Source organism: Pseudorasbora parva, chromosome 4 (assembly GCF_024679245.1).
Source record: "Pseudorasbora parva isolate DD20220531a chromosome 4, ASM2467924v1, whole genome shotgun sequence".
In the NCBI taxonomy this organism is placed as follows: Eukaryota; Metazoa; Chordata; class Actinopteri; order Cypriniformes; family Gobionidae; genus Pseudorasbora; species Pseudorasbora parva.
Window position 1 is genome coordinate 14549523 of NC_090175.1, and position 61640 is coordinate 14611162.

Consider the following 61640-nt stretch of genomic DNA (forward strand, 5'->3'; position numbering starts at 1 on the left):
AAAAAATTAGCATATTTCATCCGACCAATAAAAGAAAAGTGTTTTTAATACAAAAATAGTTAACCTTCAAATAATTATGTTCAGTTATCCACTCAACTTGTTCGGGAGTCCTTTTGCAGAAATGACTGCTTCAATGCGGCGTGGCATGGAGGCGATCAGCCTGTGGCACTGCTGAGGTGTTATGGAGGCCCAGGATGCTTCGATAGCGGCCTTAAGCTCATCCAGAGTGTTGGGTCTTGCGTCTCTCAACTTCCTCTTCACAATATCCCACAGATTCTCTATGGGTTTCAGGTCAGGAGAGTTGGCAGGCCAATTGAGCACAGTAATACCATGGTCAGTAAACCATTTACCAGTGGTTTTGGCACTGTGAGCAGGTACCAGGTCGTGCTGAAAAACCAAATCTTCATCTCCATAAAGCTTTTCAGCAGATGGAAGCATGAAGTGCTCCAAAATCTCCTGATAGCTAGCTGCATTGACCCTGCCCTTGATAAAACACAGTGGACCAACACCAGCAGCTGACATGGCACCCCAGACCATCACTGACTGTGGGTACTTGACACTGGACTTCAGGCATTTTGGCATTTCCTTCTCCCCAGTCTTCCTCCAGACTCTGGCACCTTGATTTCTGAATGACATGCAAAAAAAGTACTTTGGACCACTTACCAACAGTCCAGTGCTGCTTCTCTGTAGCCCAAAGTGGCTTGACCCTGGGAATGCGGCACCTGTAGCCCATTTCCTGCACACGCCTGTGCACGGTGGCTCTGGATGTTTCTACTCCAGACTCAGTCCACTGCTTCCGCAGGTCCCCCAAGGTCTGGAATCGGTCCTTCTCCACAATCTTCCTCAGGGTCCGGTCACCTCTTCTCGTTGTGCAGCATTTTTTGCCACACTTTTTCTTCCCACAGACTTCCCACTGTTGTGCCTTGATACAGCACTCTGGGAACAGCCTATTCGTTCAGAAATTTCTTTCTGTGTCTTACCCTCTCGCTTGAGGGTGTCAATGATGGCCTTCTGGACAGGGTCGGGTCGGGTCGGCAGTCTTACCCATGATTGCGGTTTTGAGTAATGAACCAGACTGGGAGTTTTTAAAAGGCTCAGGAATCTTTTGCAGGTGTTTAGAGTTAATTAGTCGATTCAGATGATTAGGTTAATAGCTCGTTTAGAGAACCTTTTCATGATATGCCATTTTTTTTTTTAGATGAGCTGTATGCCAAAATCATCAGTATTAAAACAATAAAAGACCTGAAATATTTCTGTTGTTGTGCAATGAATCTAAAATACATGAACGTTAAATTTTTATTCATTACATAATGGAAAATAATGAACTTTATCACAATATGCTCATTTTTTGAGAGGGACCTGTATGTGTGTGTGTGTGTGTGTGTGTGTGTGTGTATATATATATATAAGGTGTTTGGGGGGTAAAATGTGTGTTATTTTGGCAAGGTTGCCTGCTAAAATTCGCACTCATGGGTCTATATATCACATAATTGAGGTCGCTTCAACAAGCGGACATGGAAAACAATTAATGGGAAAAAAAAACGCAGACTTGGCAACACAGTGCAGTTGAGTTCTGTTGACATTTGACAGCTAACGTAATGCGTCGCTTCGTTGCTCTGATTGGTTGTAGGTCTACCAATTGAGGTCTTTCCTGGTTCGGTTGAAACACGCCTCATAATCACAGCCCAATGGAGCAGATCAGACTCATATTCTGACTAGAATTGAGTATGACCACGTCAGGCTAAAGAAAAACAATAAAATGCACACAAACACACAAAGGCATTTGAAAATTACATGATGGACAACATGAATATGACCTTCATAAAAATTCAATAGAAATCACATAAATAGTTTAAAAAAAAAACATCACTGGCCTAAAGATGGAGAAAATGCAGCTTTGATGAAAGTGTTTGTTTCTGTGAGTGTGTGTGTGTCCCATATGTTCAAGGCTACAAACAAAAATGCCCTCGCTTGTGATAATTAATGCAACACCAGAGGGAGTATCTTTCATATATCAAAGTTTGATTATTAAACTCGCAAATCTTCTGCCATTGGGAGAATTTATGTATTTACGGTCCCGGAAAGCTGTATGGGAACTCAGCCTTGGGCTAAATTTAGATTCCCTCATCCGCACATAAATAGCAACTATCATTTACGCTGTATCAGAGTAAAGACATCCACCTGTCATTCCACATAAGAATTCCCCAGTCAGTCGCTGAAGGACACCTTGTGTGCGTATGCGTGTTTTTAGATCAGCGAACCAGCCCAAATGCTATGCTGAATCTGTTCTCTGATTCACCGCCGCACAATAAATTGTTTTCCTCCCTCGAACGGCAGTCATTTTTAGAAAGGACTAAAGAAATTCGTTTCGCCCTCTTTCCCAGATCTAAACAGCAAACATGTCACGGAGTCACACAGCTCCAAATACCCACGACACCTTTGTGCCTCTGTTTATAGAACGACTTGAGAGGCCTGTGATAGCATTATAAGTTTTCGCCTAAGGTTTTCCTTGTGTACCTGCACAATTTGCCTCCAGCACACACCAGCTGTGCACATTTTGCCTAAAGACACTAATGACAACAAAATATCATTAGAAACCGAGGATCCGCCACTGTAGTGCGAACCGTAAACTCTGAAAATATCACAGACTGGAAACCGTATCTGATGTACAAAAATACATTTATTTGAAACGATTCCAAAATGACAGTAGTTTTCCATAGAAATATTGAAATAAAGATGTAACAATAACCATGAGTCATGCAGCTGTAGATTTTGTGCGACGGGAGATTACAATTATCTGTTCGTCAAAAACATTACTGGTATCTATCACACATAAATCGTATCTTTTCAACCAGCTTCATTTTGCTTTAATGTTTACAGTGTCGTTATTGTTACAAAGTTATGATTTATATCACAAAGAGAGTGTCAGTACAGCAAATAAAACCTGATGACTACAACTCCACTGAATGAGGGAGAGGGTTCATTAGCACAGAATGGCAATAAATAAATAAGAGAAAAAAAAGAAAAATAGATGGTAAACATCAGCAAGTACTTTCCTATATTAGCAAGAGATTCTCACTAACCTACAAAGTTCTCGGCTCTCCAGACTAACCATAACTTTTACACTGATGGCAGTGATAGTATGCGTAATGCAACACAATCACGGCCAATCAGAACATGTTCTCATTTTACATATAGACCCTGTTTACACCTGGTATTAAGTTGTATTTTGGTCGATTAGATCACAAGTAGATGAGGGAGACACATACCCCTTTACACCTGGTGTTTTATTCCATCTCTATTGTCCACTTTCAACCACTTCTGTCCTGATTTCTTCGAGGAAAGAGTCTATGGCCGAGTAAATGCATGGGTTTTATTTCTGATATTTTGATCTAACTGATGAAATAAGCTCCCAGTGAGTGTGTGTTTGAAATCAGGAATGGTGAGAGAACATTGAGCTTGGTACATTTTTTTGTTTTCAAACCAAACTTGTATCTTCAGCCGACAAAGTCTAAATCCTGTTTGTGTGTTTTATGTGAAGTTTTAGCTCAAAATACCCTACAGATATTTTTTTATAGCATGTTAAAATTGAGGGTGAGCAAAGCATGCCATTTTTTGTGGGTCCCTTTAAATGCAAATGAGCTGCTGCTCCAGTCCCTTTTAAGAAAAGGAGCTTGAGTTAGCAGCTCTGATTGCCTCTCGCAGACACACACTTAAAATGTCGGAAACTTTTCAGACTTTTGCGATCAAACCAAAGTCAGACAATGATGGAGAGGCTCAAGAAGAAGTGGCAACATATAGAATGGAACAGGACATGTCTGATTGGCTAGTTGATGAATTTATGCAGCTGATATGGAGTTAACTATCACAGTTATGGATTCATATTCTGTCATAGTAATCTATAAATTAATTGTGTGGGAACTGTTGTAAAATGCACAGAGCCTGATTATATATGCTGCATGAAGATAGAACAAGTATAGTTTAGGTAAACTACGGTTATAACTTATGTTGTCATCTTGTCTTTTTGTTATTTACTGTATTACAATAAATGTGAAAAGACAGATGCCCAACTACCAAGAACCAAATGTGCTCAAACTACAACAACTCTTCCTCTTCTCAACATGGCCCTTTGGCAACGTGTTCCCGGGGAGAGGGTTTATGTACATTTTATGTCACTAACCCATGAAGAAGCTTGTTGTAGTCCTTACCAGCCGTTTGTTGTAGTCCTTGAAAAGCGATTAAAACATCACTCTTTGAACTTTGAGCATCGTAACTATACAGATTGTCTATGCTCAAACAGCACCATTACATACTAACTAATAAAAAGGGAAATCATAATCAACTACCCCTTTAAAACTTTAGGTTTAGTTAATTTTTTTAGTAAATTACTTAACTTAAAATTAAAGGCAGTATGAACACATACTTTTTAAAAGTGGAAACTACTATTTTTTTAAAAAAAAATTTTTTTACAGTGAAATGTGATTTCAATGACCTCTGGAAACGGTTGAAAGTGGACAAGCTCAAAACGTTTTAGACCCTGTTTACACCTGTATTTAGTGTCATCTACTTGGGATCCGATATTAATACCGGGTGAAGGCAGAGACATATATGTGGAGCTGAATTTTGGACCAATAATATTTCAGTGCAGTTTAAGGTTGCTACATATGTCATACCTACATCATTAACCCATATTTCATATTGTAAAAATTTTAAATGTTAATGTAAAATAAACCTTGTCAGCCCAACGGAACAACAAAATGCCTTGCTACTTAACAACATGGATGGTAAGGACAAAAATGATTTAACTAGGGGAAAAATTGCTTTATGCCTTGTAGATCTTGTAAGGACACATAGATTTAGGACTAAAGATATGAGTAACAATGAGTCGAAAAAAAGAAGAAAAAAAAGATGTCAGTATTACAGCGAAACAACAACTGAATTGTAGAGATAAAGCGGCTAAGACGAACCTACAAGTGTTAATGAGGGGATGTGCGACAGGATGGTAAAGTACCAGCTTACCCCCCCGTTCCCTCGGCTCAAGGCCTGTGCTACAGCCATTGCATGCTGACTTCAGCACACTGTAGAGCCTCTGAGAAGTCGAGATTAAGGGTAAAACACTGTTTCATGTCACACTGCTTTGGACTTCACAGACATCATGCATTAAATGAGTCTCTCGGGCCTGTTTTAAGTTTCTTTATTGAGGAAGCATGTTAAGCACAACCAGCATTTGTGGAGACTATGCTCATGTTTACAAATGCAAAGCTGTTTTCAGCTGCTCTAGAGATGCTCAAAATGTTCATGAAGGTTCAAGGTTCATGAAGATGTAGCCTAAAGTAAGAAGTTATGCAAAAATACAATTAGTTTTAGATGTCTAGATCTATTTAATTTACACACAAACACGCACACGCAAACGCACACGCACACACACGCGCACACACACACGTTGGGGTGGTTAGATTTTTTTATGTTTTTAAAAGAAGTATCTTTTTCTCATTAAGACTGCATTTATTTGGTTAAAACAGTAATATAATTATAATGAAATGTTATTACAATTTACACACTATGGAAGCTTGTTTCCACCACTGAATAAATAAATAAAAATTGGTAATTGTGACTTTTTATCTTTTTTAAAAAAATCACTTTTTCCTTTATATATAATATTTCTAAAAAAATATGATATCTATATATATATATATATATATATATATATATATATATATATATATATATATATATATATATATATATATATATATCATATTTTCAGAATTTTGAGTTATAATGTCAGAATTATGAGATATAAACTCACAATTGCAAAGTAGACTTTATTATTCACAGTTGCAGGTTCATATCTAATGATTGCAAGAGAAAAAGTATTAAAACAATGTTTTATTAAAAATGTAAAAATAATTTGTGTATTTATTCCTGTGACACAAAAATTGAATTTTCAGCATAATTCCAGTCTTCAGTGTCACATGATCCTTCAGAAATCATTATAATGTAATAATTTACTGCTCAAGAACATTTAATATTATTATCAATGTTGAAAACAGTTGGTAATTTAATATTTTTGTGGAAACTTTGAAACTTTTTCAGGATTCTTTGATGAATAGAAAAATGGCTTTACTGTCACTTCTGATCAAATTAACACATTCTTGATGAATAAAAGTATTAATTTCTTAAAAACAAAAATATAAAATCATACTGACACTAAACTCATATTTTTGAATTCACTTCTGTGAAATACCTGAAATGTTGTGGTGAAACATAATTGGGTGTCAGATTCTTCTAGAAGTTCTACATTTGAAACACAATTGGATGTTCAATATTGGATTGAAATCAGAACATATAGTAGTACATGTTGAGGTTGTGGTTAGTCTGGCTGGTATTGCAGTAAACTTACAAAACTGAAATGATCAAAGTACACAGAATAATATGAAATCTGTAACAAAAACCTAGTTAGCTGCCTAGGTAGGCAGCATTTTAAGTGCTCCTCGTAGTGCTCCTTATTCATAGAGTAAATGGTTTAATTCCAAACCCTTTTTATTGGACAAGAGTCAGCATGGAGAAGGAATTCCCATAATGCATTGAGAAAGAATGCATGATAGCAAAATATTGATTATACATCAGAGGTCGCGTTAGACGTCCGCATTGTCTGAGCAGGTTAGTAAAAAAACACTCTTATCTATAATTACCTGGCATTTTAATGTTCTTATTTTAATGTTAATAAGCCATTTAATAGGCTCTGTTTTTGTTCACATTTTCATTTTTATTTTTATTCATGAACTTGACAGGACAAGCATATAAGCTAGATTATGCATTTATTTATTTATGAAGAGAAAGTTGAACGTAGACTGTGGGTCACTTTTCAGGTTTCATCATGAATGTTTGTCTAATAATAAAATTCTGTCCATTTTATCACAAAGTTTAAGGGATCCCTATAGCGGCTCAGTTTAAGCGAAGCAGAGCGCAAGTGAACGTGATCATCCCTTCCTCTTTACAGAACAAAATAAACATGAATGAACATCAGAAAATATGTTGACAGATACAGTCCAACTTACCGAAATCTGTATCATGTCTCTCTAATTATTGCTCAATCAGTGTTTCAATTGTAGAAAGACGTCAAATCAGCTTATAAACAATGTCATGTAACTCAGAAAAAGCCATTCATTGAACATTAAAGTAACACGCCGACTTTTTGGGACTTTTGCTTACTCGGTAAAATAAGTCATACATACCATTCACATCTCCATGCGTGCCATAACTCTGTCTGATGCACCCACCGCTAGTTTAGCTTAGCACAAAGACTGGAGGTAAACGGCTCCATCTAGCCAAAAGTGACCAAAAAAGCCAACATTTTCCTATTCATCCATGTTGTGATGTGTATACTTCCATTGTGTACCAAGAAGATGGAAAATTTAAAGTTGTGATTTTCTCGACTGATATGGCTAGGAACTATACTATATCAGGGAACTTTGCTGCCGTGCCATGGGTGCAGAGGCACAATGATATTACACAGCGCCTGAAAATAGGCTATCTTTTATCAACATAACCAACGTAAAAACCTGCTTGCACAGAGAGCATGCTGGGGACTATTTTCAGGCACTGTGTAATATCATTGCGCCGCTGCACCCATGGTGCACCAGTAAAGATCCTTGATTATTACACAGGAATTCGCCTTATTCACCTGGCGGCCATTTTGAAAACTCTAACGCCGTTGTGGGGTACACAAACCCGGAAGCTGGACTCCAATACAGTACTAATCAGCAGCAGCATTCTGTTTCACTGCACTTCGTCACTCAGGAAAAAATCCTACAGAGGACAAACCTTTCACCGTTTTCCGGAGGATAAGGGATTACATGGAGAGTGGATTTAAAAAAATATCAGAAGGGATCCTGGTCGTAATTTCTGCATTTTACTACAGACGAAGTTCGAAAGGCTCAAGCAATAGCAAGACTGGGACATGTCAAGTCTGCTTTATTTAGCGCTTTTACAATACCGATTGTTCCAAAGCAGCTTCACGGTGTAAACAGGACAATATTGCAACAAAATTTGATTCGGCTGCAGTCATTCTGGAGAAAACGGTGATGTTATCAACTTATTTTAATCTATCATATAGTGTCAACGTGGGCAGATCAGTATTATAGTTGATACAGGTAATTTACATGTGGGAGATATGTGTATGTATAAGCTACTGGATCTTCATATGTGTAAAATAAAATGTCCATTTATCTAAAGAATAAAGTACAATTTTATGACACATGGATGATGTCTTTCATAACTTTACAACTGAACATCAGAAAGAAATAAGTCATTCAAAAACATTGATAGGCATACTGGTCTAGGTTTGTAAATGGTAACTATGTACATTTATTGGTATGGAGGAATACAAATGGCCTGCTTGTATATTATAAGTATGGAAAAACGTACCAGAAAAGGGCAGAACATTAGAAATTACATTAGGAGGAAAATTAAAAAACATTAACAAATGAAAACTTATTACATATTATCAGTGAAAACATATTATCAGTGATGCATTACATGATTTTGTAATACACCGCAGGCAGAAAGTGAGTGAAACAGAATGCTGCTACTGATTAGTACTGTATCGGAGTCCAGCTTCCGGGTTTGTGTACCCCACAACGGCGTTAGAGTTTTCAAAATGGCCGCCAGGTGAATAAGGCGAATGAGAGTATAGTTCCTAGCCATATCGGTTGAGAAAATTGCAACTTATCATATTCTGTCAGTCTTATCTAACTGTGGGGTGGGGTGGGGTATGATGAATAAGCTAAAGTCCAAAAAAGTCGCTGTGTTCCTTTAACTTGATAGTCAGCAAGAGAGCACTCACTACCAAGTGGACAGAGGTGAGAATTAGAGCTGCAAGTTACAATAGATCACCCTCAGACTCCGTTTACTCCATTTACTCCACAAGTTTCGCTACGGATAAGCCTGTCGTGTACACTACTACTCCAGTGTTTTCGACTTGAAAAATGAGACTTTTGAAAACTTTTTGAAAACTTAATATCAAACCAGGGCTGGATTACAATGCTTTAGGGAAATGCAGCCCAGCGCGTCTCTCAACGGCTCTGTAACATACCTGCCTCGATGACGACGGAACTGCATTCTTTGCTGACTTTGTGTATGGCGTTTTAATAAAGTCAAAAGTCGCGCGCACGAAAACCACGAGCACGCGAATAAACCCAAGCGCGCAAAACAGACCCACGAGAGGAAAATAGCAACGCGAGAGCGCATCTGTGCACCCGCGAGAGCGCATCTGTGCAGCCGCGAGAGCGCATCTGTGCAGCCGCGAGCGCATTTGTACACCGCGAGCGCGCATTTGTACACCGCGAGCGCGCGAAACAGTATTTAGGGGCGGAAATGAATACTAGCGCAAGGCCCTGCTGCCATCGCGCACAACTGCAAATGAGCGCTCGCGTGACTACTCAACACTCGCTCGCTCCTCGAGTTGACTTTTGACACTTTGAGGGCGGGGCAATGACTTTTGTCTTCCCACCTGTGATTGGTCATTTGTTTAATCAGTTTCACTCTTGTTTAAACATGTAGCAGGACTAGGACAAGGCACGTTTTAAGGAACCATTATGTCGGACCCTGAGTAGGTAATTTAATTTTTAAGTCTTTGTGTTTCGAGTGCAATATATTCAATATATAAAATTGTATTGTACAATTTCAAAGGTATTTTGTTTACAATCATCTTGAATAGTTTGTATAGGACCTTAACACCAAAAAAGATAAGCTAATTTAAGATAAAGCTGACTAACCCATAAATGTAGGATGTTAAAGGTTAGTTTTGACCTACATTGACAATATACAGTAAATAAATCATCGCTGAGTAGCATTTCTAACTACTTAACAAAACTAGTATGCTAATGTATAAACAAAGCAGCGTAAATGCAATCTTTGTGATTTATTTATCTGACACATGGTGCTGGATGTTCCGCTTGTGCCCGTATAAGGTCAAAGAGCTCTTGCAAAGCCTGGGTGATACCACCCATTGGGCCACTGAATCTGCATTAACGACAACAGCTGGGGCAACAGCCTTAGTCCTAATGGGTTGTTATCATAGCTATCAAAATCCAGTGTTTTGTATTTTGCGTACGTGAGTTTTTGTTGTACATGTCTATTAAAAAAATTTTAAAAAAATATTTGTACTGTGCTAATTAATTGAGATTTCTTACAGCTCTTACAGGTTGTTGGCCTTGTCTGTTTCGTTGCTTCTATTACTCTCCCCTTTTTTGTAAGTCGCTTTGGATAAAAGCGTCTGCTAAATGATTACATGTAAATGTAAATGATAGCAGGGGGTACTTGTATGTGACTGGACAGGGCCTCCAGAATGTACAGCTCCTGACGACACAGAAACTCCAGATAATCTAAATCCAGTGGTGTTGTGCTGAAGGCCTGTTGCAACTTGTGTAAAAGATTTGCCAAAAAGTGGTGTCTTAGCTATTGACAGAACAAAGAATAATTAATGAGATGTTAAGATACCATGTCACTTTTGTGATAAACACACTTCAAAAGTTGAAAGGGTTACATTATCTCTACTCATCCTTTGAGTCCAGGAAAGTATTAAAAAAAATAGATAATGAGCATCAAAGTTTGATTTTACTTACTAATTTCCCTATTTCAAACATGGTCTTAGTAGTACATCTATCAAAATTATTTTCTTAATTGTTTGCATATAGGATGACAGAAAACATCAAAACGTCACTTTTTTTTGTTTTACACTTTTTACAGGGTCACATAGACCATCAGCAGAAAAACGCTTTCAGTGATGTAACCGTTAAGTTTCACTAATGCCGTTTGTAATGTGTTCTAATCATTTTATAAACGGCATTACGATAATAGCAATAGGGCAATAGGGGTTGGTGCTGTGGTTTGAATAAATTACAAAGATTGCATTTACGCTGCTTTGTTTATACATTAGCATACTAGTTTTGTTAAGTAGTTAGAAATGCTACTCAGCGATGATTTATTTACTGTATATTGTCAATGTAGGTCAAAACTAACCTTTAACATCCTACATTTATGGGTTAGTCAGCTTTATCTTAAATTAGCTTATCTTTTTTGGTGTTAAGGTCCTATACAAACTATTCAAGATGATTGTAAACAAAATACCTTTGAAATTGTACAATACAATTTCATATATTGAATATATTGCACTCGAAACACAAAGACTTAAAAATTAAATTACCTACTCAGGGTCCGACATAATGGTTCCTTAAAACGTGCCTTGTCCTAGTCCTGCTACATGTTTAAACAAGAGTGAAACTGATTAAACAAATGACCAATCACAGGTGGGAAGACAAAAGTCATTGCCCCGCCCTCAAAGTGTCAAAAGTCAACTCGAGGAGCGAGCGAGTGTTGAGTAGTCACGCGAGCGCTCATTTGCAGTTGTGCGCGCTAGGCAGCAGGGCCTTGCGCTAGTATTCATTTCCGCCCCTAAATACTGTTTCGCGCGCTCGCGGTGTACAAATGCGCGCTCGCGGTGTACAAATGCGCTCGCGGCTGCACAGATGCGCTCTCGCGTTGCTATTTTCCTCTCGTGGGTCTGTTTTTTGCGCTTGGGTTTATTCGCGTGCTCGTGGTTTTCGTGCGCGCGACTTTTGACTTCATTTAAACGCCATATTTGTGGTCCCTTTTTAGGGACGTTGTGCAGATAAACACTCACTGTATTGTATTGTATAATACTGCAGCTATCTACGCAAGAGGCAACTGTTTACACTTGAATGTCTTCATTTTAAAACGCTGTGTAAACGGGGCTTCAGTGTAATCTGTCAAAATGATATACGGCTTTCATAGTTTTCCGTCACTGGCAAAAAAATCAGTATATTTTTGGGTTAACGCAACCTCTGTTACAAATATAAAATATACAAATCTTTGTTCAAATTAATGAAAAAACACTTTTTATTGTGCTCTATATTTGTAAGCATATTAACAGTATCAGGGTATCACACTTTTAGCTTAGCAATATGCTAACAGCAAACACCATTGAAATCAATTATGACTCAAGTCTCATGTAAGGAGCACTATTGTATGACACACAACTGCTGCCTAGTTCCAAAACATTTTTTAATGTTTGTTTAAATTAGGATGCTGCCTTAGAGGACAGCAAGGCAGCTGACTAAGTTTCAAAACAGAACATTAATGTATGGCGCATGCATTCATTAAAATGATTATAAAACAACAAAAACGACAACTTATTTCTTCAAGTTAAAGAGAAATACAGAGGCATTTCGATTTTTAATACATAATTTACTCTTTCATTTTTAAGAATAAAATGATTGTTCGGTTTCACGCAAAAAAGAAAAGAAAAAAAAAGAAAATTCTTTGAAATAAAAACGTTTTGACCCATAAAGCATGAAGCACAATGTTTTGCTTTGTAATGTGTCACCAATTGATCAGAACAGGAATGAATTGTGTGGGAAGTCATTTTGGCCAGTGTCCCTTATCTTCTGATATATTGCTATACATGTACATTCACAATGGAATCTAAGAAACCACCTGCTTATTCATGAATTTAGTGTGAAACAGGCAATCAACTCCAATACAAAATGTCTAACCATATACTCAAACACTGCTCTCTATAGGTTTAACTTTAAATCTGAGGTCAAAATCCAGAATGGCAACACTGAAGCATATGCAATACATCTTTACTATTTTTTTTTTTTTGTACAATGCATGAATAATAATAATAATAATAAAAAAAACTATTTACAGCGCTGGCTTATCTCCAGCACTTCAATAAATCACTGTTTCGATTCGTAAAACACCCTCTTTCTGAAATGTATAGCAGACTGCGTCCAGTCAAGTCCAGTCTTCATTTCTATCATATTTACAGTATAAGGATATGAAATGAAAATACACTTGCTGTATATACAGAGAAATTAAAACTTGAGGCCCTTTGTACAGTTCGATGGTTTTTAAATCCCTGGGAGATGAGACACTATAACAATGTATGCAAAAGAAAAAATAAATAATAAAAATAAATAAAATAAAAATGCACTTAACTCGATCATGGCAGTTTGTTAAACTGTTATAAATTAATTTCTAAATCTAAACTGTCAGCTATTATGATGAATACACATTATTCAAAAGGCATTCTTATTTGTAAGGCATTCACGTATGAAGCAAAATGATCATGTATCCCATTTTATCTACAAAAAGTAGAGTAAGCTGAATGTATGGAATGCACACGGACAGTACATTATATACACGAGGAGCTTATACAGGAACTTTTAGCTGAAGGTATGTTAGATTTAAAGTTAAGTTTTATAACATTTTCAAGAAAGATATCGAGCTATTGTGTCTATGTTTGTATATCAAGAGATTTATTCCACAAAACATTCTCAACGTTTGATATTTCATGGACTTTTAACTAAGATTTGAGATCCAAAAAAAGCTAGCTATAGAGATGTGGTTTTTAATAGTATTCTCGCTTTATAGAAGTACAAAAAGCTTGCCTTCAAATTGACATTTTATCACAGTGCTTTTGGGAAGGTATCTCACTTCTTGACTGAAAATAATTCACATTTTAGTTCATATCTCACCGCCTTCAGACCAAGGCTAGATGTGCGAGATAAATGTGTAATTAAAAGTTGAAATGTTTCAACAGCCAACAATTTGGAAGATTGCAAAGCAGAGTTGCTTACATGAAGGCAAAGCTGTAATATAGGCCCTGTTCACACCTGGTGTGTTTTAGTCGATCGGATCACAAGTAGACGAAGGTGACACCTGGTGTTTTATTCCATCTCTTTTGTCCACTTTCAACCACTTCTGTCCTGAATTCTTCGAGGACAGGGTCTATGGGGGTGGGGGAGGGTGTAAATGATAAGGTTTTGTTCAAATCTTATGTTCTAACGGACAAAATAAGCTTGCACAATTTTCATATGAACGTAAGCGGAAGCGAGGGAAAAACATACGCTTTCCTTTTTGCTCTAATAGCCACAAGACCACCATGAATCAGGAATGGTGAGAGAACATTGTGCTTGGATAGAGTTTTAGTTTTCAAACCAAACTTGGGTATTCAGCCGACAAAGTCTAAATCCCGTCTGGCTAGCGCGCTTCCCATAATGTTTACGTGTTAGGTCAGTAGGTGGAGAGTATGTGGTATTTTGTTGCTGTTCGAATGCATTAGTGTTTACTGAAAGCAATCCGTTTTTGACTACCTCTGGTAGTGGTCAAAAATGCACAAGGTCAAAACGATTCAGACCCTGTTTACACTCGTCCACTTGAGATCTGATCGACCAAAACGCATCTTAATATTGGGTGAAAACAGGGCCATTGAGATGGATATAAAAACAGTTGGCTTTTTTTGTTTTTGTTTTTACCTCAGCTGCAATTTTGCTCCCTCAGTTCAAGTTATAACAAATATAATGAGATGACCTACTGAAGAAATTAAAAATAAAATAAATAAAAACTAAGCTAATTGTCACTCAAAGCACTCTTCACAATGTGTGAAAACCAGTTTGAACAGTTAAACAAACTTGGCATAAGTTGTGACCCAACAAAAAAACTTCTGAAATAAAAAGCCACTTTTTCCCCCACAAACTGACTTCAATGATGCACAGAGGAAACGCACTGAGAGAGGTTTAGTGGCTTTTTCCCTAACTTCTGCGCATTATTCTGTAATATTCAGAACGGACCGTTTGGAATTTCAAAAGTTGGTCAATTTTCCTAAGCACGTTTTCAGTAACTTGTACTTTAGTTAAGTCTTTTCTTATTTTCCACACATATTGTAACAAACAAGACACCCATGCAAATCTGAGCTCCTTAGAAAACTATTAACAATGACAGTGTTTTTGAAATTACAAAAAAGCAAAGAAGGAAAACTGTCAACCTTTAAAATTGTGATACTTCTGTACACATTTTTACAATACGCCTCCACCTTTTTTTCCTGATGTTTTCAGACACTCGTGCAGTTCGGGATCTCCCTTGTGCTTTCGCAGGTGTTGATCACTCCACCTACTTGTCAAAGACACAGAAATGACACATTAGCCTTCAACATTCAGCAAATCAGAATAGACTTTTTTTTTTTAAACAAATATCCCTGGTTGATTATACCTGTCATTCAGAAGAAGAAGAAGAAGAAAAAAACTACATTTCATTTAAATACATTTTTTCTACCTCTGAAACAACTTTTCGTCGATTTAACCGAGACCTAATTTTCATTATTCAATCACTTTTATTTCAAGTTTCAAGTTTTTTCTTTGAAATGCAGCATTGCCAAAGTTAACGGGATAGTTCATCCAAAAATGTTAATTACCCCATGATTTAAACACCCTAAGATTTGCTTACCCTCAAGCGTGTGTAGGTGTATATGACCAGTATTGGGGGTAACACATTACAAGTAACTTGAATTACATAATCAGATTACTTTTTTGAAAAACTAGTAAAGTAACACATTAATTTTAAAATGTACAACAAAATATTATTTTATTATTTGTTCAAATAAGTAACACAAGTTACTCTGTTCTCCCATTTATTGACTGAGAGCTCTCTTGATGGCAACAACATGATTGCTATTGTAGTTGTGAGCATTCATCTCTCTTGCACAAAAAAAATCAGTATTCCTCAAAATGAATCAAATCAGTCAAATGCAAAAGGGTCTTTTCATTTGTACAGAAATAAAAACCCGATTCCAAAAAAGTTGGGACACTGTACAAATTGCTAAAACTCTATAGGTCAAAAAAAAGCCATATCTAAACATGATCCATAAGCGCAGGGGGTTTCTCTAGGCCAAGTTCATTTAAAATGGATTGTGGCCAAAGTGGAAAACTGTTCTGTGGTCAGACGAATCAAAATTTGAAGTTGCTTTTGGAAAACTGGGAAGCCATGTCATCCGGACTAAAGAGGACAAGGACAACCCAAGTTGTTATCAGCGCTCAGTTCAGAAGCCTGCATCTCTGATGGTATGGGGTTGCATGAGTGTGTGTGGCATGGGCAGCTTACACATCTGGAAAGGCACCATCAATGCTGAAAGGTATATCCAAGTTCTAGAACAACATATGCTCCCATCCAGATGTCGTCTCTTTCAGGGAAGACCTTGCATTTTCTAACATGACAATGCCAGACCACATACTGCATTAATTACAACATCATGGCTGCGTAGAAGAAGGATCCGGGTACTGAAAGGGCCAGCCTGCAGTCCAGATCTTACCCCCTTAGAAAACATTTGGCGCATTATAAAGAGGAAGATGTGACAAAGAAGACCTAAGACAGTTGAGCAAATAGAAGCCTGTATTAGACAAGAATGGGACAACATTCCTATTCCTAAACTTGAGCAACTTGTCTCCTCAGTCCCCAGACATTTGCAGACTGTTATAAAAAGAAGAGGGGATGCAAACATGGCCTTGTCCCAAATTTTTTGAGATGTGTTGATGCTAGGACATTTTTAATCAACTTATTTCCCCTTAAAATTATGTTTGTTTAAAGTTGCTCAAGTCGTTACTTGTTTAAGTCGTTATTTGTTTAAACATTTGATATGACATCTGTTGTATTCTGAATAAAATATTGAAATTTGAAACTTCCACATTATTGCATTCTGTTTTATTCACAATTTGTACAGTATCCCAACTTTTTTGGAATCGGGTTAGTATAAAAAAAACAACAACAAAAAAACAAGCTCAGCCCAGGTGAGAAAGTGTAATGCAAAAGTAACTAAGTAATGCAAGTAATTACTTTTTAAGCGAGTAACACAATTTTTTTCACAAGATTTTCAAGGCCAAAAAGGTCAACTGTCATTTGTTTTGCTCTCTCTTCTTCATTCAGCACTGGAGCTAATGCTACGCCTGCATCCTCAAACGCTGGAATGCCTCTCTCTCTCTCGAGAACGCAAAGGCATTTATTAACCCCACTGTTATGATGGATGGATGCACTTTTTTGGCGCTTCAAAATCTCAATCCCCATTCACTGCCATTATAAAGCTGGAAAGAGCCAGGACATTTTTTTTTTAAATATAACTGATTGTGGTTGTCTGAAAGAAGAATGTCATATACACCTAGGATGGCTTGAGGATGAGTAAATCATGGGGTAATCCGTTTAAATGAATGGGAATGCTATTTCATGTTATCTCTAAATGCTTGATTATACAACAAACTATATATTATTCATCTATAAATAAACAGACTGGAAGTTGTCTAGTATTGGACTCATTAAAAATGTATCCTGGTGAAGGCAAGCAAATGAATATAAAGCAGGCTAGAAACTGAACCATTAAGTAAGAAATCAAGCAAAAAATACAAATGTTTCATCCCCCCATTAAACACCCACAGAAACAGTGGTGGGATTTATTTTCTATGTGACACCGAATGTTGCATGTTTATTCATCACAGTTGTTGTTATCACACTGACCCCAATTTGACCCCTTTTATAGTTTAATCAGTGCTATTTTATAATCACTGCTTAACAGCACCAATTAAATATTAATTTGCAGTTATTAAGCAATTACATGATCACAGAAGCATCCACTTGGGAAATAAGGACACTTGGGCCCAATGTAGATAGTTCTCATTAGCATGCATTATGTATCAGATTATAAACTCTTCAGATTCCAAAGGGTGTTTTTGGTCTGATAGCTTTCACCGTGTAATTCTGAAAGCTGAATGATTCATATTTTTAGCGGAAAACAGAGCGTCTCGCTCTGGACGCCACTGCAACGGTAGTTTTATAATAGTACACAGGTCTGTGACTCAAATGTTCCTGAGGCTGAAAAAGACTAAAGCTGGAAAAAACCTTTTCCTTCCTTCTTTTTATTAAACTACTAAGTACTAGAAAAAGACAAGTATTCAGAGATGTATCCTCAAAAAGTAAAATATGATCAAGTCATGGCAACATATATATTTACACTACTTTAACTCATTTTACAAGATTCAGCAACATTTTAAAGTCAATTGAATTCAAATTCAAATTCCAAGTTATCAGCTAATTTAATTACACTTAAATAAATGAAGGATTCAACTGAAATAAGGGGACTTTTTTTTTTTTTTACAGTTTTTTTTTACAGTGTTGTTCACTAAGCCCCACCTTAAAGTTACGGGACAGTTCTAATTAAATTATTATTATTATTTTTTATGTATAATTTGTATTACAAAAATGTGAAGTTAAGGCTTGAACAAAAACAAAAAAAGTATTAGACAATGGGATAAGAAATGTTTTTTTATACATTATTTTAAAGGAATACTCCACCGTTTTTATGAATAGGGCTTATTCAACATCTTTCCTACATTTAGATATGTGGGCAAATGCATTTTTGTCTCAGAGCATGTATTGTTTTAGTTTGGCAGGGTCGCCGCTAGCTTAGCTTAGCATAATGAATGGCATTTCCGAGTAAAAGTGATTGCCCTATTTCTAAAAACGGTGGAGTGTTCCTTTAAGGTAATATTAATTGGTCACTTTATTTGGTTACATTAGATTTTAAGGTGTCATTGTTACAGTTTAATTATATATTTAAATACTTAATAATAATAATTAACTACATATGCTTACTTTAGGGTTAGGGTAGGATTTGGTTTAGGGTTAGTTGCATGTAATTATGCATAATTTACTGTTATTAATATGGTAAGTACATGTAACATGCAACAAAGGACACTGTTAAATAAAAGTGTTACCCTTTATTTTTTAAGGTGTCATTCTTGCAGTGTAATTATACATTTAAGTAGTGATTAATATGAATTACCTATTTGTTAACTATTAATAAACTACATGTTCTTTACTATAGAGTTAAGGTTAGAGTTGGGTTCAGGGTTAGTTACTTGTAACCATGCATATTTTACTGTTAGTACTTTATTAAGTACATGTAGTAACTTGTAACTACGTCACAAAATAAAGGGTTACACTTTATTTTAAGGCGTCATTGTTACAGTGTAATTATATATTAAAGTACTGAGTAATATTAATTAACTACATGTACTTACTATAGGGTTAGGGTAGGATTAGGGTTTGCTTGAGGGTTAGTTGCATGTGACTGTGCATCATTTACTGTTATTTCTATGGTATAAGTACATATAACATATGAAACAAGGATACTGTAAAATAAAGTGTTCCCGAAAAAAAGTCTATTTTCTTAAGCAAGTGTTTTAATGAATTCATTAAATAATTGATTGATTTCTAAGCATTTCACTCACGTTTGGCACGGGCCTCCAGCTCTTTCTCCATCAAATCACTCAGAGTGATTTTGGGTGTGGCGTCATTCTGGCCCACCGTACTGATCATCTCCTGCTCTTTCTCATGGTTCACCTCCGCGTAGATGTTAATCCAGGGGATTTTTCTGCATATGTTTTTGTTGGGGAAAAACAACAACATTGTGTTTAAAAGGTGCAGTGTATTTTCTGTGCACCACTTGTGGCACCAAACGGAATTTCAATCTGTTTGAGGAGAAATTGAGAAATCAATCTCACATCAAATTTCCAAAACAAGACAAATGCAAGTCTGAGTCAGAGTTTGAGTTTGCGCCCATTTCAGGTGCAAATTGGCATACCACGCATGACAACACAAGGTGAGGGCTGTGCACATGCAAACGTGTTAATCTGCAATGTATCAAGTTGTTAAATACTGTGTGACTGCAAGAACAATCGTTCATTGTATTCCTGAAATAATGATTGCTGAGTATATTTAATAACTTCTGGAGGAGAAGTTGCCCATGCAATCAGAGGTAGCGAAGCAAAATACATTGTCTTGATAATTCAGTGGGACACCCCGTAATGAATTACAACAATGTATTTGTAATTTCCACATTGTAATGTGTTTGCCATTTTCCAAGCTCACTTTTTATTTTTATGAATTAGATGCGTTTCCTCCCCCATTTTTCCCCTTCAAATTACTATTAATTTTGTGAGCTAATTGCTTTGTTTTTCCGAGTGTAACATTTCCATAAATATGCTTCCTTTTAAATTACTTGGGGGATGGGGGAGAAAAATTATATCCATTATTAATGATTGTTTCAACATTTCCCTGAGTCTTTTCCATTTGAATTATTTTGAGACCAAATAAATTATTCAAAGCATTACAAAACAGTTTTCCAGTAGAGGAACCATGGCTGCATATTAAACAATCCATTGATATTTTCCTACACATTCACAGGACGTATTTTCCCACATATTTCTACCATAGCAAACTAATAACTAGATCTCACATCTAACATGAGTAAAAATAGCACTCCCTCATGCAAAGGAAAGTCGTTTCTTATACCACCCCATCAAATCGTACTTTATTCTTCATCTGTTCATATAGATAAACAGAAACGAGAACTATGGTGTGCATGAAAAGAAATGAAATTCAATGGATTTGTGGTAAAAGAAATGTGGATATACCTCTTAAATTTGTAGATGAGAAATACAGCTAAACCCAAAAACACCACCGACAGAAGCATCAGCATAGCAGAACTGCTGTGTCTCGGGATGGAGTCAACCAGTGGAGCTGCGACAAAGACAAGAACAAGAGTTAATGCACGCTGGATCTTGTTTATAAGGGGAAAAAATATAATATCTTTCAAATCTTACTTCATATTTATAATAATTCAATTGTTGGGTCATTAAGATTAAAAAGTTTATATTTTTAGTAAGGAAAGATGCAATCAATTTGGATCATTGTTTCCGCCATGGAATAAAACGATTTAAAAGTTTGCATCTTACAATTGTGCATTATAAAGCTAGAATTCCTCATTTATTTCTCACAATTCGGACTTTAAAAATTGCGCGTTTATATCACGCAATTCTAAAAGAAAAAGTCAGAATTGTGAGATAAAATATTGCAATCATTTCTATTATAATATACTGTGTTAATTATATATTGTTGAGCTGTAGTAGGAAAATTATTCTAATATTTACACAGCTTAAAGGACAACTCTGGTGAGAAATGACCCTAGGTGTAATTAACTGATGGTTACCTAGTAGATCGTTCTCTGGAATGCGTTTTCATGAAAATCGAATGTAAAGAGTTTTATCTCTAAAAACAGATTAGCTTATAACTCTTGTCTATGGGGCAAAGGGTAAGTGAAATTAAATGGCTTGTTAATACCGCTAACATAACAAGGCTCAAAATAGCCTCACACTAGCACTAGCAAACCGAAGGATTGAGAACTTTGTAAGTGTACAAACAGTTTAATAAGAAGATACTTTATAAACACAGTGCATTACGCTATTACGGTCAGGCGCCATCTTGGAAAACAGTCTCGACTAGTCGAGCGACGAACCCTGTGCTAAGTGAGCTGGTTGATAGGAAATAAGGTTGTGAAATCTAATTACATGGACATTTTTATTTTTATTTATTTATTTTCTCTGTTGCATTCAGTGCTTTCTTCCGCTAAACAATGGACCATATGAGATTCCAAGTAACAGTTCATCATTTAGCACAGCGTTCTACTGCACAATTTTCTACTGCACAGGAGTCGTGATCTGCGAGCATTATTCAAATGACTCTGTATGCAATTGGATAGTCCTTCAGCCAACCAGACCACAAGAGGCATGATAAATGGGTAACAACCCATTGTTTCTCTATCAATCTCTAGCGCTGCATGCGGGTATGCCAGTCTGTGATTAGTTTCCGCAAAAGTGTAACTTTTAGTAAAAATTAATGCACAGGTTTGCAGACTGAGTTGCCGGGCGAAATCAAATCGCCGGCAGATCAGGCTGGGTTTGCCCAGTCTAGTTTGGCGCACCATCAAACTTAATTTTACGGACGACTGCTTCTCAAATCTCAGAGTTCGCAAAAGCTTGCTTTTGAAAGATGGATCATGATGTACTAGTGTTACTAAAGCCCCTTTCACACTGCACGTCGGACCCGCAATATTCCCGGAACATTGCCGGGTCGCCTTCTGTGTGAAAGCAACCACGTCCCGGAATTGATTACCGAATTGAACCCGGGTCGGGGACCTAGTAATATTGCGGTATTCGACCCGGGACGAGCGCTGTGTGAACAAAAGCCGAAACTAATGCCGCAACGTGTACAGTTATCGTGCGACTCCTAGAGCTTGTTTTTTCAATAATACAACCCTGCAGTGCCGGAAGAGCTAGTCAGTGTTTTAAACGCAGAGAGTGTTCGTATACAAAAGAAACTAAAATTAAACAAGCAGAAATGTGTGCAAACTGGACACAAGTCGAGACCACGGAGCTCCTTACTATCCGCGCTGAAGCTGAGATCGCTCGCCATTATACGTCACATCAGGATGTCACGTGTCAACTCGACCCGGGACCGTTACGGGTTGTGTGTGAAAGCGCACATATTACGGTATTTCGCTGGCAGTGTGAATGGACCAAATCTAGCGGCCCGGGAACAAATGCCGGGTCGCATTATCCGTGTATTTGCCGGAATCGCAGTGTGAAAGGGGCTTAAGTGGTTTTCCTGCAAAATTGGGCTACTTTTCTGTTATAGAGACAGAGTGACACGCATCATAATCTGAAACCCACACCCACCGGGGTTCAAGATTGGGCAAACCAAGCGTCTCCATGACTTTCTATTGCAGGAAGCGGCCTCCTTGTTATTTATGACTTATAACAAAAAGAGAACAATGTCTAAAAGCTGATATGTGACAAGGTGTACAGAAAACAAGCTAAAAAAAAAACCTCAGAACCAAAACCAATACAAGTTTTATTAGCTGTTGAGCTTCAAAAACAAGCATTTAAAGACATAAAAGTGCATACATGCAATCGAGAGATGCATGACAAGTTATATTACACTGAGATCTACGCCCACTGGAGGGGAAAGTAATCAGCGACAGGAAATATAATATATAAAATGGAAATTTGGATATTTGACTGCACACGTGATGACGTTAAATGTTTACTGCACACATAGACAAACAGGCATACAAGTGTCAGGATCCCAAAATGTACCCATTCTTCCTGCTGAAGCTTCGTGTCTTATTGCCTGTATACACTTTTGTCTCCTTAAATGCTTGTTTTTTTGGGGTTGATAGCTTATAAAAACTTAGTTATGTGTTTTTTAGCTTGTTTGCTGCCCACCTTGTCACATATCAGCTTTTAGACATTGTTCTGTTTTTTTTTGTAATAAGCCCAAAATGACAAGAAGGCATCCTCACGCAATACAAAGCCAATGGAGAGCGTTGCATTGTGTGGGCGTGGCCTAAATAGGCTCTGTCCCTAGTCCTCATAATGAGTAGGCTCTCACTGAGAAACGACCTGCTCAAGACGTCCTTGCTATGGAGAATAAGGCTGAATCGCTAGTTCTTCCAATGTTTCATCATTGGACTTGCACTCGGATTGATATGGTAAAATCAACTCATCGTTATTGTCTTTACATTGTGTATAATCGCTGAGGACTGTGGAAGCTGAAGTTCAGATATGGTAATGAGTGTTTAGCTTACGAAAGACACAATATGCGGCAGACCAATCACAACAGACTGGGCCGTCTGGCCAGTCAGAGCAGAGTGGGCTCTCAGAAAGGAGTGATTTAGAGACTGATTCATCGTCAAGTCGTTTGAGAATCAGTAAAAAAATATATATTATGAGGAAATTAAATTGTAATGAAATGTAAACCTGTTGTTGGAGCCCTACAAAGCTAAATTAGGAGCCTTTAAAATATCATAATAGACATTTTAAAATAATTTCAACAGCACAATATTTGCAAGAGGATTCACTGCTAATTTACTCCAGTAGCAATATTGTCTGAACAATGTGTACCAGTCTCACACGTGAAATAAAGAACTGATCTTGAATCACGTCTCCTATGACACAAAACTCCTTCTGCTCACCCAGAGGGACTTGTGCCAATTACTGGCATCACTTCAAAATCGTTCATGGGTGTTTTACACCCACTGTATATTTCCCCCATGACTATGCTGTTGAAAGATAGCCCCCATGAATCCTCTGACCTTTCCAGAAGAATCTTGAACACTTTCCAGAACTTTGGCTACAAAAACGAGAAAAGAAATGGGTAAAGGAGGCGGACAATGTTTTGCTGTAAAAGTGGGTAATAGAGCAGATTGTTTACTCTACTACCAAATGCTATTATCGCTATAAGAAATTAGTAACCATTACCAAGTGGCTGGCATAGTTATGGCACAGAATAGCAAAGGCACCAAATGAGATAAATGTTTCACATGGCAGTGTACAATATATACGAGTATAAATATGGTAAATTCGATTTAATTTACTAAAAGCATATAGGAAATCTTTTTATTTGGGATTCTGGCCAATTCAAATGATTTATTCATGTTTTATCCATAAAACTGTATTTTTATGCATGCTATTATTAACAGTATTTTTTTATGCGTGTTCCCTAGGAATCAAACACATGAAGGTACCATTCTAATGAAGGTAATATATTTCTGTCATAATTTCAAGCTCACTCATTTATTCTAAGACATGCAGAACATGCAAACTTTATATTTAAACAGCACTTTAATAATCACAGACGGCTTCCATATTGCAATTAGAATTTGATTAATTGCACAACCATACCTTTTGATTTATGAACCCAATTTGGTGACATTGGTATACAGTATATCTTGTATTAATGCAAATTTTTCAGTTCATTTGTTTCCTGAAATATTCCACAGTGATAAAATAACACTAAAAACAACACTTTTTTATTAAATACCAAGTTCTGAGTATGAATAATTAAACAATCATGTTATGAACATTAAGTCACTAATTAAAGTAATTTAAATTACAACCATACTGACTTACAGTTCAATAATTCTCTGAATTATTCAATGAGCGAGTTGTTAGAACCGAATATCTAGATTGAGATTGTGATTTTAAATCAAACTGCACAAAACAAAATTGGTATGAAATTCTGAATATGGTTTCCATTTCCAATCCGATTATTTACACACATGCACGCACGCACGCACACACACACAAATCTTATTCATAAACTGGCTGAATAAAAACAACAGACAAGAAAACCTAATTCTATTCAAGGTAGACCTTTTCTTCTTTGAAAGTGAGAATATCTTGCAAGCTATGATTGCTGGAGAGCAATTATCCAATTATCTTCCATAAGGCTTTCAGCATCACTAGTGGAGCAAAAAAGCCCAATCTTTCAACAATATATAGTGCTGACAAGCTTCTAGTCTCAAGAAAGCAATCAACGTAATTACTCAGACGAATCTAGGGAACGGTATATGGCACCCGACAGAGGCTAGAGAGGGAGATCAACTGAAATACCACTATGTAAGGTAATCAAATAAAAGCAGCTGCACACTTCAGTAATCAACCAAGTCATGCCAAAATAGCCACAGACAATATGTTTTCATCAGTTTGTTACCTAAAGTTAATTGCGTGATGTAAACGATGACCCGGGAACCAGGTTTCAACTCGAACTCCACTGAGATTTGATTCAAGGCATTGATCAGGATTTCTGATATCTAGGAAGAAAAACAGAATTCAGAACCGTTAGATACAGACTTCATAAAAAGAAAGCTTGGTGATTGCCAAGATTAGATGGTGTTGTATGCAGTTGCTAAGGTGTTCTAGGGTGGATAAATAAAAGTTATTTTACAGATTTCTTTTTTCTTTTTTCAAATTGCTATGTTTTCAAATTGGAAATTAATCCAAAAAAATAATAATATTAATTTCCAATTATTATTGTATTTTAGTTCAGTAAAAGACCCTTGTTGTGACAATATAATATAAAATAATAAATAGCATTGCCTGGTCTTTATTTAAGAATATCTGATTCCCAGTGCACACAGGCTTACTGTTACCATTCTGTTTAGTTTTGTTCATGGATTTTCAGTTTGTTTTCACTCGTCACCTGTTTTTTTTTGTTCAGTTTCTCGCCAATTGTCTGTCTCCCTGGTTACTGTCATTACGTTCATTTAGTTCAGTTGTGTCCGTTTAATCATCTTGTTTGTGTTCACCGTTTAAGTTGCACTCCTCGTCAAGTCACTGTTATGCAAAGTTTTCTTATTACCTGTCTTTGGAGTAGTTATAATTAAACTATTTTGGGGAACAGTATTAGCCTGTCTTCATTTGCCTACCTACCTGCACACACCCGTGACAGATGAACAGTGTGGATTATGCAGCAAGATTTACTGTTGTGGCTCAGGAGAGCCATGATTTGTTGAGTTTTTTTTCACGTTGCCATCACTAGCCCCTAAAAACTTAACAAATGACGAAGAGACATGGAAATCACTGATCTGGATTGGGGCAAATTACCATCACCCTGTTGACCTCCCAGACACCACGGGTCTGAACTGGAGAGAAGCTCTCATCTGGTGTCTGGAGAGTGTCCAGCCCAGATCCAGGACACTGCCAGAACCAGAGCCCATGGACCAGAGGACAGAGCTTACCATCGCCCTGGAAGTGGAGCCTCAGCGTGGATCTGACCAAGGATGTGAGCTTGTGACACCAGCAGATGAAGGAAGGAAAGTGTAGCGCTGCTGGATAAGTGCAGCCCTGTGCAGTCTCTGGGGATGGCTTGCCAGGACATCGAGCGGCAGGTCATGAGGCCTCCAGCAGCGCCTATCCAGGAGGATCCTGTGGCTCCACTTCCAGCCTTGAATCTCTTTGTTCCATCATGGCTTGACATGTTAGCTCTGTCTTGGCTCCTTTCACTTTCAGCTCCACCAGTGACCCTCAGCCTAGTTGCTCTTCAAGGTTCCCTTGTCCCAGCGGCTCCCGCTTGGTCAGTCATCACACCACTTCCGTCACGGACCTACGGGCCATCTGCTGCACTCCACCCCTTCGACTGCAGCAGGTTCCTCCTTCCTGTTGGAATCGGCTCTGTCCTCGGATACTCTGGCTCCACCTACAGCGCTCGTCACGTGACTTCACCTGGGTCTCCAGCACCAGCAATGTCACTCAGCAACCTCAACCCTCAGCCTGCGTCTGCCATCCCCAAGCCAGGAACATCTCGGCTCCTCCCTCCTTCATCTTTAGTGTAGGCTGTCGGCACTGGGAAGCTCTGGGTCTGTGCCATCGGCCGGCCATCATTGCTGCCAGAGGACCGTCATCACACCATCACCATCCCTCCGCCACATCCTGTCACCATCCCTTCTCTTCTGCCTCCCTGCATTGTTTTGCCATCTCCTCGTTCCCCTTCACAACCATGTTATGGCACAAGGCCACACCTTGTCAGAGGGGACATTTATGTCATTATTCCGTTTAGTTTTGTTCATGGACTTTCAGTTTGTTTTTATGTCACAAGTTTCCCACCACTTTTCTTTCTCCCTGGTTTCCATCATTTTGAGTTCATTTAGTTCAGTTGTGTCTGTTTAATCATCTCGTTTGTGTTCACCATTTAAGTTCCTTCTCCTGCACTCATCGTGCGGTCACCGTTATGCTAAGTTGTGTTATTGCCTGTCTTTGGAGTGTTTATAATTAAACTACGCCTGGGAACTGCATAAACCTATCTTCGTCTTCCTGCCTGCACATACCCGTGACACTTACCAGATTACCGCTTTCATATTTGGCACCTAAACTCTGGAACAGCCTTCCTGTTAATGTTCGGGGCTCACACTCACTCTCCCAGTTTAAATCTAGATTAAAGACGCATCTCTTTAGCCAAGCATTCGCATTAGGCATCTCATAACCTTGTACTCCAGTTATATCAGTGCACATGATTGTCTTTGCTTAATGCTTTGAACAGAAGCTACGCTAATTATTTTGCTGTTCTGTTTTATCTCGGGACGCCCATTCCGTGGCAACTACAGTGTCAGCTCTAGTCTGGATCCAGCCTCTTAGGAAGACTTCAGATGACCAACACCTGTGAAGAGACGACTCCAAATCCTGCGAGGACTTCAGATGACGCAGCTCTGCATCAACAAACACCCATGCTCAATTTTCTATATACCCTAATCATTGTTAACATGTATTCTTACTTCACTTAGCCCATTTGTCTGTGCCTTATTTTTTTATATTCTTGGCTATTTTTATATTGTTGGCTAACTGTGTGGTTTGTATATGTACATTTCTGAAATCCAAACTTAGACACAGTCTTCCCTGATACAAATGACTATAAATTGCAATGTAGACGTGTGGATTTTCTGTGACGCTGCTTTGAAACGTTATATATGAAAAGCGTTATATATGAAAAGGATATAATTATATAAATTTAAAAACGCTATACAAATAAATTTGAATTTAGTTATTGAGTCCACTTTTGGTTGTTTTTTACTTTTTGTTCATGATTTAAAATTTTTTTTATATGAAATTGAATAATAGGATACTTAAGTATGAATCTGTTTATTTAACAACATAAGCGTTATATATGAAAAGCATATATGAAAATATAAATATATAAATATAAAAGCGCTATATAAATACATTTAAATTTAGTTCAATTTAATTTTGTTTTTTACTTTTTGTTCATGATTTAAATTAAAAAAATATGAAAATGAATAATAGGATACTTAAGTTGCTACCTAAGTATGAATCATTTGAATCTTCAAATGGATACATTTTCAAATAATTTATGACCAATAATTTTAGTAAATATGTAAAAAGTAAAATTAATGCAGAAATTGTTATGCTTGTATTATTTTCTCTTCTAAAATTAAATAATCGGATATCACATGTACTGGGATTGACCATAAAAAAGCACTACTAATAAATGTTTGACCCTCAAAAGAGCCTACTGTAAAAGAAAATGTGCAAAAAATAAAATAAATGTGACCAGATTATTGGGTGTGCTGTTGGTTGGTGTTTACTTGCTTTTTGTTCATGATTTAAAAATTTTAAATGAAAACGAATTATTGGATTACAGAAATAGGAAGTTTCTACCGAAAGTATAAATCTTTTAGTATTTTTTTAAATTATTTTTTAAATTCTCAAATTGATACATTTTCAAATAATTTATTTTCAATTACTTTAGTAAATATTATGTAAAAATGAATATTAAAATTACTGCAGAGATTTGTACACTTGTTTTAATTACTATCGTTAAATTAAATAGTCTGATATCATATATACCGGCATCGACCGTAAAAAGAAAAGAAAAAAAGAAGAAAAATCCATATTGTTCAAACACTATAGTTATAAATAATGTCTTACTCATAATGCACTATTAATACATGTTTGACCCTCAAAAGTGCCTACTGCAAAAGACTCTTGTCGTGACACGTCCTTGTCATGTAAGCCTAATTAGAAACTCTTTCCACTATTATCACAGAGATAATTTTGCCTTTAAGGTTAAAGAAAATAGGTAAAAATGTCATAGAATCCCCTTGGGGATATTTTTGACACATCGTCTCCTTTTTCGGTGACAATTACTTTCATTGTAGCCCCAGGTAGAAGCTGCTCTTTTATTCTGATAAAGGTCCATCATTCTCAAGCGCATTTCAACCTTGACCATTAATGTGAAACCGTGAAATTTGCATCATGTCTAACCTGCTCCAGATCCTCCTCTGTGCGTTTCCTGCTGTCCGATTGGTTCCTAGGAGGAAGCAGGAAGAGTTCAGCAGCAGTCGGAATGCCAGGAAACACGGCCACCAGCAGCTGCTCTTCTGGTATGTCAGCGACCTGGACAAAACAGCACTAATTACATAAAACTCAATGATTTATATGTTGCCGTCTCCTGCATTTATTAGGGTTACATTCATTTTAAATGAGGCTGATGGCTTCCAGTAAATCAGATTTGAAGTATACAGAATGAATCCCGGCCAAGAAATTATTAAAAGCGAGCGTGCGAGTGCAAGCAGTTCTACACGCATTGAATTCCTAAAAACCTCAATCAATACCTTTGTCAGAGAGGCACTACAAAACTCAAAGGTCTAGACATTATGGGCTACCACAAAGCCAATAAAGGGAAGCCCACCATGTATCCTCCTAGAGATACTCACTAAAGGCCATTTCCCTCATAAACAGGAAATTATCTGACCTCAGGTAAATAATCTTTGTTTTATCTGCTACCACCACACAGGGCTCAACCGGTTATAAAACAATAGCTCAAGAATAGACAGCCTAAGTATAATTTACAATGAGCAATGTAGCCAGAGCTGAAGCAGCCTTACGAATCAATACTCCGAGGCTAAGTTTGTACTCACCCCTGCAATACTAGAGGAAAAAAAAAAAAGCCCTGGGGCTCATTGAAGGATTCAGCCTATATGTGCAACTGCTACTGATATTCCTAATGATTAACACACTTCTCCAAACTACAGCCTTTATTTCTTTCTCAACACGCACCCCTTCTGCCGGGAAAATTAAGGCCCAGGAAGGCAATTAAAAAGCAAAAGAGAGACAAACCATTGCAGTGCTCTTAATTACACCCTACTAATAGCTTAAGAGTCATTGTTGTAATTAAAATCGCTTAATGTCAAAACATTCTCTTCCACAGACCGAAGAACTGTGGAATAACATCAAAAGGCACAGATGCAATAATCAATTATAGTAGAGGACGAAGTTGTTATTAAAGAGGTTGTTTAGACATCTGTTGTGTTTTCTGTCATTGTAGTTCATCTTTGCCCGTTTAAGTCTTGCAAGGCTGCGTCTATAATATCGACTCTCCACCAGAATGCAAATATAGCTTTACAGGCAAATTTCAACATTTCAACACTTCTGTTTACTTACAACTCGTTACGATATTTTTCATTCAGATGTATAGAGGCATTAAAAAAATGCATAACTGTCATCTTTACAACAGAGACTATCCATTGTGCAAATGCGAAATCATCAACGTGGAAGTCTTTTAGTGCGCAGGACTCGCAGATGAACAATTTACTGAGAATTATCATAAATGGACACATTTGCACAGCACGAGCTGGGTTTTTGCTGAAGATTGTGCAAATGCACACTCTGGTCATGCCAAGAGTTCATATTAGGTAAATGTGGTGCAGATGGAAATGCAGGAAGACACATACACCTCTAAATATAGGCTGGAGTTTGAAGATGAAAGTGTCTTCCTGTTACTGGGGAAACTTACATTTGCACCACATCCAGATATATTTAGCAAATATGACATAAACAGTCAAACCAAATTCAGACACCTTCAGCATTTCACAGTTTATTCACTATAGTTAAAAAATGGTAATAAGATGTGATAAAAACTCTGGAAACTGTCAGAACAAATTCATAAAGATAATGTCAGATAACTTTGATAGAAAGGTATGTAATGGATTACTATCAACTAACCATCTGTCAGCTTTTAAATTTAAGTACACAATTAGATAATACCAATTTAGGTCAACCAATGATCAAGCAATGTTTCCTTTTGTTCAGTATGTTGTGTAAAAGGTCGCATTAGCAATTAAAGGGTTAGTTCACCCAAAAATGAAAATTCTGTCATTAATTACTCACCCTCATGTCGTTCAACACCTGTAAGATGTTTGTTCATCTTCATAAAACAAATGAAGATATTAGTGTTGAAATCCGATGGCTCAGAAAGGCCTTCATTGACACCAATGTCATTTCCTCTCTCAAGACCCATAAAAGGCACTAAAGACGCTGTACAATCATTTTATGAAGTGATGAGAATAGTTTTTGTGCGCAAAAAAATAAAATAAATAAATAACGACTTGATGATTCGGATCGCCAATGTCACGTGATTTCAATGCCCCCTATGTTCACCAAGGCTGTATTTATTTGATTAAAAATACAGTAAAACAGTAATATTGTGAAATATTATTATGTTAACCATTTGAATATATATTTTAAATGTAATTTATTCCTGTGAAGTCAAAGTTGAATTTTCAGGATTATTACTCAATTTTTCGGTGTCACATGACACTTCAGAAATCTTATGCTGATTTGCTGCTCAAGAAATGTTTCTCATCATTATATATCAATACAACCGGGCTGCTTAATATCTTTGTGGAAGCCATGGGGGGGGGGGGGGGGGGGGAGATATTTAATAAATGGAAATTTATAAAGAACATTAATTTAATTTATTTGAAATAGAAATACTACTGATCAATTCATTGCAGAAAAAAGTATGCATGTCTTTTAAAAGTAGACTTCCCATAGACATAATGTATTTATATTGTACAAACTATATATTCTATACCGGATATATTTATTGGATTTACATAATCATGTACACACTTTAAACCCTAATGCTAGAGCCAACTCAAATTAAATGACTTCAATCAAATCAAATTTTATGATTATTTCTTTCTTTTTCGTTTGATTTCACAAAACGGACACATTTTGAGTAATTGTAATTCATTCATTGTTTTGAGTTTTATGAACTTAGATTAGACTATCATGTACATTTAACCAAATGCCATGACACTCAAAAGGGTTAGTAAATGCTAAAACACACAAAGACGGTTTAAAGAAAATCTGTCCACATGAAAACGCAAAAAAACACGGAATCTCTAGTTCTCTTCAGCCTGGCCCGAGTTATCAAAACATTTCGGACTCAGAAACCGCGGCCGGATACTGCGTTTGCATGGGGACGAACATCCAAACCACGTAGAAAGAGCTGCTGTTTTGAAAATACCCATGTTAGTGTGACAGGGCCTAAGTGTTATATAATGTTACAGAGCCAGATTAATGTTAAGTGGTGAATTTGGTAGTGGTTAATGTTTTGTTATGCTAGAAGAGTTTCTCTTATGTTGTTTTTTATAGGCTTGCCATCAGTGTAACGGCATGATCTTAGTTTGAGAACAGATATGATAAGTGTATTATATTTCTGAACTCATTCTGCAAGTGCTGTGCTAATGCTAAAAAAAAGTTTGTTATCAATTAATAAGGTACATTTATTTAATTAGCTAAAGTTAGCCAAGTTTCCACCACCAAAAATATGAGATTCAATTATAATTTTAAATTCAATTAGCTTACTCAAATATCTCAAGTTAAGAGCAATGAATTCATTCTCCAAAATAAAATGGAGAAATTGCAATTGCATTGCTCTTTGAATTGAGAGGTCCCACATGAATTAGTTAAGCTAAACAAACATATTTTGTTCACATAAATTGAACAGCATGGTTTGAAGTCATTTTTTAAGTGACTCAGTTAAGTAGTAATGTCATATGGTTCATTCATAGATATTCAGTTGCTGTTGTTTTTTTATCTTGTGTCATTTTCATTGACGTTTAAGTTGTTGTTTTTTTAGTCCCATCTTCTCTTCTCCTTTATCTTAGTTTCCCGCCAATCCAGATTAATCGCCTCAGTTGCTTATCATTTAGTTCATTATCTTTGTCTATTTAAAGGGAAAAATGGAAATTCTGTCATCATTTACTTACCCTCATGTTGTTCCAAACCTGTATGAGTTTCTTTGTTCTGCTGAACACAAAAGAAAATATTTGGAAGAGTGTTTGAAACAAAGTAGACTACCCTATTTTTCCCTGCTATGGTAGTCAATGGTTGCTCTATCTGCTTGGTTACAAACACTCTTCCAAATATCTTCTTTTGTGTTCAGCAGAACAAAAAACTCAGGTTTGGAACAACTTGAGGGTGAGTAAATGATGACAGAATTTCAATTTTTGTGTGAACTATCCCTTTAAGTTACTCTGTTTGTTTCAATCATTGTCTAGTATTGTTTGTGTTGAGCACACTGTGTCGAATGCCTACTTGTTCTTGGATTTAGCGGTTGAGTATAGAAATGAAAATGAACTGCACCAGTCCACAGCCAACATTACAAGCAAATGCTCCACTTTTCTCCACAATCGCAACCCAGTGTAATTTAAACAGTTCTAATAATTCCAACATAATTGAACATTAAGCACTGTTAAACACCATGCAGTCTCCCCCTTTTCTCATCTGGCTAAAAAACACATAAAATAACACTTAATTTCAACATTTGTACCTTCCTCATTAAGACCCAATCAAAGCATGCTGGGAACTACAGTTTCAGCAAAAATCATTTTCGAGTGCTCAATTGGCTCACATTCACCCTAAATAATTTAACCTAGTCGATTGCTCATTTTAAAGAATTACATTAACCGAAAGCAAGAAAACAAGTTTAGAAGAGAAGCGTAGATCACAAATATTATGATGGAATAAACTGGATGGAGTAGATTTTTCCGTTTTTTCAGTGTATCCCGTTACATTCTGTGGACGAATTTGGAATACGTGATTTGGGGAGAGTGATACTACTTATTAGTGTTGTAGTAGGGGAGAGCAGGGCACAACCTTAGACTTTTTGACTTGGTGTAAATTTACTGGGGAGTATTTTTTTTCACACATTAATTGCACACATCTAGTATACGTATGTGGTTTTGTTTTGTCAATAAAGAATGTACTTTTTTCTTGATTTTCCCAGAAAAAAATGGAAGTGAAGTGTGACAACATGCCCCATAGGATCCAATAGGGGTACAATTTTTTACATGTGAGGGGCATGATGTAACATGACCATATTTCAGCTTACAATGTTACCTGATATAATCCAAAAAAATATCCAAAACAAACTAAAACATTTTGCTATGGTTAAATACATTTTTGCACTTTTTTCTCTATAGTGTTGATATGGCAATTAGTAACTACACTATGTTTTGTCATCCTGGCATGTGTGAAAAGTTTTAAACCATGTGTGTGGCAACTAACCCCGCGTTAGATTGTGCCCCTCTCACCCCTACTTCAAACCGCTCTTAAGACCATTTTTTGAAAGCCTTGGTCTCGTCTCGATCTCGACTGCTTTTGTCCTCTGTCTTGTCTCTGTCTCAGACTAAAGCCCCATTCAGACGGGATTAGTTTAACATGGAGAAGTGGGGTAAAGTCAGTATTACCAGAGTTTCTCAGTGATTTTAGTCCTATCCAAATGTGGCATCTCAGAAATCATTACGGTCAATGCCAGTGAAGATTACGGCGACCTTTACCTTCTGGAAAAAAAGTTCTTGAAAAATGAACTAATTACCTGTCCGAATAGACCCGCTGTATATATATATATATATATATGTATGTAAATATTCCTTCATTTGCGTATTAGAAGTAGTAGGTTTTCCTTTAAAAAAAAAAAAAACCATTCAGTTTTGTTCTAGGCAGTGAAACAATTCTGTGGCAAACCTAAAGTGATTTCTGCTTACTATTCAGATAAAAAAAAAGTTGAAAGCACTTGTCAGGGGCACTAATCTTCTTTTAGCTTTAGGTGAGTGACTATTAACAACAATATCCATTCAGAATTTGATTCAATTCATAAATCATTTGACCGGACTTAACTCTTGTAGGTATAGAGTATATGTGTTTACACACGTGATATATATATATATATATATATATATATATATATATATATATATATATATATATATATATATATATTAAATCTCATTAAATCTATCAATTAATGAGGTCTGATGCCATTATGCTTTTGTCACATAACTGGTTAAAGGAAAAAAAGTGTTTTCATGATTGATGATTAATGTCATAAGTTCTCAGGGATCCCTAATGCAATGTGAGTCATACTTGCATCATTTCATATTCTCTCTATCATATGCCTATCAATAAATGTGGGGAAAAGCCTAAAATAATAAACACACTTATCATTTGTACTTCTTTCAGTATCAAAGTGTTTGTGATGCAAGTCTTGCATTGACTCTGAGGCACTGGCTCAGCCTTTAACCCCTGCTACTGAAACCCTCTATTCTCATCTCTTCAGGCTGTTATACCGCTATCGCCTCAGTGCACCAAAACAGACAGCCGCCTCCACTCACCTCGCCTGTCCATTGCCTCAAACAGCCATCTTAAATGGACCTTGACTTTGATTATGTCTGAGCCTCACTCTCCCTCTCTTTTTAATACACTGAGCTGTTTATCAGCGGCAGTATGGATAAAGTGTATCTGCTACCTCTAGGGCACTACGGGATGTGGTTTATATGCGAGAGGATAAATGAAAGGAATGAGAAAAAGTTGGTCTCTTTACCATGAGAGCTTAATATTAAGCCATTAGGCTTTGGACTTGATGTTGAAACAAAGGAGGAAAAAGTTGGAAGAGGACGGTTTTACTTCTGGAGAAATCTGAGTAAAGCCATCTGAGGCTAGGAACCCAGACGGGCAGATAATGAGAGAGAAAGAGCACATGTGGAGGAAGACGGAGGTGCGTGTGCACTTTACAAGCAGATGTGAGATCAGGAACCTCTTCGTGCTGAGCTATTCTGACCTTGATCTCTGGCAGATTCTAAGGCTCTTTTTTGAACAAGGGAGTTTAGATTTAATTGAGATATTTAGGGATTGTTCTTGTGCATGTCTGAAATAGAGAGACAATATGAATGGCTTTATTATAAAAGTTTTTTTTTTTGTTTTTTTTTTAATGAAGCAGGAAGTTGAAAAATTAGCTAGGTTAGGTTTAGTTGGTCTCCCAGTCTGGTCTGTTGGCTGACTTTAGAGGGGTTTTGGGCACTTTACAGCTGATCAAGCTGTGATATAAACCACTAAACAAGCTAAACCATCTTAAAACAGCCTAAGCTGGTCTTCTGGACTTAAAGATATTTATGCACTACTAAAAAGTGAACTAAAATTTTGGATTAATTTTAGACTGCACATTTTACATACAGTAAAATATTTTTAGTTAAGAGTTTTTAATAGAAAGTAATACTATATAGGATGCATTAAATTGATCAAAAGTAACTGTAAAGACATTTAGGGCCAGATTGCGCCAGCACAAAACCCTCTTTTGGTGTTAAAAAATGACTGTCAGGATTTACTAAAGAAACAGTGAAAACTTGCAGTGAAAAGGCATGGACAGTATTTTTGCAGCTGATTTTATTGCATGTGCATTTGTAAGAGTTTCCATTTCAGACTTTACGGGATGAGAGTATTTAAAAGTGTCACGCAAGGCGATATACTATGGTTTGGGCTCGTCAGTTTACTGGTATTTGCACCATTATTTACCGCCCTGTTAACTAAATCTGGCCCTTATTATGTTACAAAATATTTATATTTCAAATAAATGTTGTTGTTTTGTGTTCGTAAAAAAAAATCCACACAAGTCAAATATTAAGCAGCACAACTGTTTCCAACATTGATTAAAATACAAATTGTTACTTGAACACCAAATCCAGCATATTATTATTATTATTATTATTATTATTATTATTATTATTATTATTATTATTATTATAATTAGTAGTAGTAGTAGTAGTAGTAGTAGTAGAAGCAGCAACAGCATCAGTAGTAGTATAGTAGTAGTAGAGATATTAATAGTAGTAACAGTAGTAGTCATAGTAGCAGCAGCGGGAGTAGTAATTTAATTAGTTAATTTTTCTGAAGTTTTTTAACTTTTTATTTTGTAACAAGTTATGAACATAATGTTGGAATAATGACACTGACATAGTCTGGCTACGCCATCTCATCTGAGAGCGTTTTGTCCAAGGCACTTTCTTTAACAGCGCCTGACAGAATAATTAATTTTTCTGGGGTATTTCTTACAGTAACACCAGATTGGATTTGATAACGTCTTATGTAAGCTGTCCACACATTGAATCAAAATTAAATACAAGTATGCATGTAAATGGGGCTATTGAAGCACTCATGCACACACACACACACACACACACACACACACACACACACACACACACACACACACACACACACACGTTCGCATACAGAGAGCGGAGATCGCGCTGCAGATTCAGGAGCACAGAAACTTATAAATGCCGCCCCGCGACTTTTAGCAATAAAATAGATAAGCTACTCGATCACTACATTATATTTCTCAGCAAGGATGGGGTTATATCGCTAATTTTAAGTAACAAACGCACATCTTCATTGTTAAGAGATGCTGAACAGACGCAGTCACTCAGACACAAATCTCTCTCTCGATAATTAATTCAAATAAATGCTATAATCCATTCATTCAAACAAATCTAATCTTACATACTACTTTATCTCTCTGTCTGATTCAAAGGAGGAATAATGCTAACTTAGATCTAAAAAGCTGTGACTGACGAAAGTAACTGTCAATATTACCTTCCTGGTCAAATCTTGTGCTGTAAACATCAATAACAGCTGTAAATTGTCAATGTTTTTTCAGATGTCAAGAGGGCTGACCTATTGTAACCAAGTAGCTCCTTTTTTAGGTACTAAATCGCCATCGGCGGCTGACATGCTGGCTGCTCTTTGTGTATACTCTCAGACAGGTGTAGTTGTTGTGCGCAATAGGGGAAGTACATGCTCCATATCGCATCGATTTATCGTTGATATTGCGATATGACACTTTTTATCATGTAAAAATGTATACTGGTATTATTGCGGACAATATGATAAGGCACACCCCTAGTGTCGCGTTCAGCGGATTAATTGCATAAAGATTGGAATTGGTCAGCTTTTTTGATGCTCAGCATTTTTTCAATAGCAGCGCTGCCTTCACGGAATGCTATGCAGGCTCATTAAAGTCCCTTGATGTCACCATAGGAATAAACTGTAGTGCAGTGCGACAGATGTATCACACAGACAAGTGGATCTGCACCCTTAGTAGTAGTAGTAGTAGTAGTAGTAGTAGTAGCAGCAACAACAGTAATAATAGTAGCAGCAGCATTAGTAATAATAGCAGCAGCAGCAGTGGAAGTAATAGTAGCAGAAGCAGTAGTAGTAGTAGCAGTAGTAACAGTAGCAGCAGCAGTAGTAGCATCAGCAGCAGTAGTAATAGCAGCAGCAATAGTAGTAGTAATAACATAAGTAGCAGCAGTAGCAGTAGAAATAGCAGCAGCAGCAGTAATAGTAGCAGCAGCAGTAGTAGTAATAACAGCAGCAGCAGCAGCAGTAATAGTAGCAGCAGCGGTAGTAGTAGTAGTAGTAATAGCAGAAGCAACAGTAGTAATAGTAGAAGCAACAGCAGCAGTAGTAATATTAGCAACAGCAGCAGTAGTAAAAGCAGAAGCAGCAGTAGTAATAGTAGAAGCAACAGTAGTAGCAGCAGTAGCAATAGCAGCAGTAGTAATAGTAATAGCAGCAGCAGCAGCAGCAGTAGTAATAGTAGCAGCAGCAGCAGTAGTAGTAATAGTAGCAGCAGCAGTAGAAGTAGTAGTAGTAGCAATAGTAGCACCAGCAGTAGTAATGGTAGCAGCAGTAGTAGTAGTAGTAGTAATAGTAGCACCAGCAGTAGTAATGGTAGCAGCAGCAGTAGTAGTTGTAGTAATAGTAGCAGCAGCAGCAGTAGTAGTAATGGTAGCAGCAGCAGCAGCAGTAGTAGTAGTAGTAATCGTAGCAGCAGCAGTAGTAGTAGTAATAGCAGCAGCAGTAGTAATAGTAGCAGCAGCAGTAGTAGTAGTAATAGTAGAAGCAGCAGTAGCAGTAATAGTAGCAGCAGCAGCAGTAGTAATAGCAGCAGCAGCAGCTGCAGTAGTAGGAATAGTAGCAGCAGCAGTAGCAGTAGAAGTAATAGTAGCAGCAGCAGTAGTAATAGTAGCAGCAGTAGTAGTAATAGCAGCAGCAGTAGTAGTTAGAGTAGCAGCAGCAGTACCAGTAGTAGTAATAGTAGCAGCAGTAGTAATAGCAGCAGCAGCAGCAGTAGTAGTAATAGCAGTAGCAGCAACAACAGTAGTAGTAATAGCAGCAGCAGCAGCAGTAGTAGTAATAGCAGCAGCAGCAACAACAGTAGTAGTAATAGCAGCAGCAGCAGTAGTAGTAATAGTAGCAGCAGCAGTAGTAGTAATAGTAGCAGCAGCAGCAGCAGTAGTAGTAGTAGTAAAAGTAGCAGCAGTAGTAGTAGTAATAGTAGCAGCAGTAATAGCAGCAACAGCAGTAGTAGTAATAGTAGCAGCAGCAGTAGTAATAGTAGCAGCAGCAGCAGTAGCAGTAGTAATAGCAGCAGCAGTAGTAGTAGTAGTAGTAGTAATAGTAGCAGCAGCAGTAGTAGTAGTAATAGTAGCAGCAGCAGTAGTAGTAGTAATAGTAGCAGCAGCAATAGTAGTAGTAATAGTAGCAGCAGCAGCAGCAGTAGTAGTAGTAATAGTAGCAGCAGCAGCAGTAGTAGTAGTAATAGTAGCAGCAGCAGTAGTAGTAGTAATAGTAGCAGCAGCAGCAGTAGTAGTAGTAATAGTAGCAGCAGCATCAGTAGTAGTAATAATAGTAGTAGCAGCAGCAGCATTAGTAGTAATAGTAGCAGCAGCAGCAGTAGTAGTATTAATGGTAGCAGCAGCAGTAGTAATAGCAGCAACAGCAGTAGTAGTAATAGTAGCAGTAGCAGCAGCAGCAGTAGTAGTATTAATAGTAGCAGCAGCAGCAGTAGTAATAGCAGCAACAGCAGTAGTAGTAATAGTAGCAGCAGCAGCAGCAGCAGTAGTAATAGTAATAGTAGCAGCAGCAGCAGTAGTAGTAGTAATAGTAGCAGCAGCAGTAGTATTAGTAATAGTAGCAGCAGCAGTAGTAGTAGTAATATCAGCAACAGAAGTAGCAGCAGTAGCAGCAGTAATAGCAGCAGCAGCAGTAGTAGTAGTAATAGTAGCAGCAGCAGCAGCAGTAGTAGTAGTAATAGTAACAGCAGCAGCAGTAGTAGTAATAGTAGCAGCAACAGCAGTAGTAGTAGTAATAGTAGAAGCAGCAGCAGCAGTAGTAGTAATAGTAGCAGCAGCAGCAGTAGTAGTAATAGTAGCAGCAGCAGTAGTAGTAGTAATAGTAGCAGCAGCAGCAGTAATAGTAGTAATAGTAGCAGCAGCAGTAGTAGTAGTAATAGTAGCAGCAGCAGCAGTAGTAGTAGTAATAGTAGCAGCAGTAGTAGTAGTAGTAATAGTAGCAGCAGCAGCAGCAGTAGTAGTAGTAATAGTAGCAGCAGCAGCAGTAGTAGTAGTAATAGTAGCAGCAGCAGTAGTAGTAATAGTAGTAGCAGCAGCAGTAGTAGTAGTAATAGTAGCAGCAGCAGTAGTAGTAGTAGTAATAGTAGCAGCAGCAGTAGAAGTAGTAATAGTAGCAGTAGTAGTAGTAATAGTAGCAGCAGCAGCAGTAGTAGTAATAGTAGCAGCAGCAGTAGTAGTAGTAGTAGTAGTAGCAGCAGCAGCAGTAGTAGTAGTAGTAATAGTAGCATCAGCAGCAGTAGTAGTAGTAATAGTAGCAGCAGCAGTAGTAGTAATAGTAGCAGCAGCAGCAGCAGTAGTAGTAGTAATAGTAGCAGCAGCAGCAGTAGTAGTAGTAATAGTAGCAGCAGCAGTAGTAGTAATGGCCGTTTCACATTGCAAGCGTGAGCAGTGTGTGAAGTTCACGTCAGCGTAACTACACCGACCCTGCAGCTGCAGACGCGCGAGAGTACTCTCACTGGAAGTGTTTGTGCAGCATCACAGTAGTGGCTCCCACAATGCTAGAGCCTATACCTGTCGCTGAGTATTACATACTAAACTAAAAGTAAGTTTATCATATTTTCTGGCTAGTTTACTTTATTTGTATATAATCATAACCATACTTTCACCCAAACTGCATAATTAAAAGTTAAAAAGTTAAAACTTAAAAAGTTTAAATGTGTAAATCTTCTACAGATATTTTTTATTCTTCATTTTCTTTTGTAATATACTCCAGTTCTTGTTAAACCAAGTGCTTCTTGTGTGCATTTTGGCCACTTTTTGTGTGAAATCATACTTATTTTGTCCATTAAAATGTACTTTCACTTTAATTCACACTCCTGCTTGACGCTCACGTGCTGCTCTGCTGCCGGTGTGAATGCACTCATTGATACAAATAAACAATTACAGCTTCAACTAAAGAACAGTTTAATTTGACCACTGACCATTCCAAATTTATCCTCTTCTATTATTAAGGATCTCTATATTGAAACAGCTGGGATTTGCTACTTCTAAATAAGACACTGATATTGAGCTGTGCCAATCCCAGGGTCGGACTGACAGCTCAGGTACATGTGTATGTGCACTGAGACTGTGTAGTGTCAAGGCATCGACCAGCAGTGAGTTCAATCTCTCTGTCAGCATTGAGAGAGTCACAAGTGCACAAAACAGTGTTGTTGCCCATTAACACACACACACACACACACACACACACACACACACACACACACACACACACACACACACACACACACACACACACACACACACACACACACACACAAAACACGCACGCATGCACCACAGCGGGACTGTCAGAACTACAAACTTTTACATCATCACCCAAACACTCCCGCTGAGTACAGTTTGCTGGCTAGTTCACAAGAGGATTTACGCAAATCGGTTAACACCGCCTATAAAATGTGCTGAACACAAATTTTATGACCTTGTGGGTCAGTTCTGAGTGCTAGGTGAGTACTAGATATACTTTACTACTGCTTTACTCCACCACTGTGATCTAGAAATCTGAATTGGCTCTACAAAATGTGGCTTTTGGGCCCCATTGTGCTGCCATGATTAGGAATAGCAAAATGCACACAAACCTCTCCTTAAAATGAAGTTTAATTCACAGCCTGCTTTCGGCGGGCAGTATTATTATGATGGTAATTGCACCAGGAAAATAGACGCTGAGTTTTGATATCTATAATAAGCCTAATTTACATATAAAGGACTTGTGTTTGTGGTGAAATGAAAGACAATGGCTTAATTTGAATATAGTGCAGTGCTATTTTATTGTATTTAGCACCTGGTTAAGTACACTGTGGGTGGTTACCAAATAAGATGCATGATTTTGAGATGAAATACAACTAAAGCGGTGCAACTGTTTAGTCAATTCGCCCCACTGTGTGATGAGGAACCCGTTCCCCCCTGAGAGTCAGACGCATTTATTGTATTATTCTTTTTTGAATATATGCAATCAAAGAGTTTGTTTTTTCTTGTTTTAAGCATAAATCAAGGACAACATTTGCCAGTTAGGTAAGGAAAATAAAATGATTTATGTAAAAGTTTGTCTTGTTGCTATTATATTGTTTTCACTTTATTCTAAACAACATAATAATATAATTATTTTAATAGATTATTATTTCAAATGTATCAGAGACATTAAAACGCAGTGAAAACTATTTTATTAATCAGTAGCCTATGTTTTGTCTAGTTTCCCAATGAAAATATTAACATTTATGCCACCAACAGTTATTTTATTTTTCTTGTTTTAAGCATACAATCATAGATAATATGGCAAAAACAAATTTGCCAAAGAGGTAAGAAAAAATACATTAAAATAAATTGTGTCTTTTTGCTAAGCTGATTGTTGTTTCTGATTGAATGTTTAATCTAAAAACAAAACAAAAAACATAATAAAATTATACATTTAATAAATGATGGTTTATTAAAATATAAATAGAAAGACATTAAAGCACTGCAAAATGTAATTTTCTTAATTAGTTATTTTTTTGTTTTCCAAAACTGCAGCTCTTGTGGGGTGTTCCCGGTCTGCAGTGGTCAGTATCTATCCAAAGTGGTCCAAGGAAGGAACAGTGATGAACCAGCGACCGGGTCATGGGCGGCCAAGGCTCATTGATGCACGTGGGGAGCGAAGGCTGGCCCGTGTGATCTAATCAAACAGACAAGCTACTGTAGCTCAAATTGTTCAATAACTTAATGCTGGTTCTGATATAAAAGGTTTGTTGCGCATGGGGTTTGCATAGCTGCAGACCAGTCAGGGTGCCCATGCTGACCCCTGTCCACCACCGAAAGCACCAACAGCGGGAATGTGAGTATCCCACTGGACCACGGAGCAATGGAAGAAGGTGGCCTTGTCTGATGAATCTTGTTTTCTTTTACATCACGTGGATGAACGGGTGCTTGTGTGTGTCACCTACCTGGGGAACACATGGCACCAGGATGCACTATGGGAAGAAGGCAGACTAGTGGAGGCAGTGTGATGCTTTGAGCAATGTTCTGCTGGGAAACCTTTGGTCCTGGCATCCATGTGGATGTTACTTTGACCCAATCCACTTACCTAAGCATTGTTTGCAGACCATGTACACTCTTTCATGGAAATGGTAATCCCTGGTCTCTGTGGCCTCTTTCAGCAGGATAATGCGCCCTGACACAAAGCATAAATGGTTCAGGAATGGTTTGAGGAGCACAAAAATAAGTTTGATGTGTTGACGTGGCCTCCAAATTCCCCAGATCTCAATCCAATCAAGCATCTGTGAGTTGTGCTGAACAAACAAGTCAGACCTATGGAGGCCCCACCTCACAACTTACAGGACTTAAATGATCTGCTGCTAACATCTTGGTTACAGATACCACAGCACACCTTCAGGGGTCTAGTGGAGTCCATGCCTCGATGGGTCAGGGCTGTTTTGGTAGCAAAATAATGTTATAATGTCAAAATATTATGCCTGATTGGTGTGTGTGTGCGTGCGTGTGTGTGTGTGCGTGTGCGTGTGTCTGTGTGTGTGTGTGTGTGTGTGTGTGTGTGTGTGTGTGTGTGTGTGTGTGTGTGTGTGTGTGTGTGTGTGTGTGTGTGTGTGTGTGTTTGTGTGTTTGTTTGTGTGTGTTTATGACTTTCCATTATTGCAGCCAAAAAAAAAAAAAAGATGTATTTGTTTTTCAGCCAAAGAGAACATTGAAGAGAAGTGAAAGAAAGGATAAGACAAAGACAACAGGAGTTATTTGACCAGGATCTCAGAGAGCTACAGAGACAAGCTAGCAAAAGACAGCGAGAGCCAAGACGGATAGAATAAATTCCCACTCACCTGAAGAACAGCCTTCTTAATTACCCGACCCACATCCTGTCTCCACTCTGGGATGTCGGGGTTGGCCTCATCCAGATTAGGAGAGAAAGATAAAAGAAGCGATTTGAAGAATTCTGTCACAGAGGGAGAGAGAAGCAGAGGCAGACAGACCCTTAATTCTCTCTCTCATAAGATGCCCAACACCTTCTATCTGCTGTGATTTGTTCCAGATGATTTAGTCGCGCTGTAGCAGAGTTATCATTACTGACAGGTATGGAAAGGTTAGAGCTGATCACAAAAATGATTACAGTCTATTTGGCAGTTGCCAGAAGGGACTATCTTGCAGTGTCAAGGTATATATATATATATATATATAGATGCGGTGAAAATTGTGAAAATTGTCTTTACGTTTTTAATATGCTTCAATCGTAGACAAACCATGTGCAAATTCCTAAGTCAAAAGCACTGTTGAGTATTTTGTCCTTTAAAACTGCAGTGAACCAAAGTCTCAAAAACACAGTTTGAAATCGCCAGTTTTCCTTTCTACCTTGTAACCAATCACATCAACATGTGGGCGGGCTTTAGCATATCATCACTATGCTGTGAAGCAGACGAGTCTCAAGAGAAGCCAGGCTCTCCCGGTATATTTTTCTGTTGTTGTGAAAAAGGGTGCGAAAGGCTAGTCATTTTAATTACCGTTATGTGTCCGACGTTGTAATGTGAGATACATACAACGCACTACCATTCTGATACTTTGACTAGTAAACAACCTTGTATAATCGCTCTTCCACTTCTTCTGAATCAGTTTCTGGGTCAAACATATATGGCCGGATTTAACCAGTATTCCCACTTGCCCTCGTGCAGCGTTTACTACAGTAAAGTTGAGCGAGTGGGTCTCTGAGCTGGTGTGAGTGAGGTGGGGCTAATTTGCATATTCATTAATCAGCATATACTAAATGAAGCAAGGGTTCAGAGTTACATTTAGGCTATTTATAAATTAATTGCAAAGGGGGGGAAATTGTAATATGTAATTTTAGTGATCAAAGATGAGTTTAAAGGGATGAAATATATATATATATATATATATATATATATATATATATATATATATATATATATATATTACATGGCGCTGTGAAATACTTGATTCTGATTGGTCAATCGCACATTCCAACGGTATGTTATTTCCAGATAACAACCGCTCATCCGGGTCCTACGAGTTATTTTGACCGGCACTGCTTCTATGCTTAACGCTGGCACCACCTTGTGGCTGTTAATACTTAAACAGCCATGGCTACAATGGAAGACTTCAAGGCGGGGTTCCTTTATAAAGTTTTAACTATGGATTTTTTTCTAACACAAACGCATCGTTTCGAATCAGAAGGCTCTATTAACCCTTCGGAGCTGTGTGGAGCACGTTATTTGGCGGACAGCTGCATTTTTTATGGACTTCAAAAACAGCTAACGTTACTGCTACTGCTGGGATTAACGTTAGCCTGGACTTTTTAAATATAACTCCGATTGTATTTGTCTGAAAGAAGAATGTCATATACACCTATAATGACTTGAGGGTGAGTAAATCATAGGCCTGGTTTCATTTTTGGGTGAACTAACCCTTTCAGCATTCATTTTCAACATTTAGCAGCAATAGATAAAGGCTTAAAGCAGTTTGGAACAGTTTTTCTTTGCGGAAGCTTTGCATAAGAGCTAATAAAATATTTAATCTCAAGACAATATTTTGTGTCTAATTTATTTGAGACTAGTAGCCGTGTAATAAGCGGGATAATGTACACCCAGCCGGTTGTTACCGCAGAATAAACCCCGACAGAGTCTTCAGAAACCCGACGCGAAGCGGAGGGGTCTTGCATCACTCTGAAGGGGTTTAAGGCTGGGTGTACATTATCCCTTACACACACACACACACACACACACACACACACACACACACACACACACACACACACACATAAATAAACTGTGAAAGCTATATATATATATATATATATATATATATATATATATATATATATATATATATATATATATATATATATAGCTTTCACAGTTTATTTCACTCTTTTTTTTAGGATTATTAAAAAAATACAACGATTCATAAGGTCTAATTTGTTAACATTAGATAATATATTAACAAACATGAACTAACAATGAGCAGTACATTTGTTACATTATTTATAAATCTTTTTTGATGTTAGTTAATGAAAATCCAGCTGTTCATTGTTCAAGTCAGTTCACAGTGCATTAACTAATGTTAACAAATACAACATCTGATTTTAATAATGCACTATTAAATGTTGAAATTAACAGGAACTAAGATTAAGAAATGCACTACCTTTTTTGTTTGACATTTTTAATATAGAAAAGAGCAGTGCCCTGCCATTTTTGTATGTTGCTAGGCAACCCCCAAATCAGCTGTTTTGTCAGTCTAATCAAGGTAACAGTCACCACAACGGAAGGCCCGCCTCTACATTCATTCGATTGGATAATGGGGAAAAAATACAAATGACATTGGACGCCTTTCTACTCAGAGTTGATTTTTTGAACATCATGTGCTCAGAGCGCTCCTACAAAAAGGTGAAGAGCAGCAGGCGGATAAAACGTGAGGCACCCGAGGTGCATAAACGCTCCCTGCCAATAGAGAGAAGAAAAACTAGAATAGAATTATAGAGGGCTGAATCGCTCATTTATGTACATCGTTTAAAAGTCAACATAACATTCAAATTGGCCCTGAGTCTGAAGACCTACCTTGTATGGCAATGGTTCTGGTGTCCTGCAGTATGGAGTCCGCTGACGAGACCTGGACAGTCACAGTGATCATGCCATCGGCGCTGAACGTGTGGGAAATGCTGCTGTCCAGTGTAATTATTGGCTAGTGCCACAAATGTAGAGGATGCAAAAAAAACAAAAAACATCTAAACTCAATACAACGGTAGGAAATCATATATTTTGATATTTGTAAGTTCGATGACTCCCTTAAAGAAACACTCCACTGTTTTTTTAGAAATAGGGCTTATTCAACTTCTTTCCTACATTTAGATATGTGGGTAAATGCATTTTTATCTGGAGTCCTATGTTGCCAGCTAGCATGTCCCGAGTAAAAGTGATCAAAAAACAAAAAAACACCTAATTACTTATTGTGGCCTGCGTATTCAAAATGAGTAAAAAATAGCGATGCAGATTAAGACCAGGAGATTTCCTAGTAAGATATTGACTTGGGACTATATATTGGGGAAGCACAGGCGAAGCACTGCTTCTTTGGCGCAGAGATAAAATGCAACACATTGCAATCTCTCAACAGCTGGAGGACGTGAGGATGAGGGCTGTGATATTTTTGCGTTGCTATTTGTACTTGTTGTAAATATGTAGGCCACAAGAAGTAATTAGGTGTTTTTTTGATCACTTTTACTCGGGACATGCTAGCTGGAAACATAGGATTCCATTCATTATGCTAAGCTAAGTTAGCGGCGACCCTGCCAAACTAAAACAATACATGCACTGAGACAAAAATGCATTTGCCCACAAATCTAAATGTAGAAAAGAAGTTGAATAAGCCCTATTTCTAAAAACAGTGGAGTGTTCCTTTAAAAAGCGAACCCATTGCAAAAAAATAGTGCCAACAGCTTTATTGATGTTTTAGGGTGAACAAGCGTAAACTAAAGAACACATCTAAATACTACAAAAACAACAAGAACAAGAACTACATTATTAACGGTTCATTGCTCCTGTTCGTTTATCTTCCCCAAGTAAAACGTCTCAGAGGCCTTCCGCCAACAAAGCGAGGCAGAAAATCTGTAATTAGGAGCTGGTTGTACCTCTGTGTTGTTCCCCAGCCACCAGAAATAGGTGAGCGTTCTGAAATGAGCAGGCCAGACCACTGCCGTCAGGTTCACCTCCTTATTCTTAATGACCACATATGGAGCCAACAGCTGAATATGCTCCACAGGGCCTGAAAAACACACAGACACATTTAAAACAAGAACAGGGAACAGATCATGGGGTGCAAAAAGTAAATATTTCGCTAAATCAACTCGCCGGTGGCTTGAATAACTGGTCGACTATTGGGTCTTGTATAATTAGACTGCTCTCGGCTTCGCCTGACCCCAATTGGACGCTGTTCAAACAGAGCTAGGCGGAGCGCAAAGAGACAGAAACGGAACGCAGGGGTCTCGAGACCTGTTTTTAAAAGTTTTCAAGTATTTTTAACTTGGCACAGCATTTTAGAAACGCAACACTCACAGTGGGACGCTAAAAAAAAACACAAAAAAACAGCGCCAAGTAGTTAGTCAGCATGTGTACGGTAATAGCGGAGGTGTTTAAAGCAGGATGAGTTTAAACAAGCAACTTTTTCAAGAGAGATTTACTGGGCTAAAAGACTAACACCGAAAGCACAGCACACTAACTGAAGCGCAACGCTAAAAATGACACACACACACACACACACACACACACACACACACACACACACACACACACACACACACACACACACACACACACACACACACACACACACACACACACACACACACACACACACACACACACACACACACTTTATTTTGGCCCAGTGATCCTAAAACATGAGAAAAAAATCTTTACTATGATTTCTGTCAACATTTACTCATTCCCTTGAGATCTATCCGTTTTGTTAACCCTTCCCCGTGTGCATATTTTATTCTGTTTAAACAGTCCAACTGGTTTTTTGTTTATTTTTTTGCTATTAAATGATTCTGTACACAGGAGCAAATAAAAGTTGGACCTAATTTCTCATATCTGATCGCAAGTGCCCACCTCCTGTTTGTTTGTGAAAAGTAAAGATAAAAGCTTTAATTAAGCACCGCAGTCCTACTACACCTGTGGAGTTGGAGAACACATGCAGATTTTGGCAGAGCAACTGTATGAAAGTCACCCACTGAGTGTATTTTTTTCAAGATATGTCTATTCAAAGTTTGCATACCAATGTTCTGCCACTTCAAGAACTATATGGCTACCAGTTTGATTTTAAATGTATTGTTCTTTTTCCTAGCTAAATAGGGACATTAGTTAAAGGGTTAGTTCACCCAAAAATGACAATTCTGTCATTAATTACTTCCCTTAATGTCAACTGACACCCGTAAGACCTCCGTTCATCTTTGGAAAACAAATGAAGATATTTTTGTTGAAATCCGATGGCTCAGAAAGGCCTTCATTGACACCAATGCCATTTTCTCTCATAAAAAACCCATAAAAGGCACTAAAGACGTCGTTACAAAGTTCATCTCACTACAGTGGCTCTACAATAATTACACAATAATTTTGAATGCTAATTATTGTAATTTTTTTACAATAATTTTATGAAACAACAAGAATAGTTTTTGTGCGCAAAAATAAATAAATAACGACTTATATAGCGATGGGCCAATTTCAAAATAAAGTTTCGAACCGTTATGCTTATCGATTCATGCGTCAATTATTTTGCAGAAACGCTTTACTATTAGAAGTGTGAACAAGTGTCACAGCAGCCGCTGAGTGAATGCACAGAGTAACATCATAAATTCTTTTTCAACACACTGAAATGTATCTAATATGATAAAGAGAGCTGTGTTGCCTCATAATCATTAAAAGCAGAAATGGCGCCGGTGACTGTGGCATAATAAAAGTCCAGCTGCTTGCAAACTGTGTTTTGCCTTTATGTCTACTTTAGTTTACCATAAACACTTATATATATATATATATATATATATATATATATATATATATATATATATATATATATATATATATATATATATATATATTTATATATAAACACTTTAATCATGTTTCAAAGACAATATAATTAATACTAAAAATTCTATTTGAATACAGTGTATACTTAAAGGAAGTGTATGTAAGATTGTGGACAAAACTGGTACTGCAATCACTTTTAAATGACTGTAGAGCGGTGTCTCCCCTCTCCCCCTCCCCCTGACTCGAGGTTGCCAGATAGGCTGCAGGATCAGCAGGAATGTTTGTAGCTGCAGCTGTGGTAACTAGAGGAGATCTGGCAACCCGGATGCCGAAACACTGCTGACTTTGTGATTGGTCGATAGGTGGAGGGCGGAGCTTCAGGCCAAAACACAACATGTCAACATCAACATCAGTTGAGGGCTGCAACAACAACTTTTAAATGTCAATATCCTGGCCGGACTACTGTTGTCAGTGATAGAAGTATTTGAAATGAACATTATTTCTTAATGTCTAGTGACATATCAGGGCCATTTTTTGATTAATTGAAATATTAATAATTTCTTACATACAGTTCCTTTAAGTTCTTATGTTTAGTTAAAACAAACAACAACAAAAACCTCTAAAATGTAGTATCTGCATTCAATATAAATATAACCAATAATACATTTTCATTTAATTGCAATTAACATGCAGTTTAGTGTCTGAAATCAGTTCACACAAAAATATTATTTAAAGTACATTAAAATACTTTTTAAGTGCTATAGATATTATTATTATTATTATTATTATTATTATTATTATTATTATTATTATTATTATATAATGTTACCTCATAAAATTATGTAGTACGTCTGCAAAATGGAGAATGTAATATAATGCATTTTAAATGACATCCCATCATCCTGTAGAATGAAAAACAAACACTAGAGTAGGCTCTCTTTTGTGTGTGTGAAACCTACACGTCACATGCAGGTAGAGGGATGAGGTGTCGAACCCGAGGCTGTTCTCCGCCAGGGCTGTGACTCTGAAGATACCAGCGCTGCGGTACACGTGCCTGATGCCCTCCTGCGTCCAGCTCAGGTTGGAATAGGACACCGCCGTTCCGTCCCCAAAGTCCAGCTGAATGTTTGTCCTCATGGAGTCGCCCTAAAACAACATGCAGAGCCAAGTCGAATTATTACAACAACCCTTTAGCGCGCTTTGCTTAATGACTGTGTCTGGCAGCTGCGACCAAAAACAGCTGCGGGTACCCGTCACCATTCTGCTTACACAGACACTGTCCCATCTGTTTTCGGACACAAAGCATTGTTTTCAGCCCGAGTTCATAACTCTGCCTCATATATGAAACAAGGTGCATGAAATCAGAGACAGGAGCTGCTTATTTACAGGGAAAACAGCCATTGTATCAAATGAATTACCTCTCAGCGTGAATTTCAGCTTACTGTTGGAAACAGTCTCATTACTTTTGTATGTAATATTATATTGTGTTTGTTTGGCATACAGTGAAATATCAGATAACCTGATGGGTCAATTGCAATCTACCGCAATCATAATTGCGTTTTAGGAGATATGATATTGCACAGGGAATATATCATATGGCTGTGAGTGAGTTTGCTGTCAAGTATTTTTTCATTTCATAAGCTAAAAGTAGTTATACAAATAAATGAAAAGTAAACTCTTCAGCTGAGTATGTGGGTAGGGGAGTGGGAAAACATGAATCCCCAATCAAACACATTTCTTAACATTTATCACAATCCAAACAGTCATAACGGCCTAAAATATATATACTTATACATACTAACTAAATTATACTTTTACACCCACCAGCTGGAGTGCCCAGGTTAACCTAACACATACAATGTTATTAACGTATACAAAATTAGCATATCATACTTTATTTTGCTACAAAGTGGAGACTGTTTACCTCTATGGTAAAACAAATATTTAAGCAAAAGGGCTCGAAGTTAACTCTGCGCAAGCGTGAGTGCCCTGATGCAAGATAGGACGGTCGAAGGCCTCCACTTAACGCAGGAATACCAAGGTACACTGGGAGGCATATTCTAGGTGGAGATATGCGCCATAGTGCCTACCCGTAGGGAGGACTTAAGAATACACGTATGACCTGAGGGGGCTGCATACGGAAGATCACTGTGGTACCAGCCGCAGGTGGATTTTTAACCCCAGGAGGTGGCAGGCTTGCCAAGGGAAGACACCCGCTCAGGGAGGCTTACGGTGGAAATACACATGTGGAGGTCACCGGAGGGGAACCATGCACATGGGGCACCTGGCCGGACACGAGTGTGAACACTGAAACACTGCATCCTGTCTATGTAAGGGCGGAGGGTGTGTACTTTACAGAGCAGTGCTAAGGCTGGGTCTGCCTCCTCCAAGGGCAGCGCTTGCAGGTTCACCACCTGGTCTCTGAACGGAGTGGTGGGAACCTTGGGCGCATATCCAGGCCGGGGTCTCAGGATCACGTGAGAGTCGCCCGGCCCGAATTCCAGGCACGCTTCGTCAACCGAAAATGCCTGCAGATCCCCTACCCTCTTGATGGAGGCCAGTGCGGTCAGAAGCGCCGTCTTCATTGACAAGAACTTAACATCTACTGACCGCAAAGGCTCAATCGGGGCCCTCAGCAGTGCACTTAAAACTACTGAGAGGTCCCAAGAGGGTACGAGAGGAGCATGAGGAGGATGTAGTCTCCTCGCACCCCTCAGGAACCTGATGACCAGGTCGTGCTTACTTTCCGGTTTACCGTCCAAGAGGTCATGGTAGGCAGCAATAGCGGCCAAACAAACCTTCAGGGTGGAAGGAGACAGCCTTTGATCCAACCGTTCTTGTAGAAATGAGAGCACCGACCCGATCAGGCATTTCCAGGGGTCTTCTTTGCGAGAAGAACACCAGCTGACGAAGAGGTTCCACTTCAACGCATAGGCCTGTCTCGTGGACTCGGCCCTAGCGGAAGTGATGGTAGCCCCCACTGTAGGTGGTAGGGTACTCAAACCTGCCGTGTCCTGTCCAGGAGCCACACGTGAAGGTTCCAAAGATCGTGACGTGAGTGCCACAGGGTGCCCCGTCTCTGAGAGAGGAGATCCTGTCTCAGAGGAATCGGCCATAGAGGGGCTGTCGCAAGGAGTACTAGTTCTGGGAACCAGGTCCGGCCGTGTCAATATAGGGGCGACCAACATGACCTGCTCCATGTCCTCCCTGACCTTGCACAGAACTCGTGCAAGAAGGCTCACTGGGGGAAACACATACTTGCGTAGGCCCTGCGGCCAGCTGTGCGCCAGTGCAACCGTGCCGAGTGTGCCCTCGGTCAGGGAATAGTACAGGCTGCAATGGGACGAGTCGTGGGAGGCAAACAGATCTACCTGTGCGTCCCCGAACTGATCCCAATCAGCTGGACCGACTGGGGATGAAGTCTCCACTCCCCAGGGATTGGCTGAATCCGTGAGAGCTCATAGGCTGCACGGTTCAGGATCCCCGGGATATGGACAGCACGAAGGGACCTCAGGCGCTTCTGAATCCATAACACGAGATGGCGGGCGAGTTGGGACATGCGGCGGAAGCGTAGACCACCCATGTGGTTGATATACGCTACAACGGCCTTGTTGTCCGACCTGACTAGTACGTGTTGACCCCTCAGCAATGCTAGGAAGCGGTCCAGGGCGAACCGTACTGCCAGCAACCATGGCATTGGCACTGCCATTGGGCATTTTCTAGTCTCGGAGATGATAAGCTTCTAAGCGAAACCCCTATTTGTCAGTCACTAACGTTAAGTCGGAGTGACTTGTTCATTGTCGCTCCGTTGCTCTGATTGGTTGTAGGTCTATCCAATTGAGGTCTTTCCTGGTTCGGTTGAAACACGCCCCATAATCACAGCCCAATGGAGCAGATCAGACTCATATTCTGACTAGAATTGAGTATGACCACGTCAGGCTAAGGCCAAATAGCAATCCACAGATATCGGAGCTCATCAGCCTTGCATATCTTCTGAAACTTACGCACAAAAATCAACCATTAGCACTAGTTATACATATAAAACTACGTAACCAGTCAGTTAAAAAAAAAAAAAAAGAAAAGGAAGAAAATGAAGTTTAGATGAGACCTTTCCTTGAACCATCCCAAAACACTTTTATCTATTGTCCTTCAGGCTTTACATCTGGTTATGTGTGCCCCGTGCCACGAGAGAAGGATCACTGAAGCGCACGTATGCGTGTGCAATATTCCCAAATCCATGCTTATGCTTCCCTAAATCTCTCTCCTTTCTCTCTTTCCGCCGTTAGCACATTGTAAGCTAATGCTATTGGGATATTAATTTGTAACACTGCATTAGCAGCACATGAAGGAAAGAGAGGGGGTGTTTATGCCCTGCATAATGACAAATCCAAAGCTGCCTGGTTTATTCCTGTCTGTTTGCTTTTTAGGCACCGGCCGAGTGTGAGAAGTGGCCCGCCTCGCTGCGTTTCTGCGCAAGCATGTGCTCCGGGTTGCTTTTAAGATATTTTACGCCACTTTGTGCAGAAAATCATAACTACACTATGGGAGGAGAAAGGAAAAGATGACTGACAGGAGGAAGAGTTTGTGTAATGATGATAAGGACACAGTTTGGGCTGAGATCATATAGACAAAGTCCACTTGAAGGGAAATTCCTCTACAACTGCTTCCAACTGCATTTCCAACTGCCTCACAGCTAAATAAATAAAATAAAAAATAATAACAAAATAGTAACATACTAATATAGTAAAAATTAAAAGAAAAGAAAACATAGGGGCAAGTAAGTTTTTCTTTCTTTCTTTTTTTCTGGAAGAAAATTAATATTTTATTCCGCAAGGATGCATTACATTGATTAAAAGTGACAGTACAGACATTTATAATGTTAGAAAAGATTAGATTTGAACTTTCCATTTATCAAAGAGTCACAATTTCCTCAAATATATTAAGCTGCACAACAGTTTTCAACATTGATAACAATCAGAAATAAGTAGCACCAAATCATCATATTAGAATGATTTCCAAAGGATCATTTAAAGCAAGACACCTCAGGTTAATGGCGTAAAAATAATAACTAAAATATAATACCATACTTTGGATGGATTACATTAAGAATTGCTTTTTTTTTTTAAACACGTTTTCTAAAAAAAACTAAATATGCAAATGAGGCCTCATTTAATTAAAGATGTACTAATTTGTATACAATTCTAGAACAAAAAGCTGAACAATGGATAAAACCAGGTTCAAACTTATTGGTTTCATTTTTTGACATAATAGAGTCAAAGGTTTTTACAGTAGGGCATCTTAGTTATCTCTTAGATACAGGCAAATTATATATGAATAAAGTGCAGTGGGGATTTCTGAAAACTCATTTTGAGAAACAGCCTTTATCTGTTTGTTTCTGTTTGAAAATGAATCAGAAACTTTGTTTCTGTAAAGTTCAATTACAGTACATATCTTTAAAAACACTATACAAGTGCATTTTGGATGTTTTCTTTGAAAAAAAAAAAAAAAACAACCTTTACAGAAAGCCAAATGCCCACCAATTTCAAATTGGACAGATGCAAGAAAACCTTGTTGTGCTGTTTAACAATAATCAGTTTTCTCTGGATTTAAAACATTTTTGGAAATGTTTGGGATAATGTAAGTACAAACCTCAACAAAATACTGTATATAACATTGTTGTTTTTAATATTTTAATCCAAAAATATTTTGCCCTTAAATTATAATAATAAATCACAATATTACTTTATACTGTATTTTATGTATGATTTTAAAAAGTTTTTTCATATTCAGTGAAATGCAAATACATTTTATATATTGATTATCAGATATGATGTACATTTTTAAATGTATTTATTTGTTTGTGCCATTTTCTTTTTTAATCCCATTGTTTGTTTGAAAAGGATCAAATTTAAAATATGATGTAAAAAAATAAAATAAACTAGTTTCTCAACAACAACAACAAAAAAATATATATTGTTCCTATCTTCTTCCATCCCTTCAAACCTATAAAACCTTGAGCTGCTTTCTACCTTCTAACTTTATGTATATATATTTAAAAAAAAAAAACTGTTGCACCTTAAAGGCATTAAATATTAAGGTCCATTTGATTTGCCTAAGAAACAGCTCTGGCTCCGACCCTCATGAATATAAATAGGTAGAATTCTTAGCCCATCTCTCTCTCTCTCTCTCTCTCTCTCTCTCTCTCTCTCTCTCTCTCTCTCTCTCTCCTCTCTCTCTCTCTCTCTCTCTCTTCTCTCTCTCTCTCTCTCTCTCTCTCTCTCTCTCTCTCTCTCTCTCTCTCAATGAAAGGAATAAGCCCTCATTTCCTCATCTCATCATACTGTAATGTGACAACTCTGCTGTGGTGAGATGCCTAGGGAGAAACACTTTACCTGGAATGAGCACATGTGAGTGTGTGTCAGAGAGCGAAAGAAACCAAGAGAGAGTATGTGTGACCATGTGTGCATTGCACATCAATGAAAAGCTCTTCCCCAGTAGGCTTGTAATATGTATCCGAATTGCACTATACCATCTGTACGGAGTGAAGCCTTTTCATCTGCCACAGAGCTCCAGCACAGCTCGGAGCAGAGGCCACAGAATTAGGGAAATTCTAGAATGTCAAAAAAAGACCAATGTGGGTGTTAATGGTCACATAGAGCTCGATGATAGTCTCACTTAAGACTTCACCAAGAACTGTCTGACCGTCAAGTAAAGTGACCACTCGTCTCATTTTGTGTAGGTTTATTATATCATATCTCAATATAGGTATAGGAGGTTTATATATATATATATATATATATATATATATACACAATGTCTATAAATTGAACATTGTTATAAAATCCAATAAATATACTAATAGTAATATTATATAATTGTCTATATCAGTGCTTTATTTTTAAAAAAAATACAATGTTAAGCTTACTAAAGTATTTTTCATTGTTAGTTCATGTTAAATAATGTAGTTATCTAATGTATACAAATAGAACATTATTATAAAATCCAATAAATACCGGGTCTTTATCAGTGCCTCACAAATAGTGAAGTGTGACCTAAAAATGGGTTGCATTTCTGTTCTGACTGGGTTCTGCACATCATGCTAAATGCAAATTAAAGAACAAAATGCATAAAAAATATAATCATACATTGGTAGGACTGCGAAATAAAGAAGCTTATCAACTTTTAAAAATGGCGAAAACACTTTCCATATCTTTTAGCGTTAATGCCAACGTCTGTGTCCAATTATAACTTTATTTTGCCAAAAATGTATCTGTGACACTGGCTCATATAAATATATGTATAAGTATTCATAAAAAAAGTAATATAATTTTTCAGTGCTGGGCCTGCAATATGTGAGTATATGAAAATGTAAGAATACTGTTATGCTGTAAAATTTTAAAACATTGTAATTTTAAGGACCTTTTTACAAATGTTTTGTTTTTTTAAATTATACTTTCGCCACTTCTTAATCTCAATCCTGAGGCAAAGTCAGTTGAGAGCAACTGTTTGAGTTAACAGAAATAATAATTTCTGCATACATGGATCTCCTGATATCTGATCATCGATTTAAATGGCTGAAGCACATGAATTTAATAATTACTACTGCATAATTTATGTCTTGACTCAATACCAGGCCCATAATTATATCTTCTGTCCGTACTGCACTTTAAATGCTCAGATACTGTCATTTTCCATTAGGGTCAGGTTAGAGTTTATCATATTCAGATGGACCTCATGAAGATCTCACCTCTTCCAGCCGCACCAGGAAGGTCACATTGCTCCCCAAGTTGGCTGTGAGTTTGTCGTCACGGGTTGTCAGGACTAAACCTCGTGGGGGGCGGTTCGGACACTGCTGTTTCCTGGCCGTGTACATCTCCTTCACGCCTTTCGTGCAGTTATTCGCTACCACTTTTCGATACCTGAAACACACACAGAAATCACAAAAGCTAGCTTTGAAACTTCTTTCTTTAGAAATAAAAGATCTGTCGATTTGAAATCGTCTGACTCAACTGCACTCACACATTTTAAAGTGTGACTTTAGTGTCTGAATACTTATGGGTCACTGTATTTATCCATTTGGATACAACACCGTTCATGCGAGCTTGATAGATCTATTCTGAGCCGCTCTGTTTATTTCATTGCATGAATCAGATTTGAACACAATTTATGTGCCAGCTCTGACAGAATCTCTGGAAATGATAATCATGTTCTTTCTCTGTCTCTTCCCTCGTCTGTAATTTCGGACTCTTGTTCTGAATGGACATGCTTTCTGGCGGATGTTGGTTTTCAAATTAAGTCTTTCCATTACACAGTGTTATCTGTCCGGCTAGGTCCCTTTGTATGGATTGTCTGTCTAGAAAGTTGTCGTAAAGACAGACGCCACAATCTCCAGACAGTTTAAAACCTGCTCACGTCAATATGGCTTGTGCCTGCTCATCAGCACAGAAAGCTTAAAACATGGTACAATTAATTAAAAATAATTATACATTGTAATTGTGAACAGAACAATGCTATAAAGCAGGGCTATAATTTATTGGGTTAATCTAGTCACACTAATACAAACCCGATTCCAAAAAAGTTGGGACACTGTAGAAAATTGTGAATAAAAACAGAGTGCAATGATGTGCACGTTTTATTCAGAATATAACATAGATTACATATCAAATGTTTAAACTGAAACTAAACTAAAAGTTGATTTTCATTTTAATGGCATCGACACATCTCAGAAAAGTTGGGACAACGCCGTGTTTACCACTATGTGGCATCCCCTCTTCTTTTTATAACAGTCTGCAAACGTCTGGGCACTGAGGAGAGGAGTTGCTCAAGTTTAGGAATAGGAATGTTGTCCCATTCTTGTCTAATACAGGCTTCTAGTTGCTCAACTGTCTTAGGTCTTCTTTGTCACATCTTCCTCTTTATGATGCGCCAAATGTTTTCTAAGGGGGTAAGATCTGGACTGCAGGCTGGCCATTTCAGTACCCGGATCCTTCTTCTACGCAGCCATGATGTTGTAATTGATGCAGTATGTGGTCTGGCATTGTCATGTTGGAAAATATAAGGTCTTTCCTGAAAAAGACGACATCTGGATGGGAGCATATGTTGTTCAAGAACTTGGATATATTTCCGCATTGATGGTGTCTTTCCAGATATGTAAGCTGCCCATGCCACACACACACTCATGCAACCCCATACTTTTAGAGATGCAGGCTTCTGAACTGAGCGCTGATAACAACTTGGGTCTTTAGTCCGGATAACATGGCGTCCCATTTTTCCAAACAGAACTTCCAATTTTAATTTGTCTGACCACAGCACAGTTTTCCACTTTGCCACAGTCAATTTTAAATGAGCATTACAGTAGCATTCCTGTATGTGATGCAGTGCCGCCTAAGGCTCCAAAGATCACTGGCATCCAGTATGGTTTTCCGGCCTTGACCCTTACGCAGAGATTGTTCCAGATTCTCTGAATCTTTGGATGATATAATGAACTGTAGATTATGATAACTTCAAACTCTTTATAATTTTTCTCTGAGAAATTCCTTTCTGATATTGCTCCACTATTTTTTGCCGCAGCCATGGAGGAATTGGTGATCCTCTGCCCATCTTGACTTCTGAGAGACAATGCCACTCTCTCACTGCCACTGCCACTCCAAGAGGATCTTTTTATACCCAACCATGTTGCCAATTGACCTAATAAGTTGCAAATTTGTCCTCCAGCTGTTCCTTAAATGTACATTTAACTTTTCCAGCCTCCTATTGCTAACATCCCAACTTTTTTTGAATGTGTAGCTCTCATGAAATCTAAAACGAGCCAATATTTTGCATGACATTTCAAAATGTCTCACTTTCAACATTTGATATGTTCTCTAAATTCTATTGTGAATAAAATACAAGTTTATGAGATGTGTCAATTATTGCATTCATTTTTTTTATTCACAATTTGTATCATGTTCTGACTTGTTTGCAATCTGGTTTCTAATTAGCTGTATGTGAAAATGATAAAAGTATGGCATGTCCTCATTTAAATAGCAGAGAAAACTTGGTTGTCAGATTTACCCATCAGTAACCAAATGTCCCACTAAGGGAAGCAAAATCCCACCATGACAGAATAAGATCTGTATGTGAATGCGTCTTACCCTGTGCTGTTGAGGTAGTTTTGCCCTTGGCTGCAGCTTCGAGATACCATGGAAGGATTGAACCAAAATGCTGGCAGACAGTTTCCATCTCCTCTTCTCTCAAAGCCATAATCACTACAAAAGACAAAACAATTATCATATACTGAACTTGAACAAGACTTATTTATGTGCTCCATTATTAGTCAGTTCCTTAAAGTGGTCCGTGATTATTTGACTTTTTAGTGTGTAATGTTGCAGTTTGAGCATAAACAACATCTGCAAATATACAACACTCAATGTTTAATGCAAAGGGAGATTTTTTTATTATTATTATTATTATTATTATTATTTTTAACAGAAATCACTTTTCCAGGACTACAACAAATAGCTGGTAAAGACTAAAACAAGCTTCTTTTGGTGACATCATTAACCCTAGAATTTACAAAAAACGTGCCCCTAGAAACACAACAAAGGGAGGCCATGTTGAGAAGAGGAAGAGTTGTTGTAGTTGAGCACATTTGGTTCTTGGTAGTTGAGCATCTGTCTTTTCACATTTATTGTAAAACAGTAAATAACAAAAATACAATACCATATCATAAAAGCAAGAGGACTATATAGGTTATAACCATAGTTTAACTAAACTATACTTGTTCTATCTTCATGCAGCATATATTATCAGACTCTTGTGCATTTTACAACAGTTCCCACACAAACGATTTATAGATTACTATGACAGAATATGAATCCATAACTGTGATAGTTAACTCCACATCAGCTACGTAAATTCATCAACTAGCCAATCAGACATGTCCTGTTCCATTCTATATGTTGCCACTTCTTTTTGAGTCTCTCCATCATTGGTACATTGGTACAGCTGGGTACATCAGCTCATTTGCATTTAAAGGGGCACACTGTCGCCCTCAAAAAGTGAAAAGTTTAACATGTATATAATATGACCCTTTTAATTTTTAAAGTCTAGTTTGAGATTTCAATCCATTCTTAAAAACATAAATTCACTAGTTTCACACAAGGTCAACATGAGTTCCAGATGTTGATCCCTCCTCTTCTCCACCACCATTTCCTATCCTGTAAAACATTCCCCTAACTACTTGTACAATCCTTTCTTTCATGCACAGCAGCGCATCTTGTATTCAAGCATGTCCCTCTTTTATGCCCTTGAGACAATTGCAGCCATTGAGATGTATTAATTCTGGGATGACAAATGTCTTTTCGGCTCTCAGAGCTGCAGGCTTCAACGTATGTCCTCAATGTCTTTCAATTCTCTTTCCTCCCAGAAGCCTTGGAACCTGCTGAAGTGAATGTCTGTTCATATATCACCGGTGACTTTGATTTATCAATTAATTACTGATCCACAACAAAACCCAGCAGACCACATGGTCCCTCTTGGCATCAGGCATTTGGGTTTTTAATTAT

The 61640-nt window shown here is 37.8% G+C and overlaps 2 protein-coding genes across 2 annotated transcripts; one reads left to right on the forward strand and one right to left on the reverse strand.

The window, feature by feature from the left end:
- Positions 1 to 12342: 12342 nt before the first annotated feature.
- On the reverse strand, positions 12343 to 60347 carry LOC137072960 (VPS10 domain-containing receptor SorCS3-like). The gene is made up of 11 exons (XM_067441003.1): positions 60228 to 60347; positions 57842 to 58013; positions 51054 to 51240; positions 48198 to 48331; positions 47131 to 47254; positions 44389 to 44501; positions 29307 to 29438; positions 25243 to 25342; positions 20325 to 20430; positions 19140 to 19282; positions 12343 to 14979 (listed from the first exon to the last, which is right to left on the reverse strand). The coding sequence occupies exons 1-11, from the start codon at positions 60275 to 60277 to the stop codon at positions 14921 to 14923; spliced, it is 1320 nt and encodes a 439-aa protein (XP_067297104.1). The 5' UTR covers positions 60278 to 60347; the 3' UTR covers positions 12343 to 14920.
- On the forward strand, positions 35619 to 40609 carry LOC137073679 (dentin sialophosphoprotein-like; the record flags this gene model as incomplete). The annotated part of the gene is made up of 2 exons (XM_067442387.1): positions 35619 to 35701; positions 39295 to 40609. Coding segments are annotated over exons 1-2 (1398 nt in total), but the record flags the coding sequence as incomplete, so codon positions are not given.
- Positions 60348 to 61640: the final 1293 nt, after the last annotated feature.

Excerpts from the sequence above, each read along its gene's own strand:
- LOC137072960 (XM_067441003.1), bottom strand. The coding sequence starts at position 60,277 with ATGGTATCTCGAAGCTGCAGCCAAGGGCAAAACTACCTCAACAGCACA. Across the intron at positions 29,439-44,388 it reads TTAAGAAGGCTGTTCTTCAG|GTCGCTGACATACCAGAAGA; the intron begins GTGAGTGGGAAT and ends TGTTTTGTCCAG. Across the intron at positions 19,283-20,324 it reads CTCATCTACAAATTTAAGAG|AAAAATCCCCTGGATTAACA; the intron begins GTATATCCACAT and ends AAACATATGCAG.